We start from the raw sequence: 72089 nt of genomic DNA, 5'->3' as shown, positions 1-72089 counted from the left end.
CAACATAAACTTGTTAAAATGTCACCAGGCCAGGTGATTTCATGTGAAGCTGGTCTGCATGGATTCTTGTCACCAGAAGATAAATGGTTACCCCTTTCAAGGTAGATTTGTTAAAGATTATTATCTGAATATAAAATGACAGTCAGAATTAAATCATTCCTAACCCAGAGGTTCAATGCAGTAAATTTCAGACACATTTTTTAGATTTGAAAATTATTCAGGTGTTATGAAATATTCCCATAAATAACTAATGATTCTGCTGTTATATGCAACATTTTGACAATGTATAATTTGACCTTCAGAACCTCAATGGTTATTTGAGATGGAAAAACTCCAAATTTTATGTTTAAAAATAACCCATTAAAGATTTAACTTCAGAGCTAAAAATGTAAACTGTGCCAGTGGAAGAAGTGATTTTTTTTTTGTGATTTGAGTTTCCAACTGTCTATCTAGTCTGTCTTTCCATTTTGTGCCATCTTTATTCTGTTAACAAGATGGAATATTCTGCATTAACTTTTGTTAGAAAAGTGAAGACAACTGTCACCAAATCAAAAACAAAAGAAAGCAGGCCTAACACCGGTGGTGTGAAACCTGTCGCGTCCCGGGAATTTATCCGAGGGCCAGTGTTGCTGTTGTTATTCACCCAATCAAGTAACACCATTCTCTCCACAGTGGAAGGGTCATTGGTAGAAAATCAGATAGAGGCAGCCTCTGCAGACGACAGTTGCTAACTAACTTCAGAAGCACTTGTCTATTTGTGCGATGTCTATTTCGAGCGTTCAGTCCTCTTAAGAGACAGGGGTCAGCCAAGCAAAGATGAGCATTAAGAATGAGGAGTAATTTACACGGGGGTCAGAATTAAACCTCGAGCTGCCAGGGCTTGGGTTGATGTCAGTTTCCTGCACTAATGTCTTCAGTCTGTTAGCTTTTCGGTAATTGTGTCGCTTTGTGTTTACCAGTGTACATACGATCTGAAAGCACAAATTGTTAGATATAACTAAACAAATACCGTATTTAGCAAAACAACAGCTTGTGAAACAGCAGGGTTGGGAACTGTGGTACCAGTACTAATCTTAAAGTCAGAATACAGCAATTATTTGACTGCTTAACGTCTAATGACTTCCTTTAAACAATAAAAAAGTAAGAACTTTCGCTATTACATGGGTCGGGCTGTTTGGACGTCCACTTCTTGTTCGACAAATAATATATTACTTTCAAAATAAAGTTGGAAGATCTGAAGAGTGGATGTTCCGGACATTTCAAATTCAAACCCTTGCACTGTTTTCATTTTCACCGATGACGTGCTTCCAATGACATTTGCTGCCCCAGCAAAGAGGTTGAAGGGTGCATTCACAGTGCATCGTGTCAGGCATTCTGCAACCTCCCTCGGTCAATGTGCTATCCAGACCGGTTTCCCAGAGACCACAATTTGTGAGCAAGAGTCCCATTCTAAAGATTATATGGGTAATAATTCAATAAAAAGAAATGTTTCTTCTACCTCAAATAATGTGTCGCGCCGGAGGTAACTTTTTTAGCTTTGGAGTTATGAGGATCCATTTCCCCAGTTTGGGAACAAGCGGTTGTTACTCAACAGATGTCGAAAGGCCTGGCCTTTTTGATCGGGAGACGTGAATCATACCAGCGCGGTTGGGAGATGGGGTTGCATCAAATCCAATCAGCTAGTAAAACTGGGAATGATCAATTAATTTCCCCAGAAAGCCATCATAAATGCTCCAACTAGTTCACTGGTGCTCTTCGAGAAAGCAATTAAATTCTACATAGAGCGGATATTGATGCTGGGTTTATTCGCAATTTTAAATCCGACATTTTATTAAACAGATATATTAACGGACACAGATATTGGTGGATATATGCAGTTATGTCTTAGAACACGCGTTAAACGAGGAATCGGGCTCTATCCTCTGTTCCTCTTCCGAAGGCATTGGACTCTTGTTTCACCATTACGATACATTGGCAATCCACTTGTATCAAGATATACACGTGATCTAATAAATTAAACCAAAGCCTTGGCTACATGATTCATGTTTGCGTCTGCTTCCCATTCCTCTCCCAAACTAGATTTCACGATTCGAAAGGCGCTGGCTTTGTTCTCGACCCTTCTGCTCCAATCTCAGAAGGTCACAGCTCAGAAACGAAACCTTCAGCCCCTCTACTCCTGTCTCTCTTAACCCCGCCCCTTCTACTTTCTACCCAACCCCTTCTACTCCCATCTACGCTACCTCTCGATCTACACTAACCCCTCTTCTCTTATCTACCCTATCCCTTCGACCACAATTCCTCTACTCCTGTCTACCCAAATCCTTTAGTCCGAACTCCTCTACTCTATTATACCCTAACCAAAATAAGACAAAAGAAATTGTGTGACAGTTTCCTTCCTCGATAGTTGGAGCTCTAAAGCAGCCATACTTAACCTTTTTTTCGGCCACGGCTCCTCAGGACTCTGCTCAAAGTTTATGGGGCCCTTCCCTGTGAATCAGTCAAATTTTCGTTTCTTCCGTACTTCTCCACTATCGACTACATTTTTTTAAAAAATTAAGAAAACAAGGCTTTTACTTAACTGTGCCTTGGCATAATAGGGCGCCCGTTGAGAATATCTGCTCTAAAAAAATATACTTGGATTTATATGGGACTCGAATAGTCTCAAAACACTTCACACGAAGCCTTGAAGTGTACGTGAAATGTTGTGTACGGCGGAAATCAATGTTATCCTTCACCTTGTGTGTGTAAAGGCTGGTCTGGTGAGGAGGACCTGCTGCAGAATAACTTGGCTGGTTTTGTAACTATCAACAACCCAACAAAACATTTCTCTGTTGTGCCCTTCAGTAATATCACACCGTTCATTGCACTGTCAGCAAATCCAACCAGATGACAGTAAGGCTGCAAAAACAGTTGTCAACACTATTCGTGAGTAACACAAAATCATACAACAGCCCTTAGAAGACTGTTTCCCGTTTTATTGTACTAGGTATGCATTTCCCTAATACTGGGGCCGAGTTCTGAAATGTATGCTGGTTTAACTTCTGCACAGAATCCTATGCCCAACCGTCCAAATGCTGCCTGGTTGAATTAATTGCACGAAAAAAAAAATTAGAACTGTAGATGCTAGAACCTGAAACAAGAATTAAGAAGATTTCAGTCAGCCAGGCAGGCAGCATCTGTGGATAAAGAAACCAGTTTTGGATCAAAGACTCCTCTTCTGAACTGAGGATGGGTAGAAGATTATGGAAAAGAAATAAAACTGCATGTTATGAAAAGTGAAAGAAAAACAGAAATCAGGGAAGAGGACACATGGGCTGCACGGTTGCCGTAGCAATGAACGCGACGCTGACACAGCGCCAGCGTTCGTGGCCTGGGTTCGAATCCCGCGCTCTCTGTCAGGAGTTTATGCAGACTCTCCTTGTCTGCGTGGGTTTTCCCCGCGGGGGCTCTGGCTTCCTCCCACCGTTCGAAACGTACTGGGCGTTGTAGATTAATTGGGTGTAATTGGACAGCACCAGCCTGTTATTTCTGTATGGCTAAATTTAATTTTTTTAAAATTAACAGCGATGCTCTGAAACATATGGATATTAGGAAAGAGTCTTAGGTCGCATAATTGTGGATAAATCCCAAGTGCCTAACCTTGTGGAACAATTGAGGGGACGCTGCCAGCGATTTTTGTTTCTTATTTGACCGCGTTTGAAGAACTAGAAGACTGGAAGGTGGTTAATGTTGTGTACTTATTTAAATGTTGCAAGGACAAGCCAGGGCACCAGTGGTGGAAAAGTTACTATAAGTCAGGGATACTTTAGCAGGGCTTTGTACGGAGGAAATCGTGTTTCGGGAATTTAATTATGACGATCTAGAGGATTGACGAAGGCGGCGGTAGACTTAGTCTACGTGGACTTTAGCTTGTTTTTTTGAGAAGACCCCACTTGGTAGTTAGGTCCAGAAGGTTACCTGGGATCCCCTGCGAGCTAGCTAATTGGATTGGTGAAGAGTCCGAGCTCGTGCAGATTGGAGGCCTGTGAGCAGTGGCGTGTTGTCGGGATCAGTTCCATTAACTATTTGGATGAGTATGTAGGTAACACGTAAGTTTGCTAAGTGACATCAAAATTGATGGCGTGGCGGACACTGAAGAAGGTCGTCTGAGGCTACAACAGTATCTAGATCCATTAGTAAAGTAGAGCAGGGAATGGAAGATGGAATTTGATTCAAATATTTATGAATCTTGGAAATTATGACAAATACAGTGAATGTTGGGGACCCGGGGAGTGTTGTCGATCAGAGATCTGGCTATACAATTACATAATTCCCTGAAAGTGGGGCCCTGGGGAAGCAAGGTGGTGAAGAAGGCTTTTAGCATGCTTACCGTTGTCGGACAGGGCAATGACAACGAGTCGGGATGTCACATTACAGCTGTATAGGACGTTGGTTAGACTAAACCCGGATTATTGTGTGCAATTCAGATCACCGTGCTACAGTGAGTGTGTGTCTAAAATCGAGTGGGTGGTGGAAAATTTCACAAGGATATTGTCAGGAGTGGCTAGTGATAAGACAGACTGAGTTCCTCCAGCATTTCGGTGTGTTTTTAATTCTAGTAATACCACTGCCATGGCACTCAGGGTAGAGAAATGTAGACTTCTCTGCATTCTGTAAGCAAACTCGTCTCAATGTACTGCCTTGTGGCTCCTCTCTAAGTGCATTACCTCAAACATTTCTCAATTAAATTGTAACTAACATTTCTGCCAACTTACCATGTCATCTATACCACGCTACAGTTTAAAGTTTTTCTCTTTCCTGTTCTCAGATGCCTGACTACATTAATTTCTTCATGCTTCTACATACACAAGGATGTCGCAGTACCTCAGCGCTGAATAGAGAGGGCTGGCGATTTATTGAGCTCACTTCACTACATTACAAAGCAACTTGCAGGCAATGCTGTTACTTACAACCAGGCCCCATAAAGGGTCCCGACCCCATACGTAGTCTGACCACTTCTGCCCATGAATGGTATCTGACCCATTGAGTTCCTCCAGCTTCCCTTTGCTTGATCCAGTGAGGTCGTTTTGAAAAGTGGTCCCTGTAGTGATGGAAGAAGCACGTCGCCATGTGGTGCCCAAGCAGCGATGTAATGGCCACCAGTCTGTTTTGGTCAAGCTGAGTGAGGAGGGAATTTGAATAGGGCACTGGGAACAACTCCTTTGTTTATCTCATTAGACCTGACGGAGAGGGCAGGCGGATCTCATATCCAGGTGGGTATCTCCGATATAGCAGCATTCGCTCAGCTCTTCGCTGAAAGATTCGCCTGAGCTCAGAGATCTGGGTTAGGACTCGAAGAAACAGCCGTCCAACTTCGAGGCACTGAAGTGCAGAAAGGAAATGAGCTCGTTTGAACATATGCCAACTCTCCTTCCACGGGTTCAGCGGATAAATTAGGACATCCCGCTGTGCTCTCACCCTCCTTACCTTGCTCCCTTATCTCTCCGTAACAACCTGTAACGCCTGTTTGAAAGGGGTGAATCAAAAGGAATCCAACAATGTTCAGATTGCTACTTGCTTAAGATGTGTTCGCGGGTTAATATCGAGTTGAGGTAGTTTTTTTTTTGTCTCGTGTAATTGATTCGTGTAGTCAGCCACTCTGGTTAAGAATGGAGCTTTAGTTTAAAAAAAAATGGAGGAATTACAGCTGTGGTGTAAGAATAGTGTTTGGGATGTGCATGGCTCCGTTAGTTTATTTTTCGATGGAGGAATAAACTTGGCAACCTGTGTTCCTACCTGTCACCCAACCCCTCCCTGCATGACTCACCCTGCGCTGCTCTCGTTTCTCTCTTCCTCCATCTGGCATCTGCCAGCCAACTGTTCGTCACCCTTCATCTCTCACCGTTCCACCAATCCCCCACTAGTCCCGGTCCGACCCCTCTCACTCTGCCCTCATAACACCAGCTCTCTCTCTCTTTCTCTCTCTCGCGCGCGCGCTCTCTCTCTCTCTCTCTTCTTCCCCCCCCCCCCACACTGCACTCTCAGTCCTGCCCACAACGTTGACCATTCTTCTTACTCCCACTGATGTTGCTCGACCCTCTGAGTTTCTCCAGCAGATCGTGTGTGTTATAATAATAATGTTGGGTTGTCCATTCCTTGAAAGTGGCTTTTCGCATTGGATTGTGGCAGTCCTCCTATTTTCTCAGATGGCTCGCTGTTGCACCGGTGGAACAGTAGAGACCCAATCTCCTGTGCTCTCCAATTGACCGCCACCCACCACCCAGTTATCCTACAGAGAAAAGTTAGGAAGGATCCTTCTCAAATTTAGCTGCGCTTCATACATTATCTCTATCTTGAGGCTCCGATATCTCAGTTGCTAAAGCACTGGTCCGGTAAACCAGAGGTCGTGTGTGTATTCCTCACTGGGGCCTCATTTCTGTGAAGGACGCCGGACAAAGTGGTGACTCTGTCTTCCTTAACAGAAGACAAAGTTAAAGAATTTATGTTACATTCTAAATATAGTATTACGTGACAATAATTTTACTTTCACCTTTTTACCTTCTGTTCTTTCGTAATATTCAAGTCGCCATGTTCACTAACGGATTCCTTACAACTGCAGTACAGACCGGGGACGAGCAAGGCCGAGCGATGACATCAACTCACCGCTAACAAGCTCCCTGTTGCAGCGCATCCAACCTACCGACACTGTCACCTCGGTTTAAATTATAAGTGAAATTTAACGAATATTTGTCGGGTCTTTATTTTACCATTGGTTGAGAAAGATTTAGACATCATTGGAACTTTAAATTCCCTCTGATTAAAATTTAAAATAAAATTAAATCACACTGAAAGAAGACACAGAGGCGAGTGGGACAGCGAACAACTCGGATTCTTTCAATGGCTGGAGGACTCAGAAGGGCCAGGCAGCACCAGCATCCATGGAGAGAAACGCTGAATGACCACTTCTCCCCATTGGCGCTGCCTGACCCGCCGAGTCCTTCCAGTTTCTCATTGCTCATCACCAGCTGAGTTGGGCTTCGCTCCTGGCGATTTGTGAAGAATAGCGAAGAAGATCTGACGGACTGCATATTTTAGTACAAATTGCCACTGTGGGGAAAGAAGCGTTAAATTGAAAATGGAATCCAAAATTATTTCACAGGTGGAGAGCGCTAACAAGCCTCCGATGCAGGATACCTCGGCCAAGTTCAGAATGAAATAAGCAGCCTCTCTCCCCAAAGTCTCCATCAATACCATCACGCCCGACACTGCGATCCTCCAACTATTGCTTCAAGGGCCATGTCACCTAAGAAATGAACACAGCAGATGGAAAATTGGATGTAAAAGAATGAAAATCGTTCCATAAGAGTCCCGACGCTACCGCCCAGACGAAGATGCACAATTCTTTTCAGGTTGACTTTCTCTCAGCTCTCAGTCTCTTGAACCCTCCCATATCACCTGAATTGTAACATTATTCTATGTCCATCAAGGATCGGCCTGCAATACTGATTCAACATATATTTTGCACGACCGGCCAACCGTGAATGTTTATTATTTACTGTTTCTTTTCTTTTCCTTTTACATATATTATCTTCTTTTTCTCTTCGTAGCTTTTTGCGTGATCATTATAAAATTGTTGTCAGTGTGCTTTATGAACCTGGGAAACTGCAGAAAGGAAGACTTTCGCTGCATCTATACAAACGTGCATATGACAATAAATTCGCATGTATTCTCGGCCTAACACGTTCAAGTTCAAATATATTGTCTGATTACATATATGACATCATATACAACTCTGAAATTCTTTTTCCTGCGGACCAGGCAGCTATCGGTGGCATAAATTGTATACAAGAAAAGATATGTATACAAAAGGAGAAAAGAGTAAACGAAAGCAAATGTGCGCAGGGCAGAATTGAGCAAAAACCTAATCTGATTCTGTAAATACAAAAAAAAAATTCAGTAATAAATAAAGTGCCAAGAACGACTCCCTTAAACGAGTCTGTTGTTGAGGAGTCTGATGGTGGAGGGGAACAACTGTTCCGCGACCTGGTGGTGCGAGCCTTGTGGCACCTATTCCTCTTTCCTGATGGCAGCAGCGAGAACAGAGCATGTCTTGGGTAGTGTGGATCCCTGATGATTGTTGATGCTCTTCGAAGTAAAGTTCCATGTAGATTTTCTCGACGGTGGGGAGAGTTTTAACTGTGATGTACAGGACTGTGTCCACTACCTTTTGCAGGGCTTTCCGTTCAGAGGCATTGGTGTTCTCATCATACAAGTGGGGATGTTAACCTCGTTATTTCTTCGGCCGGTCTGCATTTAGGTTCATACAAATTAACTAACATGAGACTTTACAACAGTTTAATCGGATGCATTATCCAGAACCAAGATAACCTAGGTTACATAGAGCCAGTGAAAGTGATCACTGCTAACCATTGAGAAATACAAAGACTGCAGATGCTGGAGAAACCAGCATCCGGAAGTAGCAATGGCCAAACAACGTTTAGGGTCTGATCCCTTTTTAAAGATATCCATTGGGCGGATTGATAAAGAACCTCCTAACCCTGTGGTTTATATGTGGTGGTGGGGATTGGGTCAATTTAGGAAAGGCGAGTTGTGTTGTCAGCGTGTGGTTCACAATCAGTGGGGGGCGCCAGGTTAGTCACACCGGGACTTCTTCAGGTGATCTGAAATGGGGTGATTTAGGTTTTTACTCAATTCTGCCCTGCGCACATCAAGGCAGTGAGTGAAACCAATTCATGCCAACTTCCTCATTGGGGTGAACAAGAAGCGGCAAAGAACAACAAAGAAACAATGCCAATTAGGACATATTGGCAAAAAAAAACAGAACTTGAGTTTCTGTAGCACCATTCACTCCAAGCATCACCACCCCACTAACCCCTCCCCCTCCAAAAATACAATCTCACAACCATCTAACTACTTCTTAAAGTCCATCCAGCTTGGAGTGTGGAAAATAACGAAGAAACGGGAGAAAAAATAATTTAAATCGAAAGGTTTGTGAAAAAGGACAGACATTAATAGCGTATAAAAATATGAAAAACAGATTAAGGGAAAATTAGCGATGGAAAAGTGAATTTTGTTTTGTCCTTAGTAAACGGAAAATGGGTGTTGGATCGCAGGCAGGACTATTCACAGCCTTTTGCTTAGTTCCCAGAAACGGCACAAAAGGGTAATATTTAACACGAAAACCATGTTCGTACGTTCAACTTGTTGACTAAGAGTTAACGCGTCTGTTCATTTGACGCATCCCATGACATGTCCATGTTAATGAAGAAAATAAGGGATTAAATGAGTTATCTTTGCTGTTTCTATATAATTGCTCGTCTGTGGACACGCTGGATGTCAAAGGTGCAGCTGAATTATCAATAACTTCTTGACAAATTATATGATAAACATTCCCTCAAAATAGTGGAAGTTATCCATCTTGAGAAATCCATCCTAAAAAGTGCCAAAAGTCGGGATGTGAAAAAAGTAAAAAGGTTACCCTCACTAGTTGCAAACATATATTTCGGAGCAGTTATAAACGATTTGCCAGGGCGCGGAAGGATTCTGGTGAAAATACAAGTCTAGATATTGGCCAGTTATTGGAAGTCTGACAGAGAGAGAAAAAAAAACTATTGATGAATGGGTGAGGTCGCAGAAAGCAGAGAAAGACACTGATAACCCCGGTCGATAGGTAAATGAAGGTGGTTGAATGGTGGAGATGTTCGGCACATTTTCATTTTCATAAATTGTAAAACCTCAGAATCTGAAGTCGCGGTGTAAAATCCTTTGTGACCTGGTCGACTGCGCTGGTTTGTCTTTTAAAATCTGTTCAGAGCTCTGAAAATGCTTCCGTCCAGCGATGGCAATTTAACCGGCGGAAACAAAATACATGGATCGTCCGGCAACCTGATTTCAATGTCACCGGTTCATGGAGAATAAGATTTCATTAAAATGAAACTCCTCCTACTCCTTATTTGTCGAAGCATTCTGCAGGTTTAAGGGGGGGGGGGGGGGGGGGGAAGTGCAGTTGACGTTGTCATTGTGTAGAGATTTCGGAACTGGGCGGTTTACAAAGTGGCTCCTGAACTGACCCGTTACCAGAGCTGATAATGGTATTAGAGACCAGTTCTGCTGAAACTGGTTCTTCCAAACAGGAGAAAAATAATAATACTGCCCGTAATTCTAGATTGTCATCGGCTAATAAATTTAATGCAAATTTAGATACAAACGTGAATTTCAGAAAACTCCCTCTAGTTATATCATAATCCTCTAACTATTTAAAGAAATAATTCATCTAATTTCCTGTTGTTTTCAATTTCTTTTAACGTTGGTTTTTAAAATAGCTCTTTCTCTCTTTCAATACACACGCACTCACATACACAAACATATATACACACATAATACATAATATGGGCTAAATAGCCGATTTCTGCACCAATATACAGTTTACATAAGACACACACACACACACACACACACACACACACACACACACACGTGACGATGTAATTCCTTTCTGACGGACCCTGGTGTACCCAGCTTTGTTTAATGAGCACATCCTCAGTGACAGATTCATTATTTGCATTCAGTTGCTTTAAGTCAAAACACATTAGTTACACTTACATTGCAATACAGATTTAATGATTTACTGTTTAACACCAATTTATTTTGATTAACATCTCGCTATTGGCAATTGTAAGTCCAATTAAATGCAGGACAACAGCGATTACGCGTTGTATAAATTAAACATTCCACAAACAGCAAATGTTACACATTATTAGTATAATTCTGTCTGTAATTTCGTGTATGAAATGTATTTAATGGAATGTTCCTGTACAGCAAAGGGAGAAGAAAATTAAACAAGCTATTGTTAAATAATTAGGGAATATAGTTTTGAAATAGGTTATCAATATGTGACATATAAATGTTGTATCTTAAATTGAATTTTGGCGGCCGTTTAAGATACGGCAACGTGAATAGTCATTCATTTCTGTTAAAATTTTTCGCAAATCTCCGACTGTATATACGAGCGGTATACTATTTTGCAATTTATGAATTTCCAGCAAGGATTTCTGAAAATGTCAATCATTATAATGTCATTTTTAATATATCATGTGGAAGATTCGGGGTCATCAGCTCCTACACAGGAGAGCCAGTGGTAATTTAAACCGCAGAGTCCCGCACATGATATATGCTAATTTGGGAAGGGTGCAGGTAAAACACAATGTGGGCATTGAACTGTTCTCCTACATTACTGCGACAGCGCTGTCATACGTTGCGACTTTAAGTGGGTTCATGTAATATGAATGATGTAAATGCAGAAGGGTGTTTACCATTCTTGTCACCTCCAAACAGACTGTTTTCAAAATAATGACACTTCACAGAACTTTGGGAAAGGCTATGTTGGATAAAGCGACACATGAAGCGTCATTTACATTCTGAAAATGTGGATTGTGACAGCCCGTATTTAAAACGATTCTCGAGGCGAAAAATAATCTAATTGAGTAAATAAAATAAAAACTGTTACAAGATTTAAGAACCAATACCAATTACAAAACCCCAAAGGAAAACCCATTCGCCCATCAAGTATAGCATGTTAATAGCAACATTCAGCCGTTCCTTTTATCAACAGTTACCTGATCTGTTCTATCTTCCCCCCTCCACCCAATGCTTAAAACTCACGGGAAGATGCTCCCTTTACCCCCACTGTACCACCGCAAGTTTGCGAATTCTTTTTTTTAAGCAAAGACGATATTTTGTCATCTATAACAGTGTATTTGTCCTCAGGTAAGTGGGATTATATAGGAGAGGCGCTGGGCTTTCAATGGGTTCTGTTGAACGAGGTGGCTCGCTGTAAAAGCTAATGAAAACCATTTGTTAGAGCGGATGAACAGGAGTTTTCCTGCTAATAGACGTAACCCGACGTGGAAGACTACTTATTCGTTTCCGGTATAGCACTTCATCGGAAGGATTTTATTTACACCGAGTAAGACTAAGGGGAAATAAAGGAAAAGGGCATGTCTTGAACTTATTAAACGGGCGGTGCATGGGGTCCTTTGCAAACTCGAGACAGCGTGACGGTCCAGCAATTATTCCGAAAGAAGTGCTCTTTATATCAGTAACATTTTATGCAACCTTCTCCCATCCTATTCTTACCATATATTTTCAAACTATGCGGAGCTCGTCAAAGGTATTGTTAGATTTTTAAGATTAATTAGAGCGGATTATAAAATCTTCACCTCTCCTTTGTCAAAGAATTCGCGACCACTAAACTGGACTCGGTTGTAATGTCTGGTGTGACCGAAAATCTGACGAAGGCGAAGTATGTTGTGGTTGGCATTCTCAGATCTTGATCAAACGTGATTGTCACAGACATGTTTAACAGGAAAACTCATCCGATCCTCAACAACAAAAAGTTCAGAAATGGATGAAGAATTGATGCAACCGCGGAGCCTGACGATGCAGGTGGGTCAGAGGTCAGATTTACACAAGGATTATAAAGGGAGTGGGGCTCTAGATCACAGCTGTATATGGTGTTGTCTCTGGGCTAGTGGCGATCGAATACAGATCGGCCAATTGTTCGTAAACAATCAGGTTACAGACTCGAGAAGAGACCAGGTCTGGAAGTGTCACTGCAGAGGGCGAAACTGGCCGGCGGTAAGGCATGATTTATCCAATGGTGGCATAATCTTGTTGGAATCAACTGCAAATTTATTAGAGTGTGAAAATTAGGCACACTGATTAATTTATGCTTGATTGATGCATTAATCGTTTGTGAATGTTGCAATATCATATTTCATACACGCCTGCAGACATCCTGTGTACAAGAATGATGTATAATGTATAAACCAAACATCTAGACGCTATGATGCCCTGATAAAATGCGCATGTATTAAATATGTATTTATTCAATTAAGCATTCTGCATGTTTTAATTTGCATAGGGCCCGTGTAAGCCGAGGCGATCTTTAAGCAGTTGGTGTTTTATTATGTAGATCCGTGGACGCTTTAAGGTTATTGATTTTAATCCTTAGCAGCATGAACCAGACTTAGACACTAGACGGGAAATTGTAAATAGTAATTGCAGTAGCAGGAAATATATGACCGCCACTGTTAAGGATAATGCTCACTCCTTGGTACTGGTTTTACATTTATCATCTGCGTTTTCCATGAAGGCAAAAATAGACGCGTAAAATGTTGTCAGAAGTGCGATTCGAAGCATTGTGACAAATGCTTGTTGTGTGAGAGTTGAATAAAATTGTAAAAGGTAGTTTAAATCTGTGGGTGTATTGGGGACCAGCCTTTACAAATAGAACAACAGCCATATAGCTTTGGAACGGTTAATCCCGTGCCTGCCTGACTGGGGATTCTTTTGTTTTGGAGCTCCGCTGAGGGGTTTTTTTTTTTGTCCCGTTTTTCTACTCGTTTGATGGACTGTTCATTGGTGGCTAATTATCCAAATGTCGCTTCCCGATAGTTTGACTTACTCCAATAGCGTTTTCCAGTATTAGTAATGCCATTTATACTGTCAGGGCTCATCACACTGCATGCCTCCCTCGTGTGGTTCTGCTCTTCAACAAAGCTATATCCATATTTCTGGCCTTTAATGCACACGTTTTGTGATCTGTTTAAGTCACATTTGTTATGCTTGTCACACGGTCTGGTCAAAATGATAATAAAACGAGAATAAAAGGAAAGCAAATGGTTTCATAGGATGTCCGCTGGATGCTTCCCAATGAAAATTGTGTTAAAATAAAGTAACATTATAATTACTGCGATCTACTGTGATTATTTGTCCCATATTGTGAAATTAAGTTGGCTAATGTATAAAATGTGGTCACATGTAGCCTGAAATAACATTACAAGAGTGTGTCTACCACCAATTAATACCAGACCGGTAACCACTGGTTTTTTTTGTACTCTATCGGATTTTGGAGTTTTTAATTGCTGAGGCTTTAATCTGAGATCTAATGTTGCACTGTTGGACACAAACGATAAATACCTAAATTTGACCCTATGCAACCAAAAATCAGTCTTTGTTTTTGAAAGCTCCTCTGAATGTACAGGTTTATTTTGCAGGAATTTTATTGACCAACTTCGATCTGATATTTCTTAATGAATTATAAGTTGGTGTTTCAAAGAGATTCTGATCAAACCTGAACATTATCTGGATATTTTTACACTACATATCGGAACATTCAGCGCAATGATGATCTCTGAGTCCTGATATTCTAGATTAATAAAAGGTAGATCGTAAAAGTCTGTTTTCACTTTTTATTTAAGTTATGCACATGTCAACAAATAGATGGGAAAGTATATCGAGGGGGTGGGGCGGTGATGGCGAACGGTTCCAGGGTGTTTTTGTTGTCCAGAGTAGACCTCGTATAGTAGGGTGCAGTTAAACTGAAAGGCAGGTCCTGTACAACCAAAATAATAACTTTAATTTCGTCCTACTAACTTTATTCCGCATGCTCAGATTTTGCCAAGGCTAATGCTTGAACCAGCTCATGTATGGCCAAGTTGGGCAAGATAAGAGCCCATTTGTCAGATTTCCATCAGTTGTTCATAAGATTGCACTAAATCATGTTTCGAATGTTTTATTAAACGTTCGTCGGCAATATGAATTTTATAGTGTAAAAGTGATCCCACAGTTATCCGCCTGATAATTTCTAAAACACAGAAAACGGGACATCTCGTTAACATTGCTGGCATCTTCAGAGTGCGATTTGTGGACTTTGATCATGAAAACCGTTTGGAAGGTACACATTAAATGGGCGAGGGAAAAACAAACTGCTAATATATGTAGAACACAGTTCTGGTAAGCGATTAGAACAAGAAGTTTGGGTCCAAGAAGCCAAGAATACTGGATAGCTAACCTAAATATCAGATTGATCCATAAGACCGAATTAATGAATCAAGCGCAGAATGAATTGATGTCATGACTAAAGTGTACAGCATAGATCAAATTATCAGACAACATAAGACACGCCAATTGCTGACAGCTTGCATTCGTGTGTTGATAGATCGGAAAGACCACCATTCATCGTCATGAATGATCAATTATGATTGTAAAGCAGTTAATCAGCCAGAAAGTTGTTCTTCGTATGGACACCTCCCCAGCGAGTATTAGTTTAATTGTAGTATTAATATACAACAACAGTGGAAGATTATATATATATATATATATATATATATATATATATGTGTGTGTGTGCGTGTGTGTGAGTGTGTGTGTGTGTGTGTGTGTGTGTGTGTGTGTGTGTATATGTATATATATATGTATATTTGTATATATATATAAATATATATATATATATATATTTATTTATGCATGCATGCATAAATATTTCACACGTGCTGTAATGTTTCAGTAGATCATAAGGACCCCACCCCACAACCCCCCTCCCCCAAAAAAGCCCAATTTTGCAATAAATAAACATGGTTTATCCACTGACATGGCAAAATTATCGCTAGAAACTGGAAATGATAAGAATAATATTTTGCAGCATCACACGTACCTCTTAATGTTTAGAGATTATTTTAAATTGCATTAGTACTGGTTTCACTTACACCAAGGAGAAAGGTCTTGGGTTGTAATAAATGACGCCTTTTATCAGAGCACGTGGGGCAGGTGCAGAATAAGCTAGGCGTCTTAATGCAAATTAAGCAATACAAATATTTACAAAATGCTTCCCATCGCTGTATTTTTAGACGACATCCTGTTTGCCTCTTCACAAGGTTTGTTCCCACCACGCCGACCCCGCCAATCTGTGGTTGGAAGTAACTTCTGAACATCTTTCCTCGACGTTTGCTAGTACATAACATCAGGGTTTGAACCATCATTAATTCAAACAGCTCATATCTATTTCATATCGCAACGTTATTCCTTCTCAGCAATAAATGTTTTGGGTTTTGTTCAAATCCCTGGTGTCCAATTCCATGGACTACCTATAGCTTCCCATTGGCTAGCATCCAAACTTAACTCTATCACTGGCGCAGTTGTGTTCGGTACAGTTGACCCTCTCACCCTCGCAATGTTAACAGACAGCATTAATTATTCTGGTTTATTGGGTATTAATGGCTTGACCGGTCAGGTCTTCCCAATTGATTAACCAAAGTAACTAATGATTGTAAGGTCCAATATGCTTGAACTGTTTTATCAGTCCAGTCGCCTTGTTAGGGTAGAGAAGTAACAACTGGTCAACAGATGCCAGTCAGGATGAAATAATGATTAATCTGTTGTACAACAGTTGCCTCTATAGCAAATTGTGTTCATATCCAGGATCAGACATCGTCAGCTGACGAGACATTTCCCAATACTGAGTACATCTGACAATGTCCACCCGTGCCCCCTGTAATATCTATTTCGGCCTTAAACGGGCCAAATTAACCAATGGGCTGACAGTTCTACCACGAATAAAGTTGCTTCCAATACAACAGCTTGCAGTAAAGGTCGGTGCACATTTCACAGTACACGAGGTCGAAGGTGCGAACAAGTTCATTTCACAGATTGGCGGTAGGTGTGCCATTCCCAATTCTATTCAATTCAAGGAAGAGACACCACTCAGTAATTTCATTTACAAACAACAAGAGCTCCGGTTCGTATCGATGATATTCCGATATATAATTTGAGTTGTTTTCTTAAAATGTCAATCATCTGGTTTTTTTTAAATGAGCGAAAATGTGAAGTTCTATTGATGTCTAAATCTCTCTCAAACCAGAGAGAAAATGAAAACAGTTGTCAAATTTCAGATCCTAATTTAAACCGAGGCGATGTCACCTAGAATAACCCCAGCAGGCTTCAAGCTTGGTAATACTGAAGTTGATTATATGATGGACTCCACTGTGTAGTCTTCAATTAATAGTTTAATTTAAATAATTGGAATACAATATAGTGCTTGATGTATTTCTCGAGATTGGAATTGTCGGAATAATCAAGCTCCTTACTCTGATAGAGTAATTTACCATTACCCGAATCCGATCATCTGAATTATACAACTCGATAAACAGACCTATTTCAGGAAATGGGACCAAAACCGTCAAGACATCTTTCCATTTATAAAAAAAAAACTGTTTTGGTGTAAAATTAATTATCGCTCAGTTAAATTCTATATTTTACCTGGTCCACAAAGCCGTGGCCTGAGATTAGAAGGCTGAAGGTTACATCTTTTCAATTTATGTGAACGGGGTTACACTTTTAAATGTTATGCGTCCCAACACTCTTTCAGATTAACCACACAAATAGCCGGCAACGGGGCTTCCTGTTCCAAAGCTCCTGTTAATTTCATGAAATCCAACCAACCGATGCCCATTGATCATCTGGCCAAAATAAAGAAAGACAAACATTAAATACGCCTCTGCAATTAAATTTGCATTTGATATCACACTTTCCTTAAAATCATCATTTCGTCTTGGGACAGAGAGCGAATGTGGGAAGTAACCACAATCAACTCGTATAAATGATCTTTCACCTTTTTTATGTTTGACTTGGCACTTAATCTCCTTTTTTGTGAAAGATGTTGAAGTGTTTGAAGATAATAATTATTGTCATCAAACCAGCAGAGTGTACACATTTTATTTTAAGGGCATAAAAATCAGCGAATTTCTGGTTTCCTTGTGGCGAGAAATGTTGACTAAGTTCCAACATCTTCCTCATGGGGGGCAATAGTCTGTGCTCAGTAAAAATCTACCAGGGATGGTTAATTAAAGAAACGAGCAGCTAATTACTACTTGCGTTGATACGCAGAGGTGTTAAAGTGTGTTCAGTTCAATGTGTGAAGTGTACTTTCTAATTTTGTTTAAAATCGTTTATGTGAGTCCAGTAGGGCCTTGGTCATTTTGAGCTCCCTATCATGAAGCGAGCTGACATTTAAGTGTTCATTTGAGTTTTAATTAACGTGACGATGCTGTTCGACCCTCGTGGTGGAACCGATACACTGAGGCTTTTATTTAATTTTCTGCAGGTGGCCCCGTTTAATGAGAGGTGGGAGAATGGTTAAAAAAAGAGGAATAAGTTTAAAATAGCAAGCTAATTCAACCTAGATGATTTGTACATCAGAGCGAAAAGAACAAACGGGTTATAACGGGTTATCGAACCTCTCCTGTATGTATCCAAAACCTATCGCAGAAAACATTGTTGAGCAAGCATCTGGACAGTGTATTTCTTACAGCTTGCACAGTATTGACTGTGAATTGTGTATCCTTTGCGAGATTTAACCACTAGGCCGTCGCGAACCAATTCAGCGTAAACGGCCATGCAGGTTTGCACAACCATTTTTTGGTTGAGATTCTGGATCCGGTCACAAAGTTTCATATACTTAATATATTGTGTTTGCAAAAGTAAAGACTCATAAAAATGCACATTAAATGTTCAAAAATATTTGAGCAGTATACACTTGATCGTGAAACCGGCCAACCACATCCCACAGTCAGTCAGAGATACCAACGGATTAAATGGAGAGATAGCATTGTGCAAAAATGGCATTTTGAAACTCAATTAACAAAACAAATCTTCAGAACTTTAAGTCGCTCCAGAATCCCGACTTCTCAGGCTGTAGTTTTATTCTAAAACTTTTTTTTAAATGTTTCAGGCCGAACAAAAGGATTGAAGTATAATCTCTGTTACTTTAATTGACTGGGACTGCGCACGAGGGAAATACTTACACACACACACACACACACACACACACACACACGTGCGCGCGCGTTTTGCAACCACTTGGATTCAAGATCTCGGGGAAAAATAATGCAATTTCTCTCTTTTGTTGTACATCTGTAACCAAGCCGGTCTCCTGTGATAGAAGTCAACCCCATCGAGGTAATACGATATGTTCTCCGCTGCTTCAATCAGAATGTGGATAGACCGAGCACTCCAAAAACTCTTTCCCGAGAACGAATACCCCCGACAGCCATCCCCATAACTCCACTCATAAAAATGGAAACGCGCAGAAACACATCAAATAAAAGAGGCGTCTTTACTTAATATTTCCTTGAGAGGATACTTTAAGGTGTATTGAATCCTTTTGATGTGGAAAGGAAATGATGAAAATGTCATTTCTTGCAGCCTTCAGTTAACACATCCAAAAGTTTATATTTAAAAGGTCTGTTGAAATCCCAACTGAATAACATTCTCAGCAAGGAATGTGTGGATCTAAAAAAACGGTCCGGCGCAAAACTGAGGGCAGGACGAATGATCGTTCTGCGAGTGAGTGATCGGTACCGCAAACACCCAGTGACGGAAATATTCAAAGCGGCAATTCTCCGATCAATCCAACGTTTGCCTTGGTGCCACTTTCTATTCTAAAAATTTGAACTGGGATGTAGAAAGTCGGTAATATTCGGTTCGGACAAATACCTAATGTCCAGATACTGGCAACTGTAGCTAATTAACACAGAACTGAGCTTGATTATCCTGGTGTGTCATAATTTTGATGGTAGGCAATGGGGAGAGGGGTGGGAAAAGGGTGGGGTAGAAGGACACACACACACACACATCCCCCCCCCCCACCCACACCACGCATGCAATGACATTCCTCATACCCTCATTCTCTCTCACACTCATCTAGGCTCACACACAAAGGCCCAAATTCATATAATCGCATTCATAGATTCTCTCTCACACACACACACAAACACTCGCACACATATTCACACACGCACACCTGCCCTCCCCACACTTTCCTATGCATACATACACCTGCCCCTACTCACACATACCTCCACGCAAACACACACACCTGCCTCTAACCACTCCCCCCCCCCCCCACACACACACAGATACGTAACTCATGTTGTACTTAAGTGCTGGCGGAAGCGAATCACCTAAACAAGTTCAAGATACACGGGAGGGGTCACTAACTTTGCTCCAGCTGCAACAAGCTTGTGGTATAAACAGCGACTGCAGAGATGAGACAGGCGCCCAGGAGAGACCTTTGGCATTTTATCAGTACAGACTGTACATAGAAAGAATGTTTTATTTACAACTAAATAGAATCGATTCCTGGACACGTTTGGGGAGGACAGCAAGAGCAGCGGTGTGTTCAAACTCGACCAGGGTCGAGTGGGGTGAAACCTAATACTGGCTTCTAAAATGAATGAAACGGCGCCAATTGTTCATTAATCAGATCTTTACACGGACATCTTCACACTCACTGCAAACGACGTTTGGAGGCCGGGCCAAGGCAGCTCACGCTGTTTTAAACTGAACGCGAATTTAACGTGGAACAGGTCAGGTCAGATGTTTTCCGCTTCTCTGCAGAGGATTCCCCCCCTTCCCCACCCCCCCCCCCTCCCTCCCATACATGGTTATGGTTTTGCGATTTTTAAAGAAAGTTTCCCCATTTACATCAATGTTCTATTTGTATTTAGTTGCAATGTTTAGGCGCGTGGCGCGGTGAACGGGTCACACATTTCTAATGACACGTGTTTCTCGCGTCCGGGGATCCAGGGTGTAGCGTGAAATATTGGCGCTGAGAACATGACAAATGAGCTTGTCAGTAGGTAGTAACTTCTGTTCAATTAAGGCAGGTGGGTTATACGCCCCTCCCATCTCTCGCCGCACCTTCGTGCGATCCAATTCACATTAAGTCGTTGATATTTACCAAGAGAGTATAGTTCAAGTGTTTTACGGTTGTATAGTTAAAGATACATCTTCCTTTTTGCAATCATGAGCTTACAAAACCCAAATTTAACTGGAAACTTGGTGCGGGAATTGTAACAACTCTGAGTTGTCAGGAGATGGAGGTTTGATAGAACAACGGCTGGCGTTTGCGTGCTTGCCAGCGCCTCCTGGTGACGAGCTGTGCGGCGTCTTGGTTTTGGATACGGTTCGGTCCTGGAGGATGGAAACGGCATTCGCGGGACACAGCCCGCATGAAGGTAAAAGGAAGGCCTCGGATAGAATAACTCTTTTGGAAAATCAGTCACCACCCACCTCTACAAGTTGCCGACGTATCCTAGGATGTTTCTGTGACATTATCACATGACTGAAGTTTCGCCTTTCACCAGACAAATAGGCTTGGTGTTCATAGCACATTAGGGCGAAATCTTGCCCCAGTTCTTTCCACTGTCCTCTCGTGTATTAAGTCCAAACATCCACATACACTTCAGATCTCTGCTATTACATATTGTGATCAGCTCTATTCCCCAGGAAAAGAAACAGCCAGACAAATTGCATGGAATTTAAAATCTCCCATTCACAGCAGCAGTGGTTTGGATGGAGCCACGGACTTAAAAACAGTCCACAAATGTTTCCAGTAATCACACTTTGACATTAACACGCCGTGATTTTTTTTAGGATGAACATATTTTATGTAATTTAATCTGATATATCGTCTTTTCGTTTAGAAATAATCTCACGCGGAAATAAAACGGGTTATTATTGCACTCGAGAAAATTACTGATGAGGGTTACAAAATAAACCCATACTTAGAGCAGCAATAACGATGATTAATTACACCTTGTCAATCACTGTGTATGAAGATATAAAACTGCCATCAAGCAATATATTAGGCGCCTAAAGCAATTACAGGTTTTAATTCGCAGTTCAATTTATATCAAATTAAGTACTTGAATTTTAAATTCAGATAAAATCATTTAAGTGGGGAGTAATATGGTGATAATTCTGTCGCTTAACAATATCAAGAGATTTGCCAGATCATAGTATCTAGATTACAACCTGTCATTTATCAGAGCGGAGCTCAGTCGCGCAGATGAAGCAGTCTGCGCTTTGAATTCTATTGTTAGGAGTTAGTCACGGTTGCTGGCTGGTGGTACCTTTGTGTGTGAGTGTGGGAGCTGCTGTTAACAGATGGTAGGGGAGAAGGTGACGTGGTGATGCTGAGGTTGCTTGTAGCCGTTCCAATGAACCATTAGTTCACCTGTCACCTCCTACCCGGCGCGGGAAATCCACCCAGTAGACACGGGATCGGCACCACTTCAAGAATGGGCCCTGTGTCCCGATAACTTTAATGACCCCCCCCCCCCTCTTTTTGTTTAAATCGATAGAACCGAAAATTGGTGGTCTCTTCAAGCATACGCACAGGGCAGGGCTGTGTGCATGGCATGTGTTTGATGCCATAACATTACAAATATTAAAATTTGTGTTACATCTCTATTCAGGCTGCCCCCGGATTCTTGGTGAGCAGAGTAGAATGTCTTGATTTGCAAGTTATTGGGCACCGTTCGCTGCTTGGACTGAGGATCCTTTCTGTTTTCTCAGGCGATCTTGTTGTAGTTCATGTTACCCACCCAGCATTTCGCTAAAAGGCCTAGCGCCCAGCGCTAACAGCTATATTTGCGATGAATGCCGTGAGAATATTCCAATAGGAATTATTTTAATTGCAATAAAGGAGGAAAATTCAGACGTCACGCCTGACATCCACGTTCTGGGGATTTAATGATAACATGGCATCCGTCCAATGCTTAGTTCATTCATCAGACCTCGGGATACAATATCTTGCCTGTGGTGAAAGACTCGGCGTGAAAGTCTGCAGCTTATATTCCCGTTTGACGCAGCAAAATTGCTTTTCTTATATGCTTCAGAGAAATGAATGACCGAAAGACATATGAACGATATCTAGTCTATGATGTACTTCCCAGCCAGTGGGTAGGAAGGGAGAAGGACTTTCTGCAGCATGAAGTGCGTCACGTTCATTTGGCCCAGACCACTCCTGCGACGTCGTCAATGCGCCCCACTGCCGATCTTTGTCACAGAAGGGGGACAAATCTTCATCTATCAGAAATGCTTTACATCGGAAGTACGTGTAAGTAGAGAAGAAACATCCCAGCTTGTTTATCTTTGGATTGTTCAAACACGCGTTCACAACTTTGCATTTTAAGTCAAATAGACTGTGCTTTACAGTACCGGACACCCTCACCGCTGCGGACTGCATTTGCATTTGCGATATGTGGACCCCGCCAAAGACTGACGCTCACATCTCCCCGACTCAGTTAAAGATGCAACACTTCAATTTATTAATCTGAAAATGGCTGGTTACCCAGTGAGAAGAATAATCTCCTTTATTATCGAAATCTATAAACCCTCCCTTATTTTATACCGAGCCAAAACAAAAAGGCGATTGCCAATTTAGTAATGGCCAACAACCTATTGTAATTCAGTGAGGCCTCATTTATTTGGGCAAGGGGGTTTGCTTTCATGATTTGTTGTCATTGACAGTTGAGTGGAGCATCTTCAACTCAGCCAAAACCATCAGGAAGATGCATATCTTGTTTGAGGTCTTGTTGTAAAATATTTGCCTTATTTATGCGTTTACAATGTGGGCAGAAAATTTGTAGATCGTTGAATATTCAGGAAAACGATAATCTCTCGCTGACTCACATAAAGAGAATATCCAATAAACTGATCATATGTTAAAGATTATGCCCAATGCTCGCTTACAAATAGCATTATCAGTGTTTACATTTACATTGTGGATCTCTCGGTCAAAGCGTGAAAACTCCAAAGATTTGGTCGACAATACCCGCTCTATTCTTTTCTTAAAAAAACATTTGCCAATTTCCCTTTCACCAAACAGAATTACATATACGTATAAAGTTTGCTTGTGGGCAGGCTGGCATTCGTCCTGGCGTGGTTGATTTAACCAATGTATATGTGACCATCAAAAAACTGGCCTGCCGATCATTGCCGAGCGCATTCACCGCGGCCCAGACCGAATTCTGCTTCTTGGGATTATTCTACGATATGTAGTTTCATGCTGCCGAGAGGAGCCAAACGTGCATCTTTGTATGGAATTCCTCTATTTGCATTTATAAATGGTTTGCAGTTTCACAACAGATTTCGACCATCGTTGTTCTCCGAACAGAATCACAGAACAGATTGAATTCGTCGTTAAATTTGTTTACAGCATAAAACTAAACAATTAATGGACATTATGACACGGGTAGAATTATATACGTTTAATGGAATCCGTTGGATTCTTTCGCCATTAATAATAAATCGATATTAATAAATACGATTTGTCAAGAAGATCTCTATGGACAAGCAACTTTTGAATATTATTTTAATGCTACCAACTCCAGAGGTTAAAATGTCTAAAGGTTGCACCAGTAATTAACGTGATTTTGGTCGGTGCTGGGATGTTTGGCATAAAGTTTGGTTAATCTCATACTCAGCCAATCTGAAAACTTTATCTTTGTCGAAAAAATCGGCGAATGTGAAACTTCTGTTCATATTTCTTTTCCTTACCAAAATGTACTGACAGAAAGATTTGATCATCGTTATTAAAAATCAGATTAATGGTGACTACTTTGGCCCTTGCAAAGATCTCCACATGTGCGCTCATCAAAGCAGTGTTCTTTCGGCTCATTTTTAAGGTGTTGGGGAGAAAATGTAAACCCAGTGTTGGATTGGCTTTGCGCCCATTAGCCTAATCTCCAAATTCCATTTCAATTTAATACAATTATTCATAGCAAAATATTTGTTAATCCCAACTTCGTACAAAATCAACGTACATTGGGAAATAAAGTCAACCAAGAAAATCTGCAGATGCTGCCTTCGAATGCAATACACATTCATAAGATTCGCAAGGAAGGGCTCAGGCCCGAAACAGGCTTTTATTTCCTGTAGTTGCTGCGTGACCCGCTGAGCTTCGCCAGCCCTTTTGTGCAGTGCACCTTGGAAAATAATGTGCAACCGATTGAGCGATTGTTAGGAACAAGAGTCAGAGCTGAAGGTGTCTGAACTCTGTGTTTTCTCCTTCAATTTAATCTGAATCTCAGCCTTCAATTTTGAATCGGTCGGGTGCTTGTCTGCAAAGCAACAATCCAGTGCATTCGAGTTAGTCAGGGTAATTATTGCCATGACCCGAACGCGTGTGGGTAGGTTTGCGATTGACTTAATGGGACAAACTAATTAGGAATCTGCGCCTGTAGGAAAAAAAATCGTTAAACTCTTAAAAATTTTATTTTTCCATGCAGTCTCCCTTTAAATTTGAAAGCCGCCAGCACGCGTTGCTATAATAGGAAGGAGGTGGCACGGCAGCAACCAATGGATGCACGGGGGGCGGTGACGTGCGGTCCCGGTAGAAAAGGCGCGGAGTCGGCGCTGGTTCCTGCTGTCAATCAAGGAGAGAAAGCTCTGCTACTGAGTGGTGTTAAAGGATTACACCAAATTCAGAACTAACCCCTCCTCCCCAATTACTCACACCAGGCTTTGCGCACAAGAGTAACTTGCTAAAAACAACAAGCCATCAAGTCTGCAGCTTTTTGCATCGAGATCAGACATTGCAAAAAAAAACCTATTTTTTTTTCTGTGAATACATCTTGATGAGAGCAATTTAATGCCAGCGGGGTACTCTCCCCCTCAGAAAAAAGGTTGCAAGTGACGTGATTATTTTTATTTCTTATTCTTTTTAAGACCGGTCCCGTGGTCTGACCTCGCTTTTGTTTCTGTTGTTGGGGAAAGATTTGGGGAGAGCCGTGAATAAATGCATGGCTTAAGTCTCCGGCTTATGGAAGTTCTGAATTCGAAACCTGAGAAAGACACGTGTAATTTCCGCCACTCAGCGATGCTTTTCCACGGAATCTCGGGGGGTGAGATGCAGGGAGTTATAGAGGAGATGGAAAGACGGTCGAAGATCGCGTCAGCCAACAGTGCGGAGATAGACATGGGGGATAGAGAAACGGTAGGCATCAAAGATTTAACAAATCTATAGAGGACTGCACAGGGATTGGGCAATTGTTGTTTAAAACAAAATCGTTTAATCTACATACGCCTCACGAAGTAAGTTGTGTATTTTTATTCTTCTTACTATAATCTGTTTAACTGCGAACATGTTACCTTCTGCAAAGATACTGGAGCGACTGCCTTGACGCCTGGTTTCGAAGACTCACCGCTGAAGTGTGAATGATATCTTCCGGAGCCTCTTACAGATTTGGAGGATTTAATCAAGCATTATCTTTAATCAGATTTTAAAGGAAGATGCTTGTACTTTGGAAATCAGAATTTGGGAGAATTGCAGTGTGTAGACCTTCTACTCTGCACCGCAGTTTTCGGATTATAAACTAGGTCCTCGAATTTCACCCAGCAAACAAAAAAAAAGATCTGACAGAAATTCAAGGGGACCTCAATTTCGGTGTTTGAACAACTTTTATTTTCAAATTGAAATCGTGATGACCTCGTACAGATTGAGCAGGCGGTAAGAAATGGGAAACACAGCGCAGTGGTCATGACTTTTAGTCGGCGTTTCCATTACAATTAAAACGGGGAAACGACTGGAATAAACTGTGGGATAATTAAATTGGTGGAAGAGAATATAAATATTTTTTAAAAAAATCACAAATATTCTGAGGGAATAGAATTTAAACGCTTTCAATGCTGCTTTATTAAGGTTTATTTTGCATGGCTGGCGTTCAGTGTTATCCACGAAAAGATGTTTCAAAAGGTTTAAGCTAAATGTAAATCAAGAAAGGCCTGTATCATAAATAATAAAACTTGTCGTAAAACAGTGACAGTTATTGCTGCAGAATATAATTAATAGTTTGGCAAAGGACCTCTGTGTGTGGAAGGAAAACATTCCGTGTATTGAACGACATTGGCAGCAGGAATATTTAAACTGTCGATGGGATGTTCTGGTGGTGGACACAGGCCACTGACTCCATATCGCGAGGTTGTGAGCTCGCAGTTACTTTTAAAATTATTCCTTATAAGATTTGCGGGAATTTGGAAGCTAGTAAGTCAAAGAGCCGCACACATAATATTAGATGATGACTGTTTACAATCATTAGCCACAGAGTTTACTTGCCACCCTGAAATGATACAGCACAACAGTTATTCTTTTTACTGTGTGTATCATGGAGAAAAAGTAAAACGTTTCAGCGGCGTAAATCTCACCATAATCAGTATTTAACACTTATTTGGGTGAAAATGTCTGCTGTACGGTTGATGATGTAAGCTCTTCCCTGACAGGCGTAAGGTATAACCCTGCATGAGTGTGCGTGTTAGAGTGGGCGCTGATGGGGTAAACACTTCTTCTTTTCATTTTCAGACCATGCCGTCCATTAGCGGCGACAGACCGGCACTCTGTGCAGGCTGTGGAGGCAAGATCTCAGACCGCTACTATCTTCTGGCAGTGGACAAGCAGTGGCACATGCGTTGCCTCAAATGCTGTGAATGTAAACTGGCTCTGGAGTCCGAACTGACTTGTTTTGCCAAGGATGGCAGCATCTATTGCAAGGAAGATTACTACAGGTAGCTAAAACACGATGTTAAATTCACAGCCAAGAGTCCAGCTCAGGTCTGCAGCGACACAGCAGGCGAACGGGCAAGACGAAAAACATAAATTTCAATCTAATTTGTGGGGCGGAGTGGGGTGCCTACAATTAGAGTGAAACATGATTGCCATTCTTATCTGAATCACTGTGAGTCAGTTCAATAATTGATAATTGTATGAAATTCTTCAAAACAGACCTCACACTGAAAGCAGAGAGTATATTTTTTCCTGATGGCAGAATGAGCACGATTTAAAAAAAGAGATATTTAACGTGACGAGATATTCAGGTACAAAAAAAAATGCAGCTTCTGTGTTACATAGTCCGGAGTGAGCAAGGGGAAAGGAATATGATATAAAAAGTCTCGAGTATGGAAACCAAACAACCAATGAAATAGTTTGTGCAGCCCAAGTTATTTTGAACCAGTTGACACGCCGTAAGCAGATCACAATGGAAACATTAAAATAAGGCTTGTATTAATGCACCTATTAAGCCTAATTATGTTCTAACCGTGTTAAATAAAATGTAATGCAGTCGAATAATGAACATCCAACAGTTACAGTAACTTGGCCGAACATAAGAGTATCAGGCGAAAGCGGTATATCTGCGGTTGGCCCATTTCGTTGTATTCGGGCTCGTTATGGAATTAAATGGACGTGAATTTCATATGTGGCAAGTAAAGACCCACTGCACCTGAAAGACTCACACAGTCGCTTATCTATCGTCACTGTGTGTGTGTGTGTGTGTGTGAGAGAGAGAGAGAGAGAGAGTTATGTGGGGTGCGGAGATTTTTACACGAACAGTTATCTAACATTGCTTACAGATGCTTAATAATGTATTTTGGGGACAAGACGTGATTGTCGTACTTTATTGTAACGCGGGGAAACAGTAATATTGTTCTCCAAATAATAATGGGAAGCGAAAGTCTTTTTAAATGTAAGAACCACATAAAACGGTGGGAAAATTACCTCTAATTCGCGTTCAGCGCGAATTAAGTGAACTCTTAAAACAAAATTCTGCCTATAAGAAGCGCATCTATCGAACAGAACGAGTTAATGGCGATTTCACACCCAGTAGCAGATTGGCCCGTGAGATATTTCCGCGGAGCATTCTTATATTTCCATAGGTCAGTTTAATAGTTAATTTTTTAAAATCATGCGGTTTTGCACGGCGCGTCATGTTTATGCAATAATCAACTAATTAAAGGCCGCACCATGCAATTTCAGGCAAATGTGTCGAAATACAATATGGATTTTTTTTAAAATGAGTTTCTTCGTTCTAGAGCAGGCGCAACCTTGGTCAGAGTTGTCTCGTGAAGCAGTGTAAAGAGCACTGTTTGTCGATTTCACGGGAAAGGCAAATTTCAAGATAACGAAGTGGGGGCCATTCAGAGAGCCGCATATCTTATGAACTATCACAACTTTTTGGGGTGGGAGGGGTTGCTAAGTTGTGTGGGATACAGTGTAGGAAACTTGGAATGTGAGGAATTGCTCTACTTATATTTCTAATTGTTTGATTGAACTCCCCGTCTCCCTAATCTATTGTTTCGATAGTGGTCAAAGGAAGCTTGGTGGTTTATACAGATCATCCATAAATCTGGACACAAGTCCAATGTCACAACCGAGCCTTAAACTTTCAGCTTTAAAGTTTAAAGTTTCAGCTTTACCGAAATAATCACAACCCGTAAAAGCAACTTGATTGTCCTTTTGTGTGGAATTGCGGCAAAGTGGCTGTAACAGTTCTGAAATAAAAAAAAAACCCAAAACTCGTTAAAAAGAAAAAATAAAGCGGAGCCTCTTACAGATTACCTCAATAAAGCGGGGGCTGGTAACATTTACAAAAGGAGCAGACGATATTCTGTGGGACAGTCGAAATTTAGCAAATAGAGTCCATCTGATTAACCCCCAATGGGTATGCTTTTAAAAACAATTTAAACAGGCAGTGTGAAGTTTTGAAAGTAGTTTCTGCCACAGCGAGTAGTTATCCCCGATAATATGTTATTGCAAATACTGAAAAACCAGAGGTTCTCTGACAGGGTCCGCTCCCAAAACCAAAAAAACCCTTCTTATAAGGCCCCGATCTCTTCTGGGTTCGTGCCTTTGAGGGAGAGCGGTAGTTAGAAGTTCAGGTGTGTGTAAAGTGCGTGTGTGTGCGTGCGCGCGCGCTGTGCGAACATGTGTGGAATTGGTTGTGTGTATGTGTGTTTGTCTGTTTGCTGTATTCGTGTGCATCTGTATATGCATTTGTGTATTTCTGTGTCTGTGCAGTTGTCTGTGGATGTCCACCCGTGAATGCAATTTGTGTATTTCTGTGTGTCTGCCTGTATGTGTGTATATTTGTACTTGTGTCCATTTGTATATGTGTGTGTGTGTGTGTGTTTTGAGCTGTGCCGAATGTTCTTTTTTTTTACAGTGGCATCCAAGTAGCTCATGAAAAGTATCTGATTAAAGAGATGTTCTACACCGCGGCAGAGAGTTTAAATTGGGATTAAAAACAAACATTTGACACGAGACACCAGCAGGTTTTAAACAACATTGCCCTCCCACTCTCCACAGGAGATTCTCCGTGCAAAGGTGCGCCAGATGTCACCTCGGCATCTCCGCTTCAGAGATGGTGATGAGAGCCAGGGACTTGGTCTATCACTTGAACTGTTTCACGTGCACAACTTGCAACAAAATGTTGGCGACCGGAGATCACTTTGGAATGAAGGACAGCCTGGTGTACTGCAGGATTCATTTCGAGACTCTGATTCAGGGCGATTTTCAGGCACACTTCAACCACACGGACGTGGGCCCCAAGAGCAGCGCCGCTCTGGGGTTACCCTTCTACAACGGCATGAACACGGTGCAGAAGGGTCGTCCCCGCAAGAGGAAGAGCCCGGGACCCGGAGCCGACCTGGCAGCGTATAACGCAGGTAGGAACCTCACGACTCCTATTCAGCGCAACACACTGACTCGTGAATGAGGCAAGTTGGCGCTTGGGGTCTGCAAGTGGCCATTTATTCCAGTGAAAATATTGTCCTCAGCATCCCGCCCATTAGTTACGACCCAACTGGTTAAGAAGTAAAATTGTGACTCACTGGTGATTTGTAACCGAGGGGTGGGAAATTAACACACGTGACTAGTTATGCAAGAGGGTGTTGCCTGTGTCTTCTGGGACCCGACCCAGCGGCTTTGGAACAGAGCTTCCACGCGCAGCAAAGAACAAAAAAGCCCATTCGGCCCAACTCGTTCATACCGACCAAGCTGCGCGCGCGTGTGTGTTAGAGGTTTTTTTTTGCCCTCCTTCTTTCGGGAGCGTTCATTCGCCTCCTATTTACGGAGATATTTAGTCACGTCATTTTTCTTCAAGAAGTACTCTCCATTCACGTCCATGCACTGGAGCCGTGTTGATAGCAGTTTCCAAACTGTTTTTGCCACTTTGCAAAATGTATACTGACCTCAACACTTAATGCACGAAGCAGAAGGGCGGGAAAACGAATATGTGAAGGAGGCGATGATTTGGAGGTCGAGCTCCCGTTGGATGATGACGGGGCGAGTTCTCCACCCTAATTCCTTCAGCCTCCTGTCACAGTTGGGAAAATACGGTGAGCGGCAGTGTTGATGTTCATTTGCCATGTCTCTGAATGAAAAGAAAACTCCAGCTCTGTCCCCGGAGGCACCGAGGTTTCTTTCTGTGCAAAGGGAACTGGAGAGAGAGGTGGGGGGAGGGGGTTGGAATGGGTATCGCTCTCCCCCATCCCACGCCAAAGCGAGCTGTTTCACCGAAAGGCCCAAACGTGGGAAATCTCATCTTTCCTCGACCCTCAGCGGCATTAAAAGAGCGAGGCGAATTTGTCAAGGCCGAGACAACCAAACATATCATGAGCTAGAAGAGTTGTAAACTCAGAAAACATTTCCTCAGAGTGGAGAGCAGTGGGAAGGGAGGCCGAGCTCGGTTTGACAGCTCCGGTGGTGTGTTCGTCTCACACGACACCTTGGTCCTGGGAACTGGTGTGGGGCAGCTGGACTGAAAAGGACCGTCCATTTGACGGATTCTTGCTCATGGGAACTCCTACTGCCTCCACCGCCGCGGCTGGTATCCTCTCCAACAATGCACTGGGCACTTCGAGGGCCTAATGTCCTTCCTGCAACATCGGCTCATGTTCGAAATATAATGTGAACGGAGCACGTTTAGTTTTCTGTTTGCCATGTCATGAACTGTGTACCTTTGTAGCAATTAGTATTAAACGAAAGGTAGCAAATGTCTTGACCCGCATTTAAACCCTTCCATTTAGTGTAACACGTAGACTCAACCGGAGATGATTAAAGCGAGCGATTTGTACAGAGTAAGGTCCAATTTCACGGAGACCTTCGCAATAATTGCATTAGAAGCCATCCCGCCATTAACTTTCTTTCAAAGACGCGAGGAGTTCGCTGAAGACTTTTACCACATTAAGTTCGAATCCTTAGAGAGTTGGGGGTGGGTGAGACTCGGAGCAGGTTTCAGGGACTGACAAGTGGAAACAGGTCAGACAGATCCCGCCCAGCACTGCAGTAAACTTTCTTTGCCAAGTTTTCCCTTCCATCTTCTACACATCAGTAGTAGCCCGAGTGGGGGCGGGGGTCCATTTTTCTGGTGGCTTTCCGGGAGACTTCCAAGTGCTTGAGGTCCTCAGAATCAAAGAATGAAATCTCGTGGAACAAGGGCTCCGTTTGGAACAGAACACCTGTGCAAAAATAACAAATCCCTCGCGGGTTCCTGGCGAGTTAAACAATCTCGCAGTAAACTTCACACCAACCTTTGAAGATCATCTTTCTTTTGGGGTGGGGAGAATATCCCATTTTTACGGGAGCCCATTTCCCAGAAACTGTTTAATAGGTAGTTTAAAGAATTGCAATAAATTGATTCAAAATCGCATAGGTAATTATTGAGCAAATAGTTATTGAGTGTTTAAGAACCGCTAAATGTGGCCTCATTGCTGCACACTTGGACATTTCCAAGGGAAAAAAAAGTGGAGAGCATATAAGTATTGCAGATGCATTCAATATTTAAAGGTGACCATTACAGGTAACGATCGCTTTTTTTAAAAACAATGATTAATTTTATTTACACAAAATAAACCCCACTCCTTCCTGTTCGGCACCATTTATTTCTTGCAACAGTAACCGGGGCGAGTCGTGGGTTCAGCAATCACTCACGTGATCACGAGATCTCCCGAGTCCCTGCAACTCCCCAAGTCCCACAGAGTTTACAGTAAACACCTGCAAAGACCCTCTCTACGTGGGGAAACGTTGCGTGTGTTGCCGTTCAAATTCGCCCTCGCGAGTTCCGATTATTTTATATGATGCAGTCTTTATCCATCATTCTGCGACTGTTAACTTATAAATAATAACTATTCTTCCGCTAACATTCAAGATTTCTTTCTCTAAACATATTTCCCCCCGAATAGTGAAGAGAACACAGCAGAAATTTGTCAATATATTCAAGCTCAACTCATTATCTGAATCACCTTGCAGTACCAGGCTTCAGTTATGTTAATGAAAGTCTATTGCCTACTAATTACATATTCTCGTTACTAAACACCTTGTTGTTAAACATAAAACGAGCAGTACAATTCTGGGAAAGTAGAAAAACACCAGTTGTTTCATTTAACACCGAGAGAGAGAGAGAGAGAGAGAGAGAAAGAAAGAAAGAGAAACGTTTACAATAAAGACTTTTGGAAGAAGGCTTACATTTTTTTTTGCCAGGTCAACGCCTGTGAAAACATGATATTTAAAATTTACCAATTTTTTTTCGTCGTAAGAAATTATTCTATGTCTTATCCTCAATGCGACGGGATGGGGGTGGGGTAGAAATCCGGCTAACTGCTCTCAGCTTTGCACTCTCTTTGGATCCCTGGTTGTTGTCTGGCGCCGGATTTTTACATCTATTCCCCAACGTCCCAATATAGGGCTGACACTGATTAGTCGATTTTAATTGAAGGAAATTGACCTGAAGCAGACTAGCAGAGGGTCATATCACAAGTCAAATAGAAACTTAAAATTTAACCGATGTTTTAGCCTCGGAATTCTTTAAACATTGGTTTACATGAGAAAATCCAATCGAAAGGATAGTCTAAAACTTCGACACATGGTGTAAACATTGGTTTTACTTTGCGAGCATAGCAAGATCAATAAAAAAAAAACAAGTTTGCAAATAATGTCTGTAATAGGAATCAGAGATTATTTTTTGTTACAGCGCGACCGAACCCGGGAGAAGCAATCATTTCTGCTCTTTATTCGGAAGTCACAACGAAACGGCTACACTGCCGTTTCCTTGCACAAAACGCAACATGTATTCGGGCATTTTGTTTTGTGAAATAGATAATCTTTCTTAGCACCACCAGTTTAAACAATGGGCCGATTGTCGACAATGTTAGGGACGCGGGTGGCGATCGGGAGCTGTTATGGAACCTTTTGAACGTGTAATTGGAGGAAGCTCCCGCCAACACAGCTTTTCCAACGCAGGATGTAACTCATGGCATCATTTATCAATTTGATTCCTTAATACTTGTATAATTGGAGTATGACATATTTTATACTGAGGCATATCTCAATTGGGAATGTCGGATGTTAAATGCGCGAGGCTGAGTGGTAACAGAGGAGCCATAATTTGATGATTTTTTATTTTGCCGGTATCTCATGGTCACGGAGATTTGCATTATTTCTGGTGGAAAGTTAGTTCAGGTTACGCAAGCCGCCACTGAGTTTGGACCGCTGTCTCCCCCTGGAGGCGATCTGAGATGCAAACCTTCCAGTGTCCATCGAACATTTGGTGGGCAAGCAATTCTGATGGACTCTTCTTTTCACCTTTCCCTGATTAAAACGACTCCTGAGGCTTTTTGGTGAAGTGTCAATTGTTTTCCAATTTTCAGTTCGTTTCAAAACAGGCTTCTTGTTAAGAAGTGCAGAGTTTAATTTTAAATCGTAACTTTAATAAGTAATGAAACCAACTTCTGGAGATGTGGGCCAAGGAATGGCAGATGGAATTTACATTGGGGGAAGGACAAAGGTTCATCTTCATTTCAGGAAGATAAACCGGGGCAGGACTTACACAGAAAGTGACGGAGTCTCCTGGAGTGCACAGTAAAACAGAGAGACCAAGAAACAATGTATTTGTCCTCCTTAGAATGTGGCAACACAGCTGGACAGGATGGTGAAAATGTTTGGCATGCTTGCCTTCACTGGGCAGGACATTGAGTACAGGAGCAGGGACATCATGTTGCAGTTATACAAGATGCTGGTGAAGTTGGACTTGGAGTACAATGTGCAATTCTGGTCACCTAGCTTCAGGAAGGACATTGTGAAGCCTGGAAGGGTACAGAAAAGATTCACAAGGTTGTTAATGAGACTGGAGGGCTTAAGTTACAAAGAGAGACAGCAAAGACTGAGACATTTTTCCTTACGGACATAGGAGACTGAAGGGTGGTCTTCCAGAGCTCATTTAAGGTGAAAAGAGAAAGATATAAAGAGGGCCTGAGCGGCATCTTTTTCAGACAGAAGGTCTGTGGACTGAGCTGCCAGAGGAAGCAGTAGAGATGTGTACGATTGTGATATTTAAAAGGCATTTGGATAGGTACGTGGATAGGAAGGCTTTAGAGAGATATGGGATAACTGAAGGCAAATGGGAACAGATAAGGAAAGGAGCTTGGCTAACATGGAAGAGTTGGGCTGAAGGGCCTGTTTCCATGCTGTACAGTCCTGTAAGTCAAACAATCACAACAAAAATTCTGAAGTTGAAGAAATAAAAATCTCCCTGTGATGTTCTTGATGGGAGATTTAATCTTGGAGAGTTTGCTGAATGAAATTGGAATAATCTGTAAAATTCTCAGTAAATACTTTACAGCACCGTTAATGTAACAAGAATGCCAAAAGAAGCATTGTCAAATATGATGAATCCTAAAATATTTGGGATTTTTTTGATTACTAGGTAGTCTTCACAGAAAGCACAACTTATCTCCTGTGTTAATAATATTCTCAAGCAGTGACACAGATTACAAACACGTTAAGACTTTCACCATCTTGTCATTTTCCATATACAGATGTCTCTTGCACTGACCATTCTTTAGAGAAATTGTAATTTAAGGCAAAAATAATTTGATAAACAAGTTATGAAGACAGTCGGTTAGATATATATATATATATCTTCTTTCTTCCTTCTTTGGCTTGGCTTCGCGGACGAAGATTTATGGAGGGGTAATGTCCACGTCAGCTGCAGGCTCGTTTGTGGCTGACAAGTCCGATGCGGGACAGGCAGACACGGTTGCAGCGGTTGCAGGGGAAAATTGGTTGGTTGGGGTTGGGTGTTGGGTTTTTCCTCCTTTGTCTTTTGTCAGTGAGGTGGGCTCTGCGGTCTTCTTCAAAGGAGGTTGCTGCCTGCCGAACTGTGAGGCGCCAAGATGCACGGTTTGAGGCGATATCAGCCCACTGGCGGTGGCATATATATATAAAAATATATACTATAGTATGGTACTTTTATTTCTGAAATAATGTAATATGACAAAAAAATATTAGTAGTTCTTAATTTATATAATGTATGACAGTTGTGTCTTGACTCTGAGGTATAATTACTAGATACCTTAAGTATATAAGCTGAAGATTGATTTTCAAAACTGTTTGTCCTTTTTTAGGGAGGGTTTAGTACATTTTTTAAGGAAGGAATATATGGGTTAGCACAACATCGAGGGCCAAAGGGCCTGTACTGTGCTGTATTGATTTGATAGAAGTATTTAAGATTATGAAAGGGATAGACAGAGTGGATGTGGATAGACTATTTCCGTTAAGAGGAGGAAAGATTAAAACAAGAGGACACGAGTTAAGAATTAAGGGGCAGAGGTTTAGAGGTAACATGAGGGGGAACTTCTTTATTCAGAGAGTGGTAGCCGTGTGGAATGAGCTTCTGGGAGAAATAGTGGTGACGGAGTCAATTGTATTATTTAAGAAAAGGTTGGACAGGTATATGGATGAGAAGAAGATGGAGGGTTATGGGCATTGTGCAGGGAGGTGGGACTAGAAAGGGGTGTTTGGTTCGGTGCGGACTAGAAGGGCCTAATGGCCTGTTTCCGTGCTGTAATTGTTATGTTATGTTATGTTAAATTGTTCAATGTTCTAAATATTCTTCAGGCAGCATCATTTGGGCTTCTTGAATACAGTGCATTCGATGCAAAGGGCTGATAGGTATTTTTTTGGTATGGCCTGAGCATGATGCAGAAGCGAATGGCAAAAGTGACTGTCTGTTTTAGGACAGTCCAGTTGAGTAGCCTTCATTTCTTGCCTTTGGGTTCCGGCTCTGATTGTTCAGGTGAAGAATGGTGGTTGGTGTAACTGCAAACCATGATTTGCCAGAACAAAATGCCACACAGGAGCATAAGATTTTCCAATAGGTTGGCTTTCTTAGTTCCTAATGATGTGCTGAGGGGAAAGATGACGACAAGGTAACTTTAGGAATTGTTCCTCCTTTACCAGTGGCTTTGAGATCAAAATAATAATTGAATCCCAAGATGCTGGCAGCATCTAATGGAGATATTTTTATTGGTGAGTTCTATTCAATTTTAAGAAATTTAGGAGTGATTGACACAGCAAGATAACAAAGCATAGAAATTATAAAACAGAAAATTTAGCCTTTGAAGCTAATAGATTCCAACGTCCAGTTAAGAATGTCACTGTTGTTCGCTTTTGCACTGATATAAATTTTAATCCTTTGCGCAAGATTTGAAATAGGACCTGAAGATAACAGGTGAAAAGTATGAATTTCAATTGAGAAATTTGTGGGATGCCTCGAACAGAACAATTATAAGTGAAAAATATTGCAAATACTTCATATCTAATGGGTTTTATAAGTTATTTTGTTGTCCTCAAACTTGTTATTATTCTTACTTCCAAGCACTGGGCTACCTATGAGATAGTGACTGAGTGTTAGTTCAGACACTTGCTTTAACAGTGCGTCCCTCACCTCATACCTCACCCTTGTCTGATGTTCATCCCATTACTATTTCTATGCATCCATGACATAGACTTTATAACAAGTGAAAATCATTTGTTGGAGTATTTTGTAGGACCTGGGTGCTACTGATAAAACTGGCATTTATTACCTGCTGCCCAGATTTACTGCAAAACTGCAGAGCTTGATGGGCCATTTCTGAGGATGGTCAATGAGTCACTCACATTGCTGTCAATTAGATGTTCCATAAAGGCCCCCAGATCTGGGTAAGGGCATAAATTTCCTTTTCTTCTGAAGTTTTGTGATCACCTGTACCAACAATGACCTTTTCTAAAATTACTGTTTTATTTAATTAACTGAGTTAAACTCCTCCAGCTGCCTCGTTTGGATCATTAGTCCCAGATTGTGGTCTTAAAATGGACAATTTTACTGTTTCCGTTAGTCTCTTGCACAACATTTTTAAATCTCTCTCCAAATCTTTTGATGATGTTCAGAAACAATCTCTCAGCTTCTCATAGGATCAAGTCCACACTGTTGTTTTATATCATGTTATCACATACCATCAGACCACTGTGAATTTTAATAAATATGCTTTTGTGTAGGGTTTGAAGCAGACAGAGGCAGAGGGTGAAGAGTATTAATTTTAACCTGAATGCCTCGAATGGAACAAAGAATAATGCCTATCGTGGATAGCAGGAAAGTTAAATGCCTTCAGAAATAAAGGGTCTATGAAAGCTTCAATTATCCTTGGAAATAAAAGGTAGCAGATCAGAACCTTTCCAGAACAGTTTAAGCCAAGAGACAATGTGGGGTCCAATGGTTGTAATCAACCCTTGATGCCATCTTCTGAAGGTTATTTTACCAGAGTATTAATAGGAATTTACTTTCAACAGACCAGTGGTGGAGCAGGTAGAGCCACTGCTTCACAGCTCCAGGTACCCAGGTTCAGTCGTGACCTTCAGTGCTGACTCTGTGGAGTTTACATGTTCTCCCTGTGACCAAGTTGGTTCCCCCCCTCCCCAACTCCCAATTATATGAGGTTAAATGCCCCAGGTGGTAGTAGAATGTGAGAGTGACTTGATGGAAAAGTGGAGAGATTGAAATAGATACAGATAGTATAAAAATGGTTGATGTTTGGTGGAGGTTCAGTGGACTAAAGGGCGTGTTTTTGTGTTGTATCTCCCCATGACTCAGTGATAGTTGAATAGATAGTAAGTGTACATGTGGGTCAATAGCTTTTAAGCATTTCTGTTCAGTCAGCAGAGGCAATTGGGTTATTGAACGATTTGTTTCCAAGGTACAGTGAAAAATGTTGCTATGGCTTTGAGAGCAAGGAAAACAGATGTGTTCAATTGTGGAATTTCATGAGTCAAAGAATCATAAGGGCACAGCCATAGGCCCCACTACAACCATCACATAATTATCAACGCTAATCACATGTAACAGCCTTGTCTAATTTCCTCATACATGTTGCGAGGGTCTCTGCCTCCATACCCTCTCAGTCAATGTTTCAGACTCTAAACTCCCGGGTGAAAAAATTCTTCCTCAGAGCCCCTTGAAGCCTCCTGCCCCTTATCCTAAAGCAATCTCAGATTTTATTAGTTTCCATTGCCATGTAGAAATGTTTCCCGCACTCCAACTTAACCCCTTGATATTTTGTGTGCCTCTCTCAGGTTGGTTCTTCAGCCTCCTTCATTCATAGGAAAATGAACCCAGCCTATCCACTCTCTTGTTATTGTTGAAGCTGTCTCTAAAGTTCAGTCCTGCTGATTAATTGATCAGCTCAATTTTTTCAGCTTAGTTTCAGAACTGTCCCTTCTCTGGCCAGACTTTCTACCTCCTGGCTCTAAAGGTTCTGGATGCATTTTAGAAAATTCCATCCCCACTACATCTTTCACATCTCCCACTCCCACTGTCTGTAATGTGATTGCCCCCTTTTTGTTCCTTGACTCTACCCATCTGGTATATTCCTGTGTGGCTGCAGCAAAGAAGAATGTTGGTGCTTCAGTACATTGTACTCATGTCTATGACAAAAAACTCACTGTCATCAGCATCGCCATCATCAGTTGGGATGATATGTTCTGGTTGTACAAGACATTGGTGAGGCCAAATTTAGAGCACTGTGTGCACCTAACCACAGAAAAGATACCAATAAGATTGAAAGAGAGCAGAGAAAATGAATATGGATGTTGCGGGCCTCTCAAGAGCTGAGTTTTAGAGAAAGGTTGAATAGATTCCGACTTTATTCCTCGGACTGTTGAAAAATGAGGAGAGATTTGATAAAGGTATTCAAAATGAGGAGGGGATAGATGAAGTAAATGCAAGCAGGCGTTTTCTTCTCTCTTCTACTCACAGGTTGGTGAGAATATGGAACAAGCTGCCAATGGAGATAATGGATGCAGGCACAATTTTAACATTTAAGAGAAAGTTGGAGAGATACATGAATGTGAGGCGCATAGACCAGGTGGGTTTAGGCTGGATAAATGATTTGGCTCTGACTAGATGTCCTAAGGGGTCTGTTTTGGTGCTGTAGAGTTCAATGATTCCATCATTTGATGAGTCTTTCAGGAAACCCTCTTAACTGTAGTAATGGACTCCTTCATCAATACTGCAAAGCCACCTCCTCTGTGATGGTGTTCCCCTGCCCTGCCTGAAGCTACTATTGTCCTGCATTGCTGAGTGGCCAGACCTTCTCATACTTCAACCATGTTGGTGATGTAGAGTGAAGAGACTGGAGGGAAGACAGGAATAGCACAGCAGGGACCTTCTTATGCCAGTGACATCAGAAAGGAAAGGATTTCCTCTGAAAGAAGCAGCTGGCTGCTCACTGGCTGGGAGAGTGAGCTTTGCATTCTGCATTCTCACAACTTGGAACCTGGTCTGTTACCAGACTAGTTTCTTGAAAGACAACTGGTACAGCACAATGTTTCAGCCCTGCCATCACCATTTATTCACAAATTGAAATATGTTGATGATTGTCTGCGACATTTCAATTGTCCGCTCTTCACTTCTGCTGAAACTGACCATGGATGCCATCTGTAGGGAAAGTAGAGATCAGTGGCAGGCTAAGGAGAAGGGGGGAAATGGGGCCCGATGGATTTGCTCTGCAAGGAGTCAGTATTGAATCAATGGGCTGAATGGTCTCTGTGCCATATAATTGACTTATTTTGTGATCTACACTCCACTAATGTCTTGTAGTCATTTACCTGAAGATAGATTTGTTTAGAGATTCAAATAGTCTGAGGTAAACAGTACGGAAAGAGACCCTACACCCCAAATGGTCCATGCCAACCCAGATGGCTTCCGATTTGCCTGCAGTTTTTCCACAGCCCTTGGAACCTTTCCTATCCATGTGCCTGTCTAAATGCCTTTGAACATTGTAACTCCACCTCCACCACTTCCTCAACTTGTTCCACATACTCACCACCCTCTGTCGGGAAAGGTTACCTCACATGTTCCCTTTAAATCTTTGCCCTCTCTTTGTAAATCTATACCCTCTAGTTTTAGCCTCCCTGGGAAAAAAGGCTATCTTCCCTACCTAATGCTCTCATAATTTTATCAACCTTCATAAAGTTATTGACTGTTCTGACCTGGTTTGGATGCAGGCATTGAGTCATACAGCATAGAAATAGGCCCTTCACCCACTGTATCTGTGCTGACCCACCTTTACTCCAGTCCCATTTTTTTCTCCTGATCACATCTCCCCAGAATCTATCTCTCACTCACACACTCCTGGCAACACAGCAGCTAACTAATCAGCCAACTCACATTTCTCTGAGACGTGGGAGGAAGCCGGAGCACTCGGGAAGAGGGGAGACCCATGTGGAAACAGGGAGAACAAGCAAACTCCACGCAGACAGCGCCAGAGGTTCTGATTGAACTGAGATCCATAGAGCTATGAGACAGTTGCCCTACCTACTGTGACACACTGGGAGTAGAGTGTTTGGAAACAGCCAGAACTGATTTTTGCAGCAATATGTTGTTAATTTAGTGGAGAGTTCAGATTCACGGTCTGTCAATTTTTATTTCTGAGGTATGACCTGTTTACATATGCTCCATCTGTGACAGGATAAAAAATCATCTGAGGTTAAACCCGATCTTGTGCTTAGTTGATACTTTTACATGAAAGCTTTCAACACCATAATATATGCTGCCATTAAAATATTGGAAAAATGTTCACAGTTTAACCAGAGATGATCAGAATTGGAGAATATATTGTCACATAATGACAGATGTTGTTGGATCATCACAAAATTAGAGCACAGTGCCCAACCTTCTGTCCACGACGTTGGGCCAACCTATGTAAACCTACTCCATGCTCAACCTTCCCTTCCTCCCTATCCCCCCCATTTTTCTTTTATCCATGTGACTGCCTAAGAGTCTCTTAAAAATGTATTCTGTAAGAAGAATAAAGGGTTATGGGTGTGAGGTTAGATTTTTGTGGAGTAGGTTTACATAGGTTGGCACAACATCATAGGCTGAAAGCCCTGTATTGTGCTGTTTGGTTTTATGTTGTGAAGTTTCACAGAGTGTCCAACACTGTTTAGGCATTTTCCCCACACAGTTAGAGAGTTTAGGGGAAACAAATCACTCATATCCAGAGGACATCAACCCAGTGCCCTGGACAATTTCCTGGGACATACTGATTCAGAGGCCACCATAGAAACTGACTTTGTTTCTGTGGAACGTTTTCATTTGTAGCAAGTTCAAATGAAATCACGCTTTAATGGTTTAGGACTTTTTACTGGAAATGGCATGGGTGTGGAGGAGGTGGTGGTGGGCTCCTGAGCACTCTTAACTCTAACAATATGCTTGGGTACGTGCACTTCTCTCCGGATGCTAAGGCCGCCATTTATTGCACCACAAACTGCTCCTGAGCAGAGGGGGGGCTCTTCTACGCGTGATGGGGATCAGCCACATTGCTGTGAGTCTGGAACTGATCAGATTTCCTTCCCAGCAGTCTCTAGAAGGCCATGTAAGCCTTTACAATGACCACATGTTCCATGGGCTCATTGAAAAACCGAAGCATAGAACGGAGGCAGTTCAGCCCATCTTATTCATGGTGGCTTCTGTTTGGATGACTCCTACCTCTTGGTACTCTTGGACCTTGACACATAGTCATTATTCTGAACTATTTATCCTTTAAATGTGAAAAGGGTATGTGCCTCCACTATACTCTCAGGAATGGGTTTCAGTCCTCCTGCCTCTTTGGCTGAACAAAGAACTCCTCATCTCCTTTCTAATCCTCCCCTAATTAACTTAAATTAAACCTCTTGATTATTGATCTTCCACCAAGGGAAATGGGGCCTTCCTGTTCAGGCCTCGTGTACTTAATTAATGTCTCAATTTCATCTCCTCTCTTCCTCAAAGGAAACAACAGCATTCAGACCAGCCTCTCAGCTTCATGATAACTCTCCAGCCCTGGCAACATCCTCATCAATCTCTGCCACACCTTATCTTTTTTTTTAGTGTGATGAGCAGAACATTACAGAGTTCTTTGGCCCAACCAGAGTTTAATTCCTGGCTTTTTAATTCTAGATTTAGTTTGTTAACTGAACTTGAGTGCTGTTATTTGACCTAAGGTCTCTAGATGAGTAACCAAGATAACTAAAGGATCACTGACTTAACATCTACATAACAATTTGCAGCCCATTATGAAACAGAGAGCACCAGCTTTATGTAATGGGGTAGGGAGGGATGATGATCTTGGTCATCTTTAGGCAGGTTTAAAATAAAAATCACTTATTACAACATTTTATATTGATATTTCTTTATTCTAAAATTGAAAATGTATTCAGGCTTTTTTTTTGTGAGAGGAACTTTATTTCAATGTTACATCCACCAAAACCAGATATTGGTTCTGGTCTTTACTCAAGATCTCTTTTAATATTGCACAAAATTTCTTCCTGCCTTCCGTAAGGCAAACAAAGAGTCACCATTAGTATTGCCCAGCGTCCCTGAGAGTTATTTTGCTGGAACAATGTTCAGGTCAAATTTAGTTGATCGTGATTTAAAAATTTAACGTGTATATTATCTAGAATTGGTTTTGAACAGCCATTTAATTTGGTTCCTTCAAGCTCTTTAAAGTGAAAGTACCAGAATAAAACATACCATAGATTTTTATTCATCATCCACAGCATTAAATTTGCAAACAGCCTGAATGAAAGAATGAATGAAAAATTATTGTCATATACATAAGTACAATGTACCAATGAACAGAAACATTTGCTTGCTGTAACCACACAAAATAGACAAACAATAAGTATAAATGAACTTAAGATATGCTAGTAAAAAAGATAATAAATGCAAAAAGATTGATAAATATTCACATCTGTAATTAGTGCAAGAACAATGTGATGTTACAGCAATGCTGACAGATCCTTGGTGGTCCTAGAGTACTGTTATAGTAGTCATAGTAGTATGGGGAGGTTCAAACCCCTGACACTTGTTCTTGAATCAAGAGGGGCTGCAAATCAGGCTTCTGCACCTTCTGCCTGAAGGTATCCACGAGAAGAGATTATGACCAAGGTGATGGGAGTCCTTTAAGATTTTGGCTGCCTTCTTGAGGCAGTGCCTCACAGAGATGTCTTCAATGGATGGTAGATCAGAGCCCATGATGGATTTGCCTAAGGTTTCCACATTCTGCACCCTGTGTTTCTGGGCACTTGAATTTCCAAGCTAGTCCATGATGCAATTGGTCAGTACGCTTTCCAGAGTGCATCTAAACATGTTCAATTGAGTATTTGACAGAATGCCAAATCTCCTCAGACTTCTTATAAAGTAGCGGTATTAGTGTGTCTTCTTCACAGTTACTTTGTTATGTAGGTCTCAAGAGAAGTGTCCTTTTATACTGCAACATTTATATTGTCTGGAGTTTAGATGAATGAAGAGTGATCATGATCAAAGAGGGGGCAGGATAGGGTAAATGTTGAAATATTTCCATTGGTAAAAGGGGGCATAGTTGCAAAGGAGAAGTAAATAGAAACCTTTTTTTCACATATGGTAAATCTTTGCAGGTCACCATCACAGAATATTGTGGAGGTTGGACATTTCAAGAAGAAATAGTTGCATTTTGGAAAGATTGGAGAATTGAGGGCTTTTGGGAGCGGAAGAGGTCAGCCATGCTGATGTTGAATGGGAGGCAGCTTTGAGAAAATGAGTGGCCGCCCCCTGTACATGTAGAAAGAGCTCCCCTGTCCCTCCTGGTTTGCAGGGCACTTTTGAAACCATTTCTTGAGTGATCCATTCCACAATTTTGCCTTCACTGATGTCTTGGCTCTGATATGGTGCTATTGGGTGTTTTTTGACATTAATGATTCTTGCTGTAAATACTCACCAGGCACATCACAATTAACAATTGGAGGAAGGATCTGAGTACAAAACACGTTTGGATTGGCTGGAGCTGCCAGAACATAGTTGCATGAATGCTGATGATTGGTGGAGAGATGGGCACGAAGTCACTTGAATGTTGATGATTGATGATTGGTGGGGAGAAGGGCACAAAGTTGTATGAATGCTGATGATTGGTGGAGAGATGTGCAGCATCGGAAGAAGCAATGCCTTGATAGTCCTGGAGAGGTGGCTAGGCTTTGACTGGCAGCTCCTTCACTGCACCTCCTCAAAACATGACCACATCCAGACTCCATGGTAACTTGACCTAGCATCTAATCCAGCTGTCGTGATACAACACATAGAGCCCTCTGGTCATTCCTGATGCTGGAGCCATGGGGACACCCAGATCTTGCCACATGAAACAGTTGCTCAGAGCAATCCCATCAGTCTTATTGCTCCATTTACCTCCCTGTAACCCATGCTCTTCCACATGCCCACAAGCTCCCCCCAATTCTCCAACCACCCACCTACACCAGGGGCTGATCACAGCGGCCAATTAACCAACCAATCAGTAACTGAAACACCCAGATACATTCATGGGGTCAATGTGTAAACATACAGGCAGCAGTGGAGGTCAGGAGCCGACTCTTCATTATATTTGATACATCAGAGATGCATCCCAAGTCAAAACGAATACTAAATTAAAGGCTCCCCAAACATTCAGTGGGAACTTAGATGTGTTGAAGATGAACAGAGCAATGAATAATTTTATTAAACCATTGGAGGGATACGTATTTAGCCAATAGTCACACTTATTCAAAATTTCTGCTTAAATTTACAGTAAATCTTCCTAATATTTTGTAGCCTTGAGCTGTAATGAAAACGATGGCGAGCATATGGACAGAGAACATCAATATCCTCCCACTCAGAAGACAAAGCGCATGCGCACCTCATTTAAACATCATCAGTTGAGGACCATGAAGTCTTACTTTGCCATTAACCACAACCCTGATGCGAAAGATCTGAAGCAGCTAGCACAGAAGACTGGTCTCACAAAACGAGTTCTTCAGGTAAGGCACTTCTCTTCCATGATATTGGAAATGTGAAATGTGAGCAAGGCCTGCTGGAACTGCTGGCAGTTCTGTGAAGTTAACGCTTCACTTCTGATGAAGGACTGTTGACCTGAGGCATTGACTCCTCGCAGTTGTCTGTCTGACCCATCGAGCAACTGCTGAAACATTTTTCAAGTTCTGTTTCTCAGGCAATCTGTCTTTTCTCCCCCTCCCAACATAGCAGTTTAGTTTCAAGCAAAATGATCATACTCACTCTTTAATGTCACATGGCCTCACAGGCAGCAGCAATATGGTCTCATCGCTCATTTCTTAAAGTTGCCTCTCTGGAGCATTTTATTTGAATTAGAACCATGGAATGGATATAACACAGAAGGAGTTGCCATACTGGCTCCTGGCAGAGAAATTCCATTCTCCCACACTTTCCCTAAGACACTTCAGATGATTCCATCCCCATTGCTCATCTAATTCCCTTGTGAAACCTTGATTTATTCTGTACCCACTGCTTTTTCCAATACTGAGTTCTAGATACTAACTACATTTTCAGTTTATTTTTCAAGAGGCCTGTGTGTTCATTTTAACTACCCATCTAATATGTTCTTTGGGTGCAACCAACTTACCAGCCCGTTTTTTGCAGGAAAGTTCTGTCTGATATCCATCTCTGCTCTTGGCTTCTTTTCCTTGGTTTTCTGATCCAGATCCAAAGTCAGCATTTGAGACTAATGCTGAGTAAGTGCCTCAGTTATTATGCAGACATCTCTGTTTATATCCCAAAAATGTTGTGAGTAAAGAGGAGCCTTAGAGATCAGGCCAGCTAGGAGGGTAGGGGTGAGTTCCACAATTCCACTACAGAGAGCATTGGAAGCACTATGGACTCGCATAGTAGGGAGCTGAACCAGTAATTTAACCACTACTCCATCAGACCCACCACATGAGCATTGGAACCATATATTGGAACCAACAATTCATTGAGCCTTATCTAAGAGTTGGATGTTATTGTGTAGGGTGAGTGGTGGGTGTTATTGAATAGGGTGGGTGTTATTGGGTAGGGTGGGTGGGTGTTATTGGGCGGGGTGGGTGGGTGTTATTGGGTAGGATGGGCAGGTGTTATTGGGCAGGGTGGACGGGTGTTATTGGGTAGGGTGGGCAGGTGTTATTGGGTAGGGTGGGCAGGTGTTATTGGGCAGGGTGGGCAGATGTTATTGGGCAGGGTGGGTGGATGTTATTGGGTTAGGTGGGTGTTATTGGGTAGGATGGGTAGGGTGGGAATTATTGGGGAGGGTAGGTGATATTGGATAGGGTGGATGGATGTTATTGGGTAGGGTGGGTGGTGGGTGTTATTGGATACGGTGGGTGTTATTGGGTGGATGTTATTGGGTAGGGTTGGTCTTATTGGGTTGGGTGGATGTTATTGGGCAGGGTAGGTGGTGGGTGTTATTGGGTAGGGTGGTTGATGGGTGTTATTGGGTAGGGTGGATGGTGGGTGTTATTGGGCAGGGTGAGTGGAGGGTGTTATTGGGGTGGGTGGATGTTATTGGGTAGGGTTGGTCTTATTGGGTTGGGTGGATGTTATTGGGCAGGGTAGGTGGTGGGTGTTATTGGGTAGGGTGGTTGATGGGTGTTATTGGGTAGGGTGGATGGTGGGTGTTATTGGGCAGGGTGAGTGGAGGGTGTTATTGGGTAGGATGGGTGAGTGTTATTGGGTTGGGTTGGTGTTATTGGGGTGGGTGGATGTTATTAGGTAGGGTTGGTCTTATTGGGTTGGGTGGATGTTATTGGGCAGGGTAGGTGGAGGGTGTTATTGGGCAGGGTGGGTGGAGGCTGTTATTGGGCAGGGTGGGTGGAGGCTGTTATTGGGCAGGGTGAGAGGAGGGTGTTATTGGGCTGGGTGAGAGGAGGGTGTTATTGGGTAGGATGGTGAGTGTTATTGGGTTGGGTGGATGTTATTGGGCAGGGTGGATGGTATTGGGTAGGATGGTTGATGGGTGTTATTGGGCAGGGTGAGTGGAGGGTGTTATTGGGCAAGGTGAGAGGAGGGTGTTATTGGGCAGGGTGGGTGGAGGCTGTTATTGGGCAGGGTGAGAGGAGGGTGTTATTGGGCTGGGTGAGTGGAGGGTGTTATTGGGTAGGATGGGTGAGTGTTATTGGGTTGGGTGGATGTTATTGGGCAGGGTGGTTGATGGGTGTTATTGGGCAGGGTGAGTGGAGAGTGTTATTGGGCAAGGTGAGAGGACGGTGTTATTGGGTAGGGTGGGTGGAGGCTGTTATTGGGCAGGGTGGGTGGAGGCTGTTATTGGGCAGGGTGAGAGTAGGGTGTTATTGGGCAGGGTGGGTGGTGAATCAAGAATGGGTGTCACATCTGGCTTCCTTCAGTGACTGTCCATCTATCAAACTCCTATTGCTGCTGTCAGTACTGACAGTGAATGGGGAGTAGTGTTGGGTTCGGTGGTCAGAGAGGATCACAGGGCCATGATGAGGATGGTCCCAAAGTGACCCCGTATTTGAGCAGCTGAAGCAATAATCGCCAGCCACAGCCTTTGTATTTGGCACTGTACAGAGGAAGCTGAGTTTGTTTATTTTCGCAATAGCATTTGTGTCCTTATACTGATATGAGTGCAGGGTGCTGCTCATGGACCTGTTTCACCTTAACTGGCTCTCCTTTGCATGCAAAGTGGTTGTGAGCATTGTTCACTTTATAGCTGCCCACAAACTGTGCAAAAATTGATAATCTTTCTTGAAATTAAATTGAGAGAGCCAGCACGCCTGGCCTCTCTCAATTCCTTAGTTATTTGTTTTGTCAAAGACCAGGAAAGACCAAGAATTGGATATTCCCGATGAACGCAAAATAAAAGATCTTTTCATTTATACTCTAAATTATCACATTATTAGCACATAACTGGGACTAACTATGTACTTTATTTTGCTGGGTGAAATAGATGCCTCAACGTCCTCCTTCCCCAAAATTGGAGATGGTTATCCATGAGCAGGAATGATGTGGACAGAAATTTACATGGGAGTTTTCCCAGTTTTAGGCGCAACAGGGACCTTGCTCTGTGGAAAAGAATAGAGAAGATCAAGCACCTCCATATAATGCTGTCACAACAGTAATGATTTTTCCAAAGTTCTATACATTTATTACCATTAAATAGTTGCACTGGGCACATCTTCAAGGATTGTACACATTGATTTTCTTGATTTCTAAACGGGTTGCCTGAAAATCACAGAATTTAATATTTCTGGTGTGACTTGCATGTTTGTATTGTTTTTGCACGTGCTGTGAATTTTAAATTGATCAATATAATATAATTACGCAAGAGCAGTTACAGTGAAAAATTAAATGGCACATATTTGATGATTTTTCTGCAGAAGGGATTGTGTGATGTTTCATGCTAGGGTAGTGGAACTCCTTGTCTCCCTAAACTCTTTACTGTTTCCAAAGTGCACTTTCCAAAGTGGATGGAATTTTTGAATGCCTATTTTCAAAATACCCTCAGCTCATGGGTGTTAGGAAATGTTGTAGCATGAGGATTAACATTTCTTTTTAAATCTTGGGATTATTTTAGGGCAAAAATTTGTTCTGTAAACTCTATCACATAACATCAATTTATCAGGGAAGAGTGCCTTGTCACCAAATTAATTTGGCATAAATCATCCATATACCCTTCCACATGTAGAACAATGTGATATTTTACAGTTGTGCCTCTGGTGACCAATTATCATACTGACAGAAGGTACTCGTTTCAGCTTTGGACACTGGGTTGCAGCAACAACATCAGGTGGCAAAACAGATAACTTCTAAAATATCTTGGATGATAATGCATATTTTTTATAATTTATGTGCTGTGGAGTGGGTTTGAAATTGTTCTTGAGGCTTGTTGCAGAGGAACGAATGTTTAGCCTGTAATTCTGCAGTTATTTAAAATATTTTAACCTTTATCAAAGTAGCCCTTTTTAATCAGAAAATTGCCATTGACTGGACAAACTAACTAAAACAAATCTCAAAGATGGAAATTTTGTTTTGTACTTACATCAGTTGAAAGTCAAAAACTCCAGTAGTAAATAAGAGTTGATACTATCCAAGAAGAAAAGAAATATTTAAATTGTCAACAGTTGTCCCTCTTAATGAAAGTTGACAATGCAGATAATTTGTTGCAGCTTTAATATGTAACATTTCTAAAATCAACTTCAAGAGATTGGATGCATCATATTGCTAATTTAATGTTGTTTTGTTGCTTAAAACATTTCTGCATGTTTGCTACTTTTTGAAATTACTGAATGACCCAGGTTATTAATATATTGCTTTAAATAGTTTCTTCACAATCTGTTCCTCTACAAAACCAGATGAATTAATTTTAGAAATTAATTTTAATTTGTTCTCACTGCATTAGAAAAAAAACGATTCATAGAATCTTATAGAACAGAAATAGGTTCTTTCCGCCACCACGTTAATTGAAAGAAAAATGAAAAAATGTAATGAAAGTTCTTTAGCTGATTCAGAACTCCAGAAAAGTATCTCTATGACGTTTTCTGTTTTAATTGTTTTACTGACTTTAAGCTCGTTATGTGGGTTCAAAACTGGTACAATATTACATCAAATTGGTTTGCAGGTTTGGTTCCAAAATGCAAGAGCAAAATTCAGGAGGAATCTTTTACGACAGGAAAATGCAGGGGTTGATAAAGCATCTGATGGTACATCACTTCAAGCAGGAACACCGTCTGGCCCAGCATCAGAAATTTCCAACGCCTCTCTTAGTCCTTCAAGCACGTCTACTACATTAACTGACTTGACTAATCCTTCTATGCCAACTGTGACATCAGTTTTGACGTCAGTGCCTGGTAGTCTCGAAGCTCGCGATTCTCGAAGTCCCACACAAACTACTCTCACAAACCTTTTCTGAGAACTCTTTTACACAATTCCCATGGAGAAGAGCAAAATCTTAGTTTAATTATTACTGTATTTTTAATAGATGCTTTGTACAACTGACTAACAGCAGTATGGATCTGTACTGAAAACCAAGGCAAATCTGGAAAAAATGTTTACAATCTGCTCTGGAGAAGTTTTGCAGAGTTAAGTTGGATCAGCTATTGTGTAACTGTACAGTTATGTGGACTGAACAAGGCAATAGATTCAAAATCTGAACCATTAAATAAAGTTGGCTAGGAATTATGTGTAGATCTAAGTTTTCAAAGACTGTCATGTGCCTTAATACACTGTCTTATAAACACACAATGGACTGCATCTACATTCAATTCAGATTCATGAGGTCAACTCTTACCACTTGTCTTTCTGATATTAATGGAAATTCAGAAATCTTTCAAAATGTCACAGTGAAAGGTCATCTTCAATAAAGTTGTGCTAAAGATATAAAACAAAACTCAAAGCAATGAGATTTTGAAATATTGCCACTTGTGGTTGAAAGGATAGGAATATCTCAGCATCTGCATGCCTCTTGAATTAGTTTGGGTTTGCAGTTGTACCTCATTGACCAACCAGAGTTCAGAGCTCCATATTGGTGGACCAGAAAGGTAACATTTGGTTTTATTGGGTACATTTATAGTAAAACATCCAGCCATTTCCTTTCAATGTGTGTCCCATGGACTTTTGTTTTGCATTATAAAATAAACACCAGTCTGAGGATTAAAATAACTGAGATGTTACAAGCTACCCAGTCCAGGTATTGTACTCTGATGGACCTTTCATGAATTGCAAGTGGTGATTGTAATGGATCCCTTGTGAATTTGGGAGTACTCAGCTCCAACTTTAAACACCTTCTGCAATTGGATTGTTAACTTGCGATATGTGGCAGTGAATTATCTTAATGCTGGGAGCTGAAATTACACTGGAGAGGTTTTCTTCCTGAAAAAAAAATAGCTTCAAACTGAACACAAAAATAATTCCAGATTTGCTGTATCATGTAGGAAGTTGGAGAAACATTAAAATAACTTTTATTAAATTTAGCATAATCGCATAATGATGCTGACACATTGTGTTAATTCAACTGACCTAAAATGTTTTGCCATTGATTTTTGTTTGTACTTAGCATCTGTTGCCTCTCAGGTCAGTGTTCAACAAAAATCGGCCAGCATTGATGGATTCCAGTTGCCCTGATACCACTTTTCCATGGTCAATGTCCTGGTGAAACCTTTCACCATGTTCGTCATTGAATGCACCAAGATCAGCAGGGATGAAGGCCAAGTGTGAATGCAGAAAATGAATTTTCAATGACATGTTGCCCTTCATGGTTTTGTATGTTTGAAGTAGACTTAAAATATGACAGGAAATCACAAAAATAGGTTACATTTAAAAAAAAAACATGATAGGAAAAGTTTAAGGTGATTTTCGTGATCAGCAGCCCAAAATCCATAAAATACAACCAAAAGTGTTCAGGAAGCCAAATCTTCGTTGTTCAGTCTCACCAACAGATTGTGATGAAAGTTTCTAAACTACACCATATTATGAGGGAGACTGGAGTTTTATTGATTCTAACTGCAAATGAAGTTACTGGATTTCATTTTGAAGTGGGATTGGTGTACAGTAACTTGCTTACAATTAGATTCAAATGAACATGAATTACACACGAAGGAATTGAAAACCAGCTTTTCATCTACGTATTCAGCAGAGAAGTTTATGTTCAACTCCCTGAACTAATCTCAGGGAATCCATGGCCCAGGAACCAATTCGCCCTTTAGGGAAAAAAAAATTGTTTTACATTCTGCAACTTCCAGCTTTAGGCTTAAAAAATGTTTTCAAATATAATATTTGAATGTTTAAGATAATTTAGAATTTAACATCTGCCTTTTTAGCTGTTACAGTACCCACTCTGATACATGGACTTCTGTTTCAGTTCAAACATTGAAGATAAACACTTTGATATTCATGTACTCTGGGAAATAATCCTATCAAAGGGAACATTGTTTTTAATGGAAGAGCAATTTTGTGTTTTAATTCCTCTCATTTTGTTGCCTCCAAAGTGTTGAGTCTATGCTAATGGTGGTCTCTGGTGTGTGAAGCTGCACTCTGGAGCAGTCCACAGTGAGCCAGCAGTGGAGAGAACTGGCAACGTTCCCCCAGACTCAGACAGTTCAATGGGCTCTGCCATCACTCCTTGTTCCAACAGTGGGTCTGATTAACCTGTGAATCTGTCTCTGAGTTTTTGTTTTGTCACCAAGTTCCCTAAATGATGGCAGCTTGCAAACAGAATCCTGCAAGGTTGCTGTGAGAGTAGCCAACATAGTTAAGTGTGTGTGCAGCTTCAGATGACACTGAACCAATGAGGCTGCTTAGATTGGAGGCGATTGCTCAATGGTTATTATTTAGGAGAGGATAAAGCTAAGTGCCAAGTACTAAAGAAAGCTCAAATTCTTCCAAATAGATTAATTGGCACTGAACTAGAAGAAAATTAAGAGAGTGCTCTGATGTCAATGTACCTTGTCTGAGGTTTGATGTATTCAGTGTCTACTGGGATAGTGTTCTGTGTTCCTTCCACTGCGGCTTTAACTGTGCACACTTGACCGCAAAACAGTCATGCCAAAAGGTTTGTATTGGATACCCAAAGCAGCAGATGCCAAATTAATTGTGTGTCTAATGCGGTACCAGCCGAAAGAGAGAGAGCAACAAGGATTTTAATTGATCAAAACCACCAGTAAATAATATGTAGCCAGACAGTAATCCCTTGTGAAGATCATCAGAAGCCTGTAAAGAAAGGTTTTACTGCCAGTTTGCTATTCAGAATGCATCTGGTCCATCATTTCTGATGCTTTTTATAATTTTTAGATAAAGGTGCAGTTCTAATGTGGTCAGATGTGACTGTCCCTGGTTAAGTAGCTACGTTAAACCTAGTTGGGCTTGTGGCCATGTGATAGCATTGATCTTAATTAATTCATAAAATAAACAATTCATTGTTGTTAGAAAGTACCAGAGTTATAAATGGAATAGATAGTCAGAAATAGCTGCAAATTCTGCTCAGTGCCCTGGGCTTGAGAAATCAGTGGAGGATCTACATTTACTCCTTCTGAGAATGTTTGCTAATTTCACAGCCCAAGGGACTATGTAAGAATCCAATGTTGAATTTTCCTTGTCTGACAGGCAGATGTAGAAATTTTATTGTTCTTCATTTTAAACTCACAAACAATGACAGGAAAATGAAAAGGCTGCTCCCTCCAGCGATGTGTGTGGCTGGGGTTCACTCAGATAAAAGCTACCCCATAGGAAGACATGGTGAATAAAAGCAATTGCCAGTGTGTCAGATGATGAGAAATGATACTAATTGTGGATTAGTTCTAGATGCACCATCTACATTCTTCCCTCCCTTCCACCCCAAAGTGCATAAGAAAATAAATAGGAAAAAAGTTTGAAGAAAGTGGTCAAAGTAAAATGGAAAATTGTTAATGCTATATGCTGAAGAAATGAAATCCCTTGGAGTTTTTCAGCCTCTTCTGAATCCAGTTTTTCATTCCCAATGGGTTCACTCCAGTGAGGCAGGTCCCCAGTCTGAATCCTTCACTTTTCACATCTGGACCCTTTCAAGTTAGAAATCATTTCAGCCCTGATCTTTGTTAAAGACTCAAATTTTAACAGAAACACGATTGAGAAGAAGACTATTAGGACTCAATGAATTTTCATACATACACTTTAATGAAGTTTGCTGACCATTTTTTTTATTGTTTTGATGCTGTGGTTTTGTCTGATTGTGAAAGCACGCTGGCTTTGAATGCTGTACATTTTCTATAATATCAATTGTACTGTCCTGTACGCATTCTTGTGCAGTTGAATGTGATGTATTGAACAGTCTCAATTTTTGTTGATATGTATAAATTAGCATAAAGTAGTTCTAATTTTTAAAGTGTTCTCTTGGCAATGAATTTAATCCACAAATCAATGTAATTATATAAGTGAAAAATAATGGTCACGGTTTCCACTACAGATACATAGTCACTGACTTCAGTCCTTATAGATTGTAGGTGTAACGCCTCCACAGAGCGCGTAACATAATTAAAACTAGGGAAATGACAAATCTTGGTCAGTTAGTGTCAGTGCTTCTTTCTGGAGGTATGAACTCTCTTAGGTAGAAGTAAAAGATTAGAAGTTATTTAGGGGTTAATCAATTTGTAAATATGATTTTTTGCAGGTAGAGCAAGTATTTGGGCCAATTGAGACTGCCATTTCCGAAGTTTGAAATATCCTATCGTTAAAAGAATGAAAATAATAAGCCTGGAAACTAGGTGACTTCAAGACAGAGGTCATTTGAAAAGTGAGCTGCTTATATTAGTTTACTGTATCAATGTTGAAAAAATGTAAAATGGTTGTTGGGCATTTTTTCAATTAAAGACAAAGCAACTGATACAAAGATACAATACTTGCTCTTGCTGCAAAAGGTAAATAATGTTCCCAGATGGGGCATGTGTTATCAAATAACAGCCACAAGGAATTCATGAATAATAATAAGGCTGGCTCTTTCACAGTCTTCTTCAGTTAGATCCAGCCCACAGCATAATACCTAAGATATAGACTCTTTATCAAAAATACATTATTTTATTCTCTGCTTTTGAAAGATGTCTGATTTCAAATCTTTCTTCATTAAAATACATTCAGTTTTCTGAGACTGAGGTAAATGCATCCTGGCTGGCATTTGATTAATAAATCAATGGCTTAGTTTGTACTTATGATAAAAGAGGTCCTATTGTTTGAATGCATTTGGCTTTAATACCTTCAGATTCATGGATGCTTTTTTGAAATATTGACTGTTATATTGGATATGGAAGTCAAGTTATTTATTACACTTTTTGTTCAGAGCTTCAATGAGTCATGAAAGAAATGCATGTAAGCTGGTCCCTTGATTCTACAAAACCATCCTGGCAGAGATATGAATCTGCCTTCAGTTAGTAAAAGCATTTCTTCACCTGACTGGAAGTAGCACTGTTAAATAAATTCTGCATCGATGCTGTTTCATTAAGGTAAACACAAACAGGCTTTTTGCACGGAGGTTGGATGAGACAAAAATGAGGACACGGGTTAAGGGTGGAAGGTGAAATGTTTAAGGGGAACTTTGGGGGGCAATTCTTCACTCAGAGGGTGGTGAGAATGTGGATCAAGCTGCCAGCAGAAGTGATATTTTGATATTGAAGAGAAATTTTGGATAGGCACGTGGATGGGAGGGGTATTGAGGGCCATGGTCCAAGTGCAGGACGATGGGACTAGGCAGAAAAATAGTTCGGCATGGAGAAGATGGGATGAACAGCCTGCTTCTCTGCTGCAGTGTTTTATGTTTTTATACTACATGAAGTAAAAATTAGTCTCTGTATGCTGACTTCAACATATTGCCAACTGCTCAATTTTTGTTTCTTCGGACACCCTTTACATTTCTTGTGCCCAGTATGCACCAGGTTATGTCTCCAAGCTCTTAGTCACTGGCCCTCATGGCTACTTCTCTATTGGCCCACAGAAAGTACTTTTGGAAATGAAATTACTGTGCTGCACTGACCCCTTTAAGGACACTGAATGATTGTCCCAGTCTAATTTAAACTGGTCTGAAGGGCCTTGAAGAGCAAGTATATCTGAGCCCATTGCCTGCAGATTAATTCTTTGTGAACTGAAACTCTGATTGAGGTAAGAGCAGGTTATGTGGCCTGGTCTCCGCACAGTAAAAATCTAGACCTGCAAAGCAACAGGGCATGGGTGTCCCCTTGGGTTTTCTGCACCTGACTACCATCTCCAGGGATAAACTGGTTTTCTTCCTGAAGTTGGGAAGGTGCCTAATCAGCCCTGCCAATGGGATTGTAATGTGATAGGAGCTTCAGGAGCAATTTGATCTCAGCCTTAGCTCAGGGACTGCACCCTAAGACAGCTGAGCAGGCAGCATGTTACCATAGGGGTCCTGGTGCACTGTCAGAGGTACCATTATTGAGAGGGTGATGCCAAAGTTTACTCCCTTGTTTGGACAAGCGTAGGAAGACCCCAGGACTTACCCTTGGCCAATTTCTGACCCTCAACTGACTCCCTAAGAGAAAACAGATGCTCTGGTCATTTTTGCCGGTGAGAGTTTGCTGTCTGCAAATTGACTGCTGTGTGGCACAGGACCAAGGCCACACTTCAACAGCCCTGAGTTGGTTGTGAGTACTCATGGCCAGCCCAAGGTGAATTCCCTTCACCAACTAACTGGAAAAACATTTGAGGAGACCAGGAAAGAAGAAGGGAATCAGAGGGGTTGGCGGGGGGGGGGGTGTGTTGGTGTGGGGAATAGGAAGTTCAGTGGGATCCAAATGAGATGCAATGCCTATAAATCTATTTTTGTCAGATTATTTTGCACTGGAAATAAGATGGGGTTTAAAATATTAACATTAAACTTCCAAACATATTGTTTTAATCTCAAAGAGCTTACTTCTTGCGTTCAGATAGTTTGAACAAGATGAACAGAAAGAACAAGTAGAATTCTCCAGAGGAACTTCAGTCTATTATTAGAAGTGCCAAGATTGGTGGCATCCACCAAATGAAAATCGCTCCAACGCACTGAGCAACAGGCAGTGAACTGACGTGCGGCACTGAGAAATCAAAGACACCACCTGTGCTTCGTTGAAATATAATAACAACATTATTCATGGAATTCCAATGAAGCATCACTTATTGTGCTGTATTTTGGTAATTTACTATCTATCTATATCAAGATTCAATTTATTGCTGTATACATAAGAGAGACAAAGATCTTTGCTTGCCTTGAAAAGGCATCAAAGAGTCACCAACTAGTCTAGAACCATTTATTAAAACAAGAGAGCAAAACTAATGAAAATCCCTGTGGAGGCATTGAGTGGCCATGGATCTCACCATCTCTTCTGATGTTGCTGCCTCCACACCCCAGAGCCTCCCGGAGGTTGGAGGTATTTGAATGCTCTCTCATTTTGGGCAAGGATAAGAAGGGTTGTGGGTGCTGAGGAAGATTTGGAGATTAATCTGATTTACATTGATTATTAAAAGGTCAAAATATCATTTTGCAGTTGTATTTCCAGTCATCTTCAAATGAATGAATTGTGATTGGATATTTAACTTTCACAATTTGAATTTAGTTCAAAGATGAGAATGAAGATACTTCATGAATAAAATTCAGTGTTGTAATCACTTTTTGACTTGAATTTATTTAAGATTTGTTTGGTTGTGGGATTGGAGTGCAGTAATGGAGGGAGATTCAGTTGTCAGCTTCAAGGGGAGCTGAGTAAATGACTGACAGGACAGAACCTCCAGGGTTAATGGAAATGGGACTGACGCAATTGCTCTTCCTTAGAGCCAGTACAGAATCAACAGGAGGAATGGACAACATCTACTCTGCTAGGGGTTTTCTCTATGGAGCAACGAAGGATGAGAGATGATTTAACAGAAGAATATAAGATTAGTAGAGGCATAAATAGGGTGGGCAGTGAACATCTTTTTTCCTAGGGCAAGAACAGCAAATACCAGAGGACATCAGTTTAGGTGAGTGGAGGAAAGACTAGGGGAGACGTCCGAGGTAAATGTTTTGCACTGAGAGTGGTGGGTCTCTGGAATGCATTACTGGGGGTGATAGTGGAGCCTGGTACAATAAGGACATTTAAAAGAAAGGCACATGTACACTATGTAAGAAAATGAGTGGTTATGAGTGTGAGGTTGGAGAGGATGTGGAGTAGGTCAGCTCAACTTTGTGGGCTGAAGGGCCATTACTGTGCTGTATTGTTCTATGTTCTATTTAGAAGTAAATGGGAATATTAGAGGATATTTATAGATAATTTAAAACCTAAAATAAAACCAGAAAATGATGGAAACTCTCAGCATATCAGGCAGCATCTGTGGAAAAACAATCAGTTAACATTTCAAGTCTGGGACCCTTGGTTAGAATTGGGAAAGGGAGAAAAAGCAAATGGAGGAGGAATGAGTCGGACAAAGGGAACACCTTTGATAGGGTGAGACCAAGTGACTCAAGTAAGTACAGCTAAGATTAGATCGAGAGGAAATTCCCTTGTTGCTCGACTTGGAATTTAAACCCAGTGAAGATAGAGGAATGGTGATGTAGTTCCAAGTCAGGATGGAATGTGGACAAGTAGGAAGGGTGAGCATTTCCTCTGCTGTGCAGTGGGCACTGCAGGTTTTCAAGGTGCTGCCAAAATACCTACTACAGAGAGTCCGACACTGGGGAATGAGACAATAGGGTCTGACAGGATGAGAGGGAGGATTAAATCTATGGCAGACATAGCCAGCTCATGGAGAGGTGATGAAAGTCCAAGGCCCTAAAATTCAAAGCAGGGCTGCAGCACTGAAGTTGACTCACAGATTGATAATTATGCTGATTATGTCATTTTGTTCAGACACTGTGGCCATTACTGGCCCTGAGGGTCTCTACCACCACCTTGTAATGAGGCACACTAATGACAACATGCTGATATAATCGTGGTTTCATGAAGCTTAATTAGCAGCAAGTGAATCTGAGGACAAAACAAAAAGATCAGGGATAATAATGAGCGTAAAATCCAAACAAGATTACGTATAGGACGGCATGGTTAGTATTGCAGTTAGTGCAACATTATTACAGCATCAGCGACCCAAATTCAAATCTGGTTCTGTCTGTAAGGAGGTTGTACATCATCCCCATGTCTGTGTTCGTTTTCTCCGGCTTCTCCGGTTTCTTCCCACCTTTCAAAACATACGGGCGTTGCAGGTTAATTGGGGTTTTTGGCAGCATGTGCTCATGGGCCAGAAGGGCCTCTATGGATAATTTAAAAAAAAATTACTCTGGTATAGCAGACCGATTCTGAAAAGAAGGAAGTTGTTACTTGGTCTATTGGTGTTCATTGCAATACTCTGGTCATCCTCTCCTCCCACTGAGAGTGTCAAGGCAATTACAAGGCAGCCAATCTGTCTTTCTGATGGAAGGTTGAATTAAAGCAAGAAAGCATATTGCAAACAAAATGCCATGATAGAATAATTAGGCAATGGAAACAATGCCTTTGAGTAGCGATTGGTTGAGCATCACGTTATGAGGTGTATATGCTAATATTTTCCCCATCAGATTTATTTTTCTGACATTTATTTTCAGGATTATATTCACTTTATTGTTTTGACATAAACATTTGAATCCAATGTCAACCTTTAGTGGATTTCAGAATTCAAATGTACAAAATATTTAGTTAAGCTAAATCTAGGCGTCATGAAACTTATTGTGAACAGTTGTTTGAACTGAACCTGTGTAAGGATGGGAAACTAACTGGGAAGCCCTTGATAGGTATGCACTGAAAATAAATCTCTACACACAGTGGCCCCTCAAAAGTAATTTAATTGTAACACTTTGATTTAAGAAAGGGTATTTATCACTGTTCTTTATAACCAAGCAAAGAGATATTTATAATTATTATTGCAATACAATTACAAACAAAGACTGTCAGAAGGAGCACAGGAACCACATTCTGTACACTGTGAGCATGTCAGTATTATGGATATTCTTTACTGTGAATTAGTAATGAGTACATTGTTTAAGTTCTCGCTGATCATAATTATTCCTATGTATGTGCATGTGTGTGAGTATGTGCTTTAATATGTGTGTGTGTGTGTGTGTGTGTGCATATGTGGATTCAGTTTTCCATGAACATACAACGAATGAAACATAAGTAGGAAAAAAAAGCTGTTCATTCTGATTATGGGAACAGAAGACTAAGAGAAATCCCAGCAAAATGAAAGGCAAAACCCCCCCCACTGCACTCCGTTTCACAACCATGTTCTGTAGCATGATGAAGTGGCCAATTTCATCTTTGAAACCAAGAAATTGTTGGTTATTCGTTGGATGAAATCATTGTTTAAAAAAAAATTGAAACTTTCAAAAGTCAGTCATTCATACACTACAATTGTTTAAAGTGCTTATATTGAAATTGGTAAGGATATGGTTGCTTTGATGTTGAAAAAATGTCAGGTGACTGTAACCCAGAGAATATGTAGTACATGGCAATTGCAAACTTCTGCTGCAGCCAGAGATGGGCAAACCTTTGGAAAGACAGTTCTGGAAGCTGGAGGTCTCAATGGTGGAATGCATCTGCGTTAAAGGTTGTTCAACCAGGGACATTTACAGCCTGTTCCACATTTCCTGACAGCACCATTGTCATTCTGTCCCTTCATTAGGAAGGTGAGTCCTCAAATTTAGATGATTTTATTTTAACACATTTTCACAAGTGTTTGTAGCCATTTTGTGGCCACTTGCTGTGAATGTTGTGCATAATCGATTCTTGCACAAGATGGGAGGTATCGGAATCGAGGCCAGGAAGCCAAAACAGAGCACGATGGACATTGGGGAAGATTAGATTACTGGTACTTAGTGAGCTTGATCTTAATGAGGCCTCTTGTCTCATTTTAACAACTTGGCACAAGAATGATGATTAAACTACTCACAACACATGCAATAATTCAGCATACAATTTGTATCGACTCTTCTGTGGGCCGGAAGAGACTGGCCACATCAAACGCTGGTTCCTGCTTTAGAGAAATCATGGCTAAATTGTACAAGTAGAGGTAAAGAGACATGGGTTCATCAGTGTAGTCCGCTGTTAGACAGAATCAGACACACACAAGGAAAAGACTGAATAACAGGCTTTAATGCACAAAAACCTCCACAGCTGTGGCTGCAGCAACTCAGTGTGAGGCCCCGGGAGGTTGGCACAGGCTTATATCCCGGAGGGTGATTGACACCCGACCGGATAGGGCTTGATCTATTACACTTCTGCAGGGACAGAGGTTGCCTCCTGCAGTAGGCTGGTGGTGTACCACTACAATCAGCCCATCATTTCCTTGCAAACTATCATGTGTGCATCTATACAATGTAAGAATCCCAGTGCATTTGTACATTGCACAATGTATATGACAATTACTTGTTATCATTACACTAATGCAATACACAAAAGTGCTGGAAAAACTCAACAGTTCACGCAGCAGCCATTGGAAGTAAAGGGTAACCAACATTTCAGGTCTGAGCCTTTTGTCAAGGTATGAGCAAAAACCAGGCAGACATCTGAATAAAATGGTAGGAGGAGGAGAGGAGAGGAGGGAGGAAAGGGCAAGGGCAGGCCAACAGGTAAGAGATTATAGGTGGATATGGGTGGGAGGGTAGAAGAGAAAAGATCTGAGCAATGATAGGGAGAGGGGTAGTGAAGGGAAGAGGCGGAGGAAAGGAGACAGGGATGCGGGCGAGGGATTTAATGGAAACTGGAAAAGTCGATATTAATGCTATCTGGTAGGCGAGTGCCAGGTGTTCCTCTAATTGCACAACAGTCACAGAGTATGAAGACTTTATGTTTAACATTTAACAGAGCTTGGCTCATACCCAACATTTTGGTGATTTAACCTCTCCTCAGGGGGTGCGTTCTAGATTCCAAACCCCTTCTGGATGAAAGAAGTTTCTCTTCAGATTCCCTCTTACCCCTCTGCCCCTAGATTGAGTCCCTCTGCCTCAGGGAATATTTTCTTGCCATCTACCCTACTTGTGTCTTCATAATTTTGCACACCCGTATCAGGCCCTCTCTCAGCCTCCTCCATGCCAAGGAATACAAGCCCAGCCAATCAACTTTCTGCATACAGATAAACTGCTACCATATATCCAGTGCTGTCTGTAAGGAGTTTGTACGCTCTCCCCGTGTCTGCGTAGGTTTTCCCCGGGGGCTCCAGTTTCATCCCACCCTCCAGAATCTACCAGGGGTTATAGGTTAATTGGGTGTAATTTGGCGACTTGAACTTGGCCGAAAGGGACTGTATGTCTAAATTTAATTTTATAAATTCTAAGCAACATTCTCTTGAGACCCTTCTACACTCACTCCAATGAAACTGCACCCAACAAACATAAATTATAATTTCCCTCCAATAGACTCTGGGAAAGAAGAATTGAATGGTTATGGAAGTATTAACTCAGTAGAACAACAGACTGTTGCCCTGACATTGTGCTATACAATTACCAGCTTGAAATTGCGTTATTTAAAGAATCCAATCTGGCATCATGTTATTGTGTTGTTATAAACAATCTGCTGGAAGAAATCAGAAGGTCAAGCAGTATGAGTGGGAGAAGAACTGATTATACTTTGTGTCGGAATTTGTCATTGATAGGGAAGATTAATTATGTGCCGCAGAGTGCTCGATTCCAAATAAATTGATCTGGAGGTGAGTGTGCCTCCTGTGGTGACCCTTGTTTCCAGGACGTCCTGACCTCATGTTTCATAATACTTTTGGTTTCCTTCTCTCGGGGAGAGATGAGTGAGGAGCCAAGAGTTTTCAGTCGCTCATTTTTCAGCTCAGCTTGGCAGGCAAATACAGAACTCTGAATCACCACATTTAAGGGTGGGGTGGGGACCCTTTATCAAAGATGATCCATGATACCTTGCATCACTTTTCAGATCAGGGACAGTAGATTGCTTGAGTGGTACTTAGTTGGTTTGGATTTACTCTGCGTTTTGAGAACAGGGCTTACCTGGGCGATATTCTCCATTGTTAATGGATAACAGTATTGTAACTGCACTGGCACAACTTGGCAAGGGGCAGAGCTAGTTCTGGAGAGCAGGTCTTCGGTGCTACAGATGGTGTTACCAGGTCTCAAGGCTTCTGCTGCATCCAGTGCTCTCAGCTTTGCTTTGTATCAAGAATCAATCCATTAAATGTATCTATGTGAGCTGCTGCTTCAAGAAGGCAGGCAAATTCAGAAAGGACTCCATCACCCTGGTCACAACCTCTTCTAACTGCTTTCTTCAGGCAGAAGGTATAGACCAGCCCTTCTAGATTGAAGAACACTTTCTTTCCAATAGCTATCAGACTCTTGAACCTACTCTTGTTACACTAATCATAGATTCTCTTTTAATTCAATCTGTGTATACGACTGTTGACTTTTTAAAATTAAAGTATTTGCTTGGCTGTAGTGAGTAAGAATTTTGGTGTATATATACATTATACAATGTATATGACAAGCTCGATATTCTACAATTATTCATGAATATATTAGAGTTTTTTAAAACTTTTCAATCTTTGAGGTTTAGTCTAGCAGGGGAGTAGCTAGGTCATATACCCTAGCCCGGCGGAGCGGTCCTCTTCTAGGGGGCCATCCTCTGCGACCGAGCGCTTAGCTTCGGGAGGGACGCACATGGAGCTGTGAGGGAAGGGTGATACCCGCTTAGCGAGCCAGATCAGCCGAATCATCCTTAGCGATCAATGGAATGACAGATGTTGCAGCCAGATTGCCCCTCACACCCAACTTTTCAATATTCTCTTTTTTTTTAGTATGTTTATAAATAAATGAATTTAATTTTAATTTTTTTGTGGGAAAACTGCTTGTTTATTAAGGTACATAAAAATATATATATTAAAATTTAATATTAAGGAGATATTTGCCACTATATTAAGGTGATTTTTAAAATTACTATTAAACTTATATGCCAAAATATTTGCCAATTTTAAAATTTTATGCATTAATACATAAATTTTAAAAATTGGCAAATTAATTTCCTTATGAACACAAGTTTATAAATATATGTTTTAAGCATTTTAATCTAGTTGAAATGTCCCTAAATCTTTCCATCAGAGACAGTTAAGATCAGCTAAAATGTCTTTGTCAGCAGTGAGCTGTCACTAAGCCATCAGGCCATTCGGGAGGAGGGGCCACAAAATCTGCCAGCTGAGGCCTAGTCACCACTTGGGGCCCACTCCAGTCAGCCAGCCAGTCTGGACAGATGATTATGATCCAGCATATGTTAAAGAATTAATTTTATTGGGGAAGTAGTGGGGAAACTTCAAGGCAATGACGAAGAGAACCAAACCATGGCAATAGGATGGTATTCATGCCAGGATTCCCCACCCTGATGAGTCAGCTGTTCCATGGCAGAAGGCCCTCAATCTCAGCAGAGATTACACCAGGGACCCCTTCCACAGACTCTGCCTTGGCAAAGTACAATGTTCTACTCAACAGACTGAGGTAACGCACTGACATCTGGGGGACGAGATGGAGAGGGACGGTCAGTCCAAATGCTTTCACAATGGCTGCGGCCAATGCGGGCAGAGTCAGGTGATGCAGGCCAAAGACAAGAAAAGTCTTCTTCCTTGAAATCTGACTCCTGCCCAGTGTTAATCTCCAAGCTGATCACATTGCTATTTGTGGAATGTTTTATGCACAGTTTGCCTGCTGAATTTTCGGTGGCAGTGACTGGTTTCCCCGGCAGTCTCCTGTGCCCTCAAAACATCCCTCATGGGCTATTACCGGTAATGGTTGCAAATGGTAGGGGTCGTGTGTGCGGTGGGAACAGAGTGCCTGAGTCACGGCACTGCATTTTGTCGACAGCGCACACTTTAGTCACTGTGGGCCCGAGTCTTGGATGAAGGGTCCTGACCTGAAACATTGACCATTCTGTTTCTCCCATTGATGCTGCTCGACCTGCTGAGTTCCTCCAGCAGATGGTTTGTTGCTCCAGATTCCAGCGTCTGCAGTCTCCTGTGTGTCTAAAAGTCCTTCGAAGTGTGGGTGCTATACAACTTGACGCCAGGCACACTCTGTAAGTTCCCATTCTCAATGTAGGGGTGAGTAAGCAATAAGATGAATGCAGGAGTTTTCTAAGCCTGATTTTCCTCTGCAATTCATATATTGCTTTGGGAATCCATGTCCTAACCTGTTTCAGTCAGACTATGTCAAAGCCAGCACCTGAAGAGTTAATTTACCTTTTTACTGCAGTTGCAGTTTAAGGTGCAGGTCGAACATGAATAATTTTCCTCTCCCAGAAGCCAAATAAAATTAAATTTTTTGTTCCAATCATTAAACTCTCTGATGTAGCTCCCCCAAAGGGCAGGGTTCTGCCTCAAAGATATTGATTGGAACCATTTCCCTGGTGGTGTGTAGACGGTGACACATTGCCAGCATGCAGTTTTAATTTTGGTTCCTACCTACTGTCTTTTTAACTTCAAGTCACTGCAAACATTTAAACCCTTATGCCATGCGGTGCATTAAATGCAAAATGTCTGTTCTTGAGCCAGAACTGTCCCGACAAATCTTTAAACTCAGCCAGTAAGTCGGCCATAGATCAAGTTATATTGTTTAACCTTTAGGCATCTCTCATACAAAATGTCTACTTAAGTGCACAGTGGTCGAGCTGAATATGTTTTATTGCCTTCTGTTTGCGGAACCTGTCTCCATTTTAAATGATAAAAGTGTTACCCTCAAAGTTAAATTGAACTCAACAGGATTTATTGGGAATAGGAATAGTTCCGGCATAGATATTTAATTTACAGTCTGTTGCCAACAGGAGACATAAGACCCATTAGCAATAGCAGTAGCAGGAGACCATTCAGTCCTTTGTAACTGCTGCTCTGTTCATAAGACCATGGTTGATACTTTCCTGCTCTATCCCCAGATTCCCCAGATCCCTTCATCTAAAAATCTGTCAATCTATCTTGAAATTATTCTGTGATTGAACACCCCCCCCCCCCCCATTGTTCTCTCAGAAGATTCAAAGAACTTTGGTGAAGGACGAATTTCCCATCTCAGTGCTGAATAGCTGGCCCCTTATTTTGAGACTGTGATGTCTGGTTCAAGACATCATAGCCAGGGGAAACATGATTCCTGCATTTACCCTGCCAAGTTCCATAAGAATATTGATCATCTTTTATTCTTCCAAATTTAAGTGAGTATAGGCTTGGACTGCTTTATCTGGGCTTTCTGACTAATCACCAGACTTCACTGCACTCCCTCGATTGCAAATAACCTTAGGTGGGGAGGCACACAATATTGATCAGGTCATGGAAAGATTACAGTGAGGAACAAAACAATTTGGCCCATTGAGTTGGTGTTAGCCGCCATCATTCCACGCCTGCTGGCTCTTAACCCTTCCATTCATTGGAAAGGTCTCTCTCTCTCCACTCTATCAAGAACTTTCATTCTTTTAAATATTTTTGTTGCATCTCTTCCAAATGAAGGTGAACAACTGTAACTTCTCCATTTTTATCCATGTGATTGAAGTTGCTCAATAGTGGAACTGTTCTACTAAGTCTCTTCTCCCACATCCCTTCTCTATGCCATTACAACTTTCCAAAGGTATAACCCTAATTCCCAGAACCTCATTGTTCTGCCCACATTCTCTGAAACGACAGATTCAAAATAAATGTGAAAAGATGTTTTTGGTCCTTGCAATCAGGAACTTTAGAAGTGACATTAATATTATAAGAAAGAGGCCTAAGTTACGTTCAATCAAATCATTGAGTCAGCGTTGGTGAAATGTTGGACAACTTTGTTCGGAACATTTTAGACACAGTCCTTGTACTTTATTTCCAGAAAAGGGCTGCACAGTTAGTGTAGCGGTTAGTGCAATGCTGTTTCAGCATCAGAAAACTGGGTTTGAATCTGGCGCTGTCTGTAAGGAGTTTGTACATTCTCCCTGTGACCTGTGTAGGTTTTCCCTAGGTGCTCCAGCTTCCTATTCAAAAATAGGTTAATTGGATGTAATTGGTTGGCACGGGTCTCAATGGCCAAAATCGGCTTTTACTGTATTGTAAATAAAAATTAAAATGAAAAAAAGGCAAAATGTCAGACTTTTTTTCCCCAGGGTAGGGGAATCTAAAGTGAGGGGAATTAAGTAGAGATGGGAAAAATGAAAAAGATGTAAGGGACTTCTTCAATAGGTGGGTGGTGGGTGTGTGGAACGAGCTGCCATAGGAAGTAATGGATGCAGCTAACTTTTGCAGGATAAAGGAAAGAAAAAAAAAATCTTTCGTGATGATAATTAAACCAAAATAATAAAATGAGGCTGTCTCAGTTTGATTGAATTGTGTGTGAGTGATTAAAGAACATATGGGTGATTTATGGGTTTTACAAAATCATTTTACAAATTCTATCTGCAGAACAAATTCTATTTTCTATTTATGCTATTTGATGTCTTCTCTTCCTTTAACAGAATGAGCCAAAATTTCTTCTCCAGTCCCCAACACCCCTCAATGGAAGAGCAACATCTTTCTTTGTTTTTACGAGTGACTTGTAAAAACACAGTTTCCCTCATGTAAGCACTTAGTTGGCTACCGTACAATTCTAAATCCCTTCTTTGCAGCCAGAACTCATTGCCAGACTGGTAGCTGCTACACATGTTTTATGGTTACACATTCATCTGCTTTCATAATGATTGTCTGCATCAGATTAAAAAAAAGGGGAATGAAACAGGATGCCAGCCAGTTAAAGGATCTGCTGTCAAACTTTAATGACGTACACTGCCATTTTCACTGGAGGTACATTCCAAAACATATCTGATTATTGTTACAAAGAGGTTTCATTCCTCACCACCACCATCACCCCCCCAACCCCCACACATTTTGAACATTCATAATGAATAACTCTTTGTTTCCATCACATCATGGCCCATGTTGTAGGAATACTTTTGCCCTGTTTCTCTGGATGCTTATCCAAGCCTTTTCTGAAAGTGGCTTTAAGAAGTGGATATATTGAGTTGTGGATGAATACCTCTAAAAACAGTACAAGTTCTGGGGTTAGAGTGAATGAGATTAACAGTTCGCAAGGATGCATTCCTTTTCCAGAATCTGTAGTTCGCTGGTACTGTCATGGCTGAATTCAAAGATGTGGCTTCAGTTGGATCTTGACAACAATCTCAATATATTGAGTTGTGGGTGAATACCTCTAAAAACAGTACAAGTTCTGGGGTTAGAGTGAATGAGATTAACAGTTCGCAAGGGTGCATTCCTTTTCCAGAATCTGTAGTTCGCTGGTACTGTCATGGCTGAATTCAAAGATGTGGCTTCAGTTGGATCTTGACAACAACCTCAGGTTGCTGAGGGGAGTGCCGCTTTGTTAGAGGTGCAGTTTTCTCTGACTACATGTTAAACTCAGATTGTTGTAAAGAATCCTGTGGCTTATCTTTCACTGAAGAGCAGGAAAGTTTTCTCTGACATCACTGCCAATATGTACCCACTAACCAAAATATTACAGTGGAGTCTTCTCATCTAAGTCCTGAAAAATATTTAAATCAATTAAGTTAGCCTTGAAGTTTTACCACGGTATCAGTTTCATTGTTTAATGCATTCCTAACAAATTGTTTTGACTACTAATGCAATAATCTTTTATTTTGTCAATACATTAGCAGAGAAAAGAATAATATCTCAAGAACTAGTATCTTTATTTTGTATCCTATCATCTCTAGGATTTTGTGTGAGGATGAGATGAACCATCCCTCTCATCTACAATGCAGGCATTCAATTGATTAATTATAGCGTGTTCTTTTAGCAGAGGAATATGAATGCAGAAGGAGGCCATTCAGCCCTTAATGTTTGCAGATCTGTGAACTGACTCCATGTATCTAACTCTGCCCAACAGAACATCAGACTAACAATATACAAGCATCTCAGATTGGAAAGGTTTAAAGGGATAATGGGTGAACTCAGGCAAATGGTGGACAACCTGGTGCTCAAATGGCGGTCAGCAAGGACACGTTGGGCTGAAGGGGCTGTTTCCAAACTGGATCCTCGTGTCTTGACTCTAAAATGAACAGCAACCTGGGCAGCAGTTGCCATTTTGGGAAGAGAGTTGCAGGACTTGATTAAAATGTAAATGTACAGGGGGTACACACATACACACACACACACACACACACACACACACACACACTGAAGTGCACACACGTTGGACACACAGGCACATAAATGCTTCCACATGCACACATACACGCACACTTATGTGCACACGCGTCTACACATGCATGCTCATGCATTCCCCTATGCACACATGTAAACACAAATGAACACATACATGTGTATGAAGATTGTTTACTTTTAGGCAGGACTACAGGTCAAGGTCTCATTCCGGTGGATTGATCTGAGACAGATTATACAAGTGTGCAGAATGTAATGATCACTAAAAAGATTTAAGCAAGTCATAGAGAGGGATGTAGTGGCCATGCCTGAACTAAGCACATAAATGTCTGTGACACAAGTGTGAAAACATGATTTGGGAGTCTTGCTTCTTATCAGTGGAAAGCTGAAGTTGGTCATTTCCCAAGCTCTGTATTTGGAATATTAAAAACACCTAATTCCTGGTGTTGGGCCAACTCTCGCTCAGTGTGTGACCATTTCCCCTCTCAGATGTGCATTCATGCCCTGCACCAGTGACAAGTCTCCAAGCTTATGCTGCGGTATATTATTGAGTTGCACTGTTGAAGGCATTGACTTTTTGGTCTGATGGCCCACCAGGATAGTTTCTAAAGATCCCAACAGCATGGCTCAAAGATATATGACCCAGTGAACTTGGGTTCACTGCCGGACCAGACAGCAGGCCATGCAGCCGGAGAGGTTATGGGAGGAAAGGAGGTGGTGGGATCTACAGACACTCGGTGTCTCTGAAGGGTCTTTCTTGTTCAGTTGTCTTGCTAGTACTGCTGTGTTAATGATACCTCCTTGAGAGCCTTTACAGGTCAAACAAGGGATTATTATCTGTATTTTGTGCACATGATAAGAAACAAAATCTTGAATCTTCTGAAGATGAGGTAGGGACAAGTTCCAGGCATCCTGCCCAATATTTACCCACCGACCAACATCACAGAAAGATGTGACAGAAAGACGTGACATAGTTGTGTTGCTGTTTGTGGGATTATGCCTTCAGTGATGACTTCAAGCCCACCATACTGCTGCAAAGTACTTTCATAATAAGGTGTATGTAATGATCATTCACTGTATTGGTCTGTTCAGCCACACACATCTTGGGTTTTAATTATCGGACAATGGTGAGGTTAAAGAGGGTTAGCATTGTCCTGGGACTATTTAAATGATGGGTATAATCTTGACTGTACCAACACAAGTGCAAAGACTGGCAAGGAACACGATCAGGATGGGATGAATTTCCTTACTAACATTGTGATATTGCTGAGCCTGAGGCATAAAATAAATGGTTCGGCAGCAGAGGGCAGTGGGTGACCCTGGATCTCTCTTAAGCACGAGACACCGTCCCCAGCAGGGAGCGGCAGAGCCAATGCTGTCCAAAGAAGGATGAGGGACTTCAAAACTAAATTCAAATGAACACAAGTTGCTTCAATATTTATGCAGAGTGTGGTCTCTTCCCAAAGCACGTCCTATCTTTAAGCATGAGTCATTAGTAATTCTACAGTTCACAGTACAGGAATAGCTCACAGATCACTCACTCCTCATCATAAGTACAGTCTTCCAAACTGGATCATGATTCAGAAAATATATCCAGTCCAGAATTTGACTCTGCTCAGTGCTTGTCTTTTTTTTAAGTCAAATGAAACTCAGTATAAAGGTGAACAAGATGTATCTTGAACAAATATCAAAAGGACGCTGAACTAACCTGAATCTATTGTTGTTGAATTGTTCTGGCTGGTTGTAGTTGGAATCTCACCATCTCCCCGTGAGTGGGGTGGGGGTGAGGGAAGGGAAGGATAAGGGTGATAGTGGGATGGGGTGGGGAATGGGGGAGTGTGTGATGTATACGGTGGGGGTGCAAGTGGGGATGGGGGGTGTGAGTGTGAGGGTGGGGCTAGGGGTGAGAGTGGGGCTAGGGGTAAGAGTGGGTTGGGTGAGATTGGGGGTGTGAGGGTATGGGGTGGATGTGGAGGTGAGTGTGGGGTGGTGAAGGTGACTGTAAGGGTAAGGGTGGGGGTGGGTGGGGATGGGTGAGGGTGGGAGTGGGGTTAGGGTAGGGTGGAGGTTGAGGGTAGGGGTGGTGGTGGGTTGAGGAGGGGTGGTCAGGGATGAGGATGGGGTGAAGGTGAGGGCTGGGGTGAGGGTGGGTGGGGGTGCATTGGGGTGGAGTGTCAGGGATGAGGTTGGGAGTGAGGGTGGGGGTGAGGGTGAGGTTAGGGGTGAGGGTGGGGAGGAATGGCTTGGGGTAGGGTGAGGTCAGGGGTGAGGGTGGATGTGGGGCAGGATAGGGGTAGTGTGGGGTTGAGCCTGAGGGTGGGTGGTGAGGGTATTTGTGTGATGTGGCAGGGTGAGGTTGTGGTGCGTGTGGGGATGGGGTGGGAGTGAGGTGGGTGTGAAGTGATGTGAAGGTGAGGGTGGGGTGGGGGAAGGGGAAGGTGTGATTCAGCCAGTGGGGGTGGGGTGGGTTATGACAATGCATGCCATGGTTTGGATGAGTTGCTCTTTACCTTCATTTGGCTGCAATGTCTCTTTGAGGGACGCCTACACTGCCAAATTCCTCCTGTATCCGAAGGGAGTTCTGTGAGAGTCTGTCTCATTGCTCCCCCTCTGTTATACCTGCTGTTCTCAAGCTCTATGACCATGTACTCACCCATACTTGCTGTCAGAGCCATGTGCCTTTCCTGGCGACTTGCCTCCATCGCCATCTGGTGCCTTGTGTTTTCCAGCTCCATTTCCAGGCCCCCAGTTTACTTCCGTAAGGCTTGTGTACAAATTTGGAACATGGGGTTAAGCTAACCATCAGGTGAAGAGACTAACTACAGCTTGCTCTTTTCCTTTACTGGCAGTCACTGTACCTGCTTTCTCGGTGATCTCTCCGACCCTGACAGCTCTTCATAGAGAACTGTGGGT

The 72089-nt window shown here is 41.6% G+C and overlaps 1 protein-coding gene across 9 annotated transcripts; it reads left to right on the top strand.

Annotated features, from left to right (window-relative positions):
- Positions 1 to 22597: 22597 nt before the first annotated feature.
- On the top strand, positions 22598 to 57541 carry LOC138738375 (LIM/homeobox protein Lhx2). Of its 9 annotated transcripts, none has more exons than XR_011341531.1 (6): positions 25086 to 25621; positions 26984 to 27186; positions 29762 to 30120; positions 45363 to 45568; positions 54697 to 54819; positions 56964 to 57541. XR_011341531.1 is itself a non-coding variant. In XM_069888456.1 (5 exons), exons 1-5 carry the CDS (start codon positions 22613 to 22615, stop codon positions 50464 to 50466), a joined length of 1188 nt encoding a protein of 395 aa, XP_069744557.1. In that variant the 5' UTR covers positions 22598 to 22612; the 3' UTR covers positions 50467 to 50741. The 9 variants fall into 9 exon arrangements, 7 of the variants coding, with proteins under 7 accessions (XP_069744557.1, XP_069744549.1, XP_069744591.1 ...); XR_011341529.1 differs by having other exon boundaries at positions 56960 to 57541; XM_069888456.1 differs by lacking the exons at positions 25086 to 25621; positions 54697 to 54819; positions 56964 to 57541 and adding exons at positions 22598 to 22741; positions 50176 to 50741.
- The last annotated feature ends 14548 nt before the right edge of the window (positions 57542 to 72089 follow it).

This window comes from Narcine bancroftii, chromosome 1 (assembly GCF_036971445.1).
Source record: "Narcine bancroftii isolate sNarBan1 chromosome 1, sNarBan1.hap1, whole genome shotgun sequence".
In the NCBI taxonomy this organism is placed as follows: Eukaryota; Metazoa; Chordata; class Chondrichthyes; order Torpediniformes; family Narcinidae; genus Narcine; species Narcine bancroftii.
This window is presented reverse-complemented; position numbering and strand designations above follow the sequence as displayed.

What these genes read in the sequence shown, in the direction of transcription:
- LOC138738375 (XM_069888448.1), top strand. Translation starts at nt 25,424, where the DNA reads ATGCATGGCTTAAGTCTCCGGCTTATGGAAGTTCTGAATTCGAAACCT. An exon ending in ACATGGGGGATAGAGAAACG is followed by an intron (nt 25,622 to 26,983) that starts GTAGGCATCAAA and finishes TTTCATTTTCAG; the next exon opens with ACCATGCCGTCCATTAGCGG. An exon ending in TGCAAGGAAGATTACTACAG is followed by an intron (nt 27,187 to 29,761) that starts GTAGCTAAAACA and finishes CACTCTCCACAG; the next exon opens with GAGATTCTCCGTGCAAAGGT.